Raw genomic sequence first — 72,089 nt, 5'->3', positions numbered from 1 at the left:
CGGGCCCAGGGTAACGGCTCCAAATTGGCATTAGAACACAGTGCGGCCGGTGGCGCTGCAGCTGAACCCCAGGGGCCTGAAAACTGAAAGCATTGTCGGAAGGGAGCTTACCCGGAACCCGAACGCTGCATTGCCCACCACGCTGTTAGCCACCAAAAACGTAGGTGGCTATGGGTGACGCCGACCCTCACCTGGCTTGGCTCGCCGGGCTTCACAGCTCCACTGCCGCACCCCCTTGCCGTTGTGGCGGTTGACCCATAGTACCGCCCAATCGTGACTGTAAACCTGAGCGCTATCTCTATGCTGCCAACCGCAGAGTCTTTGCCCTTAGGGAGACGCGCGCATTTTACTTATCACAACGGAACACAAAATTTGTGCCGAAATATTAGCTCCACGTGCTGAAAACCCCGAAAGAGCCAACCGAAATTAACCATTAGGAGATTGCCATTGGAAAAACAGTGGCTTTGTCACCTGCCTATCTGCTTATTCCACCAGCTCCTTAGCGTGCGCCACTAAGCAAGCGCTGTGATTGACTGACACTGTAGCTTTACGGTTAGTGTAGCACCACCCGCAAGGCGATTCATTATGGGCATCTCAAAAGCAGCCATAGGCCCAGGCCCAGGGTAACGGCTCCAAATTGGCATTAGAACACAGTGCGGCCGGTGGCGCTGCAGCTGAACCCCAGGGGCCTGAAAACTGAAAGCATTGTCGGAAGGGAGCTGATGACGGCTCATCTGTCAGAGGTGGTACAGCAGTGAACTGGCGCCTGCGTGCCCAACCGTATCACATCTTCTATGAAAGCTGGAGCAACAGGGCACTAGAGAGTCCATGCCAGCCCGTATGTTATCTTACATCCAGGCAAAAGGTGGCCCTGCTTAGCATTAGAGCATCCATGCCCCCCGGGATGACATCTCGTATCCAAGCTCAAGGCGGTGAAACAGGCTGCTGCAGCTACCTTCCCCTTCTCCCACCCCCGTATCACATCTTATACGAAAGCTGGAGGTGTCCCAGCAGGGCACTAGGGATTCCATGCCCGCCCGTATCACATTCTGAATCCAAGCAAGAGGTGGCCCAACTTAGCACTACAGCATCCAGGCCCCACTACACCATAGCACATCTTGTATCCAAGCTAGAGGCGGTACAGCAGGGTATCAGAGCCTCCACGCCTGTCTATATGGCATGTCGTTTCCAAGCTAGACACTGGACCAGGATTATAGATGTAAACGGGCACCTAGTTACATTGTGAGCCTCGTGTGGCGCAGAGCATTAGGGCAGCAGTACGCAGTGCTAAGCTCTCGCTTCACGACCTGAGACGTGCGGGTTCAAACCCCGCATACGTCAGGTAGCCGGCTCAGGGTCGACTCAGCCTTCTGTCCTTCCGAGGTCGGTGCAATGAGTACCCACTGGGGGGTAGAGTGACAGCTGAAGGCATACCGCCGGCATCACGACTAGGTGGATTGCTGCCTGGCGCGCTTTACTTTTACCTTAGTGGCCTAGGCTTCCTACCACACCCAACCCTCTGGGCTCTGTAATAAATTAACCGCTCATTTCACAGCCTTTTACTCTAATTAGAGAAGAATTCGAAACCGACAAAACTCAAACCATCACCGCACAACATAGTTCCGTTACACACTGCAATTTCCCTACCGCACTCCCGTGGACGTCCATTTAACCCAAACAGTTTGCACATACAGAAGACCAGAGAAAATCATTACAGGCCTCTTACATTCTGCACATGTCGCCAAGGCGCCATTTTTACCCGGAACCCGAACGCTGCATTGCCCACCACGCTGTTAGCCACCAAAAACGTAGGTGGCTATGGGTGACGCCGACCCTCACCTGGCTTGGCTCGCCGGGCCTCACAGCTCCACTGCCGCACCCCCTTGCCGTTGTGGCGGTTGACCCATAGTACCGCCCAATCGTGACTGTAAACCTGAGCGCTATCTCTATGCTGCCAACCGCAGAGTCTTTGCCCTTAGGGAGACGCGCGCATTTTACTTATCACAACGGAACACAAAATTTGTGCCGAAATATTAGCTCCGCATGCTGAAAACCCCGAAAGAGCCAACCGAAATTAACCATTAGGAGATTGCCATTGGAAAAACAGTGGCTTTGTCACCTGCCTATCTGCTTATTCCACCAGCTCCTTAGCGTGCACCACTAAGCAAGCGCTGTGATTGACTGACACTGTAGCTTTACGGTTAGTGTAGCACCACCCGCAAGGCGATTCATTATGGGCATCTCAAAAGCAGCCATAGGCCCGGGCCCAGGGTAACGGCTCCAAATTGGCATTAGAACACAGTGCGGCCGGTGGCGCTGCAGCTGAACCCCAGGGGCCTGAAAACTGAAAGCATTGTCGGAAGGGAGCTGATGACGGCTCATCTGTCAGAGGTGGTACATACTACAGAAGGCGGGACTAGGCTGAGAGAGACCTCAGGATCTTCCACGACGTCGGGGCAGCAGAGCCATAGAAATGGAGCAACATCGATTACAAAAGCCTGAACACTGCAAAGCATGTTGTGAGTATGTGGAAACGAAGGCCACACCCCTAAAATGGAATTAAATGCAGAACACTAGGCAAAGCATTGCTTTTTTTTTTTTCTCCTTGTTTTTGGTTTTCTCTCTTTTCCCTTCTGGAAAGAGGTGGGAAATGCTAAACAGTGGGATGCCATTGATAATGGGGTAATATTGTATGTTAACGGAAAGGAGAAAATATGTTTTTTTTTCTCTCATTTCTTCTTTTCTCTTTTCCGGTGATATTGGAGTGAAGTCATTGTTTTAGATTCAATGGTGAAAATTTTAAATTACAAAAGGAGCAAAGAAATAGCGTGACCCAACTTATCTGCTACGGTTGCGGCTCACAAAGTGGAATTTTAAGGAAGTCAGTTTATGCACTCACTTCTAGGATTGATGTGAGGTGTTTATTCCTAGAAGAGAACGCATTTTACTTGTTTATTTTTTGGAATCTCTGTATCCTGTTAGATGTGAGGTGTGAGAACTCCACCTCTTGTTTTGTTTTTCTTTCGTTTTCTGGTTTTGCTATTATCTGTGTTTTAAGTTCTAGATTGGTAGATTAAGTATATATATACACTCTCCATACACAATCAAATTCTTAATGCAAGTTATATCCTGGAATGTGAAGGGACTCCGGTCCCCACAAAAACGGACACTAATACTGCGTCAGTTAAAACGGTTGAAAGCAGACATTGCCCTCCTCCAGGAGACACATTTGGTTGAGGCCAATTATTTTCGCATGCGAAAATTATGGGTGGGAGAGATTTATGGTTTGCCGGCGGTAAAATCAAAGGCGGGAGTTATGATGCTCATAAAAAAAGGATCAGGATTATAGATGAGCGAACGTACTCGGATAAGCACTACTCGTCCGAGTAATGTGCCTTATCCGAGTACCGCTGTACTCGTGCTGAAAGATTCGGGAGCTGCCGCTGCTGACAGGTGAGTCGCAGCGGGGAGCGGGGCAGAGCGGGCGGGAGAGAGGGAGAGAAAGATCTCCCCTCCGTTCCTACCCGCTCTCCCCTGCAGCTCCCCGCTCCGCAGCGCGTCCCGAATCTTCCAGGACGAGCGGGGAGGTACTCGGATAAAGCACATTACTCGGACGAGTAGTGCTTATCCGAGTACGTTCGCTCATCTCTAATCAGGATTGAAAGTAACAGACCATTGGCATGATTCTAGTGGCAGGATCCTGCATGTCTGTATTAAAAACAAATCAGAAGAATTCAGTATCTACAATGTATATGGCCCAAATGGTAACAACAAACAATTATTTACAGAGTTGTCAGACCGACTTCTAAATGACGTAGTAGATTCAAAACTAATAGGAGGAGACTTTAATTCAGTACTCAACGCAATGCAAGATCGCCGTAGCCGGGCAACATGTGGGAACCCCTCTAGATACCAGGACAACAATTTCCAAAATTTTCTCAATGCACAACAATTTAGGGATATTTGGCGACAACATAACCCAGAAGGCCGTGAATTCACACACTACTCTCACGCACATGACTCCTGGTCAAGGATAGATTACATACTTTTATCTTCTACCCTACTCGCTAGAGTTAGTAATGTCACTTTCGAAGAACTTGTGATTTTAGACCACGCCCCTGTGACGGTGACACTGCATGACAAAATTCTTAAAGGCACCGATTTCTTGTGGAAATTCCCCACGTATTTAGCTGAAGATGAGGTATTTAGGTCACTGATACAAGGATGGTGGTTAGAGTTTATTTCTGATAATGAAGTACACTCTGATAATCCCCAGCTACTGTGGGATACAGCTAAAGCAGTTATTAGAGGTAGACTAATTTCATATATCATTTCACTAAAGAGAAAAATCAAGAACAAAGTAGAGCACTACAGCTCTTTACTACGTATGGCATACACAACATTTCAATCTACCCCAAATGTACAAAATAAACAGGAGTGGATGAAGGCTAAAGAGTCCTATGAGCAGTGGTTACATAAGCGTGAACAACTATCGTACTCCTACAATGAGGCACGGCTGTTTAAATTTGGCAACAAAGCGGGCAAACTTACGGCCAAATTAGCAAGAGGACCATTCATGGTATCAAACATCTCCTGTTTGAAAGATCAATATAGTAAAATGCAATCACATCCAAAAAAAATAAATGATATTTTTTATAAATTCTACTCACAACTCTATACACAAAATCAGACGCAACAAGACATCTCGATATCTGTCCCCTCCAATATTTCACTACCTTCTTTGTCTGAAGAACAATGCTCCCTGTTGAATGCCCCTATATCGCAATTAGAAATAAAAGCAGCCATTTCAGACTTGAAAAACAATAAAGTTCCAGGGCCAGATGGATACACAGGAGAGTTCTTTAAGATCATTAAAGATCAGGCGACCCCACTATTGGAAACTCTATTTAATGGCTATATGCAGGAAACTCCTATCCCAACTGAGATGAACACAGCTTATATTAAATTGCTCCCGAAACCTGGTAAAGACCCTTCTGATGCGACGGCCTATCGCCCGATTTCCCTTATCAACACTGATTTAAAGTTGTTAGCAAAAATTATGGCAGATCGTTTGGCCACTGTGATGCCACAGTTGATTTCCCCTCTGCAGTCTGGATTTGTAAAGGGCAGATCGGCCACTGCAAACTTGTGGAAAATACTAACAATCCTGGATGAGATCAAAAGCAATCCATCAGCCCACCCCTTTTCTGCACTCTTGACAATTGATGCAGAAAAGGCTTTTGATAACGTCTCTTGGAAATGGTTGAGGGCAGTAATGGATAGAATGGGATTTGTAGGCTCCTTTTGCTCTTGTGTGTGGAACTTGTACTCCTCCCCACAAGCACAAATCTATACCCCTGGTTTTCTTTCTTCATGGTTCCCACTACAGAAGGGCACTAGACAGGGGTGTCCTCTTTCACCCTTGCTCTTTAATATCGCAATAGAACCATTGGCACTTATGCTAGAGGGCAACAGGGACATAGAAGGAATAAAGATAGGTAATAAGATGGTAAAGACCATGCTCTTCACAGATGATATAATTCTGGCACTTGCACATCCGCACATAGATCTGCCAAAGGTCTTTGCCCACCTTGAGTCTTTTGGAAAGCAATCCGGCTTTAGAGTCAATACTGCAAAATGCGAATTGTTGGATATTTCTCCACGAGGCAATTTACATAATATAGACCTTAAAGAAATCCCTGTCACCTTAGTAAAAGAGTCTATTAAATACCTGGGAATAGGCAGGGTCCCTGAGAGTTTATATAAATTAAATTACCCCCCAATAATTCATAAAATTATAAACGAACTTCATAGATGGAATGGTCTTCCGCTATCCCTCTTGGGAAGATGGCATCTGATCAAAATGATAAGCTTCCCAAAACTCTTATACCCCTTACAAACTATCCCACTATTACTAAAGCGCCACGACTTAGGAAAACTGAACACCGCGTTCACTGCCTTTATTTGGTCCAATAAACGCCCACGCATTGCTTTGAAAAAGCTCACACTTCCAAAAAAATAAGGGTGGGCTATATTTCCCAGATGTACGCGCTTACAATGTGGCTAGTCTTATGCGACACTCATTGGACTGGCTACAGAGGTCTAGTCATTATTCAAACTATGACCTAGAATCGAGCTTGCTGCACCCCTGGAATCTTAACACCCTCCTGCACACAGGATTCGCTAACCTCCCACCAGGGGCTAAATACTCCATTATGGCAAGGGATACTATTGCAGCTTGGAAAATTACCCGCAAAGCTTACAGATTACCATTTAAAGTATCAAAACATATGGATTTATGGGGGCATCCGGAGTTTAAAGAGGGGCGAGAAAATAAAATGTTTGAGTTATGGCGTAAAAAGGGTATTGAGAAGGTCCAACATCTCCTTCATCAGGAAGAACCCAGATATAGAACTTTTGAGGAAATGCGTGAGGCATATAACTTACCTGCATCACAATTTTTGTCATACGCACAAATACGGAGCTTTTTGAGCACTAGACTGGTTGATGTCTCTAAGGAGGCAATACTTAATCCTACTGATTTATTAATATGTGCACATACGCAGAGGCTCTCTATATCTGATTTGTATAGTCGCTTTAGGGACGGATGGATAGTACAGGATGATGCTTCCTTGTTCAGAAAATGGGCACGAGAACTTCACGACCCCGAGATACCCCAAAAACTGATAGAAGGCTGGACCTCTGTAAGAAAAGCCATAACCAATGAAAAATGGCGAGAAACCTATTTCAAAATTATATATGGGGCGATATACGGTTTCGATATTCCCCCACACCCTGGTAATCCAGACAGACTGCTGGCATGCCCTAGATGCTGTCAATCAAAATCCGATTTCATACATGGCATTTGGAATTGCCCCAAAATCAAATCATTCTGGGCAGAGGTCCAGTCCTTGATACATGAGATTGGAGAATCGCTCGTACCTTTAACTCCACAAACCTATGTGTTTCACAATATCCCTAGCCAAACGATAAACACTAATATTATACATACTATTCTTATAATAAGCAAAAGATGTCTGCTATCAAAATGGCTACAAGCCAAGCCCCCGACATCATCCGAAATATTGCAACAGCTAAAATACAACCTAAAAATGGAACGGCTGGAGATAGAAAAATGCGCGGAATCCCAAGCATCGAAATTTTTCAATAAATGGAAGGTTTTCATGGAAAAGTTTTTAGATCCAAACGAGATTGCTGAATGTATGCGTCCATTTAGCAATACAACATGGTATTATACCCAATTGGATGCAAATCGCTTGGGGAAATTAAAGATCACGGTTTAAAATTAAAGCTAATGTAAAGCAACATTTATTGGATACAATAGGAGAAATTATACAAAGACGAGAACTATAGCTAATCATAATACAAATTCTAAATGGGGGCAACACTGTACTAATACTGAGCTGGGGGGAGGAGGAGAAGGAGAAGGAAAAAAAAGGAGGGGAAAGAAAAGTAAGAGTGAAAAATTTAAGAAGATACATCTTTCTTGCGTTCCACCTGTGTATGTATATACTCGCTAATTTAGTGGTTTTAGTGATAATATTGTTAGGTTATAAGTTAACAGACATAATAAAGGAAAGTAGAACAGATGATATATGTTCTTGAAGAATAGCCACTATGTGTGTCATGATGCTTTCAGCTATGTGTTCAACTCTGTTACATACATACAGAAAGAGAATGTTGTATATGTGAAGACGTATAACTTGTGGAAAACAATATATACTTGGTAAGTAAATAAGACAACACGCAGATATAATAAGTTATGCTGTTTATATTGAGGATATTTTCATATGTATGACACATGGCAGCAATTTATGTCAAAGGTATTATGTCACACATCCACTGTACTGTTCTGTGATTCTTTCTTTGAAATATGAAAATGCAATAAAAAAGAGTTTAAAAAAAAAAAAAAAAAGCGATGAAATGGGGAGTCTACAGAGAGTCATTGCAGTGCTATAAGCATACAAAGTCATCGTGTGCACCTCCTAAAGAGATGAATGGAAGATGTGCACGTCGACTTAGTGGGGACAGTGTCCTGGAACGAGGTGTCCGGTGACTATGAAATACAGTTCCCCAGACTCCCCATTCCCTCACTTTTTTGAGCCCGATAACATACCAACAAACTTCCTGGAGTTCTGTGACTTGTTTCTTGAGCGTGGCCACTACATTTTTGGAGCGTGATTAGTTCGTAAAGTATTACTGGTGCTGGATTGAAGTCTAGTTGTAGTAGCCGATTCGGACAGAAGAGTAGTCAGGAGAAAGCCGGGTTATTAGCAGATGGTCATGGTTGCAGTAAAGAGGATGAGGCAGGAAGCGTAGTCAAGTGGAAGCTGGGTCAGTAGCAGAGGAGCAGGCAGCAATGAAGCTTGATTGCAGGCTGGGAGCTCAATAATCATGCACTGAGGGAGGGGCAGGGCTAGGCTTATATAGGAAGTGCAAACGGGCGGGGCGGGGTCAGGACCAAGACGCAGGACCTAGGTAACTAAGAAATGCAGAACAAGGCTAGGTTTCAGCAAGGGAAGTGTCCAAGTGGAGAGGGCTGCTGACTGGAACGCAAGAGGTTGTGGCTTCGAGCCCTGGAGCTATACACATGGGTATTTTAAAAAAACTCACTAAATTCCTGTTATTTCATGGATAAAATGAAATATTGCCAATGCATTTCAATGTACTTCCTGATGAGAGTTGCGTCTGAGTTGCTGCTAAATCTCCTGGATGCTACTTGCGCTTAGTGATGCACCTAGCCTTAAAAGGTGATAAGACAATAGGGTGTTCTGCTTCTAGGGGCCCACAGTGATCATATGTAATCTGTGGGGGAACTTGCCAAACAGGAAGAGCAGGAGTATTACAGATAAGAACTATACAGCAAACATAGAGTGTGCAGCTTCAGAGTAAGGGACTTTGGAAGAGTCACTTGTATTTAGTTACTGCTTATCTATTTTAGTTTCTGGATATATTACTTTTATATAATCTATCTGGATGATCCCATGTAGAATGTGATCCAAGTGCCATGTATTTGGTCCTTGAACAGTCGTTTGAGGATGCATACTGCTGTATGAGATGTTAGATTGTTGCGAATTTGGAAGCCTAGATCCTAGATCTAAATGCACAGCTTGTAACACGGAGAACCATTGACAACATGGAAAGTAGTTTGCTACTCACTAAGCAGGAACTCGCTGGGGTAGATGTGGAGGTGGATGGTAGTATGGGAGAGCAGGATGATCAGGCAGCTAGCTGGGTGAGAGGAGGAGTAGAGGGAAGAAATCCTGAACTGGCACACCCAAACAAGTCTGCAAAGTTTGCAAATGAGGGCAATGTCATTACAGGATTTGTACTGCTGTAGCATGACATGCCCTCTGACTGCCAGGGGGGTGTCTGCTCCAGTAAGAAGGTGAATAGCAGCACAGGGCAGGCTAGACAGGTCCTGGTAGTGGCAAACTCCATTATTAGGGGAACATAGAGGGCAATCTTACACAAAGAGCGAGATCATCAAATGGTGTGTTGTCTTCATGCCACTCGAGTTTGATACATCTCAGATCAGATTGACAGATTACTGGGAGGGGCTGGTGAGGATCCAACGATCATGGTACACATTGGTACCAGTGACAGTTAGAGATAGGTGGAATGTCCTCAACCCCTTAAGGACTCGGTTTTTTTTCCATGTTCGTTTTTTCCTGGCTGCTCCCTGCACACAGCATGTCGGGTACCGCAAGCTCCAAGGCGCGCTGGTGCTTGCTTGTGCTAGCCAGCTATAACCAGGAACCGACTGGAGGAGCAAACTAACAGCTGCGTGCTGCTCCGGTGCCTCTACTGGCCGCCTAGGCCAAGCACCAGACTAAAAGCTGTTCTCCGCTCAGGCACTGTGGTTGGCCAACTATGTGGAGAACCGCACTTACACTTGGTGGCGCTGGTGGCGACCCGTTTGACAGCTGGCACTCTACTCCAGCGCTGTGCTGTTCGGCTATGCTGAAGAACGGAGTGCCAGCTTTTTTTTTGGACCCCCGCTATGGCGCTGTGCTGGGTGGCTCTGCCCAGGACTGACAGCAGCTGCTGCTGTTCCCCCGTTTGCGATGCTGCCGGTAGCAACCATCCTGCAGTGCTTCTCCGCTTGTCTGAAAGGCCCCAGGGTTGCTATTGCAAACTATGCCTGTGCTGTGGCTTCAAAAAATGCCTGTCGGATTGCAGTATCATGTAGTGCCACGGCATTATATCATACCACAGGAGCAATCAAACCATCGCAAATTCATGTTGCCTATAGAGATTTTTTTTTTTTAAAAGTAAAGATAAATTGAAAAAAGTTTTACTAATTCTTAAAAAAAAAAGCCCACACCTTTTGCCATTATTATAATACAAGAAACTGATTTTAAAAAACATATTTGGCATCACTGCATCTGTAAAAGGGTATTGTTCTATCTTGTCTCCACCGGAACTAGGGGTGGACACATGGGGGTTGGCCGGGTATACTAGTAGGGAAGAGTCAGTGTGACAGCTGTACACGCCCCTCTGGCATGTAAGCTGACCGCCGAGAATTTAATCATCGCTGGTAGGAGACAAAATACAACAGTACCCTGTTTGAGACGTCCCAGCAGTGACATCCCATGTCTGCTGATGCCGACCGTGAGGCCTACCCATTCTCCTGCCCAGCCAATCCACTTGAGGGCGTTGCTTGTAGGCGTGCATCTTGTCTCCACCCATTCATCTGGTGGAGACAAGATGCAAAAGTACCTTATACTCTTCAATTTTTATGGGATCCTACGTTGCTTTTTAGGATAATAACCCTCTTATGTTTTATTCTGTGTCTTTGGCTTCAAAAATGCTCAACCACCAGTAATCCTTTCTTTTTTTCTCATCACCACCCAGGGAAAGGAAGACCGAGTTAAAATGCCTCTACATGGGGCAATTATTGTATGAATAATCGAAGGAAACAGTGAATGTGGGCAATAGTCATCCCTTGTATACACGGCCGGGTCACTAAGCGAGACATTACTCATCCGTCAATGTCACATAAATTTTACCAGAACTAAAAATGAAGTGAATGTCAGCCTGTGTAAACAGGCAGTTGTTTCTCTATGAACTGCCCGTTTGCAGTGAATGGATGCGGGTGCCCGGAAGTAGTCTCAGGCCCCTCCGCCTCCATTCTCTGAACGACTGTCACCCCTTTATTAAAGCACACGAGCGATAGTCGAGGGGGATGGCTTTCGGGTGCTTATGCACCTGTCTTGAGTCAAGGTATGTTTACCTGTAGCTGAGCGGGTTTTGTAGCCAAAAACACAAAATGCAACACATAAGGGTTATTATACTAAGCGGCATCCTGGAATTCCAGAAAGACTGAAGAATGAGAGTACATATTTATGAACATCTTTAACCCCTTCCCGCTCCAGGACGTACATTTACGTCCTGGAACGTTCTGGTAGGTTTGAAGAGAGGTCACTGGTCGACCTCTCTTCATACAGCGCAGGTGTCAGCTGTTTATTACACCTGACACCCGCGGGCAATAGCTGCAATCGACTTTGCGGCTGATCGCGGCTATTAACCCTTTAAATACCACTGTCACGTGAGATCGCAGGGAGCCGTACAGGTTTCATGGCAGCCAGGGGGCTTCTGAAAGGCCCCAGGGCTGCCTTATGAGACTGCTTATCAAGCCATACCCATGGGGTGGCCTGATAGACTACCTGTCAAATCGCAGTATGATGTAATGCTATAGCGTTACGTACTGCAGGAGCAATAAGAGCATCGCATGTTGTAGTCCCCCAGGGGAGCCTAAAAATAAAATTATTAATAAAGTTTTATTAATTGTAAAAAAAAAAAAATTAAGTTTAACTCACCCTCCTTTTTTCATATCTATAATATTTGGTATCGCTGCATCCATATCAAACTAGCGCATTATTTACCCCACACTGTCAATGTCGTCCAAAAACATAAATAACGCCAAAAATGCACTTTCAGTCACCCTTTTTCCCAGAAAAAATGCAATAAAAAGCGATCAAAAAGTCGTATGTATTCCGAAATGGTACCAATGTAAACTACAGGACGTCATGCAAGAAAATGAGCTTTCGCACATCTACGTTGACGGAAAAATAAAAGTTAATGCGTGTAGAAGATGGCGGCAGAAAATAACTTTTAAAAATTAAATGTCTTTGAAAAAAAAAATAGTACAGTAAAAAAAAAATAAACTATACAAGTTTGGTATCGTAGTAATTGTACTGACCCATAGAATAAACCTATCATGTAATTTTTTTTGGGGGGGGGGGGGGTTTCACAGTTGCAGGACGAATACCTTGATGAAAAATAGATATGTCACAGTAGGGTTCAGTTAAGTCTCTAAAACATAGCTTTTATTGAAAAACTAAATAAAAAGGAGTTTGTAACACAAAGTCCTAAACTCTAGACACAAATACATAAATAAATAAAAAACTGCACCCCTATGTCAAATGAGGGGAAAGCAGTATATGCGTTGCCTAGGAACTGATAACAGACATAGGGCTCACTCATAGCCGCCAGTCTACCACAGAGGCTGGTGCTGCTGCCTTTTTTTGTTTTTGTTCCTGGTATCTTTTGGGGGGAAACTGGGTGTATTTATCTTGATCTACCTAGTGATAGAATGGTCTACCTCCCTTTCTCTATAGGTTATGATTTCCCAATCTGGGGACTAACCGTTTAGCTGGAAGCTATTTTTCTTGGGGGGAAACTGGGTTCATTTACCTTGATCTACCTAGTGATAGGATTGTCTACCTCCCTCCTCCTAAAGGTTATAATATCCCAATCTGGGGATTAACCGTTTAGCTGGAAGCTGATCTGTTTGTAAAAACTCTTTTATGGTTCCTGATGAGGCTACGTTACAGGTAGCGGAAACGCGTTGAACCACTGATTTTTGAACCTACAAAATAATTGAGCTGGCAGTTTGGTGTACTGCATTATAACTTTTGGTGGCTACAACTCGCAAAAAACGTTGGCGAGCTACAGCATTCTGATATCAGCTTTATATCTGATTTCTCAGAAACTAGCCAAAGTAACGTGAATATTATCTCACCTACGGCATTTTTTGACAGTCTATGCATCTTTCTCTATATGGGAGGAATAACGCACGTGCTCTAAAAAGCGGATACAAGTCCCCCATCTATTGAATATCTATAGCTGTCTATATAAGCTGGAACACCATTCTTAACGAGCCTATCCAACTAGCTCTAGGATATATACCACGGAGAACAAAAATAGAAACTTTAATTCCGTTGGGAGAAAATATCAGTTCTTAGCCATAGCATTACATCATACTGTGCAAAACAGATAGTTCGTATCTTGCGAAATTCGTAAGTCGAATGTTCGCAAGTAGGGGACTATCAGTAATGTGAACTGTGTAGTATTTCCGAAGACCGGTAATTACGGAGGCTGGTTGGGATGGGTACATGGGGCAATAAAACCGGGTATCCCCCCTCCTCTACCCCCTTTTTGGGGGTATTTCGTGACCTCAGTAGCGGGTATGGGGTGTAAAAAGGGGCGCTCTGTGAGTCTCCGTAAGCTTGATGAGGTGCGGTGGTCTCACACAAAAGGCGCTCAACAAGCTGCTCCTGGAACTGCAGGAAGGCGAACGTTCCCTGGGCTTCTTGTAAATTGCGTATTACAGGTAGCGGTCTGAATAACGCCGGACTCACGCAGCCGTAGGTGGAATCCGCTTGCGGAGGCCCGCAGCGGATCCCAGCTGTGAGCCGGCCGTGAGCCCTGCGTATGACCACGTAATGTACTGCGCATAACTGCCTACTTACACAGGCGGTCATGCGCAGTACATTTCTTTTGTTTGTATTTCCCGCACCGTCGCTTAGCGATAACGCGGGTACCTGTAGCCCGTACACAATGTAGTTGCGTATGGGCTGCGGGTATATCCGCGACTATGGAACACAATGGGCTCTATGTTGCGAATATCCGCGGTAAAATAGAACACGCTGCGTTCTCTTTTCTGCGAGTGGATTACACAATTCCGACCCGCTAATGTGAGCGGAATTGTGTAATCCAATACGATTGATCTGCGTATTACCGCGGATCAGACGAATGTGGAATCTGTAATTCCTATCCGGTCGTGTGAGACGGGCCAAAGGTAGATCGCTACCTTTTTTTCACGTTACCGGCGATCGCTCAACAAGGTCACTGCTCCAGGCTTTCCTGGGCTTCCCGACTCCTGTGCATGTATCCGATGTTTTGCCGGCGGTCGCATGCGCAGAATTCGGGAAAGTTCACGGAGGAAGATCGCGTCGGGGTGCAAATACGGAGGCCTCCGGTAAAAAGTTTCATCTCTCACCGATCGCATATGTGAGGGGAGCTGAACCTTCACCTTTTTTTTTTACTTTTACGTGATCGCCATTATCCATTGGATAACGGCGAACACGTGATCAGGAATCGCTCACCGGGGCCCCCCGTAAAATCTCCAGGCTCTCGGCTAAGTTTTGTAGCCAGGAGCAGGGAGATTTTAAATTATCCTGGCAATCCACGGCTTTTGCGCATGCGCCTGCCATTGTGGCGACGGGCGCGTGCGCAGAAGCTGAGGTAAGGCCCGCGTATAAATCCGTGGGCCTTAGGTACGTAATTTCATCCTCCCTCACGGATATGATCCGTGGGGGGAGATAAAACGCAAGCTATTTTAACATTTTTTTAAGTTTTGTAAACTTTTTTTTTATTTTTACTTTTTGCACTTTTTTTTACTTTACATGATCACTGTCATCCGTTGGATGACAGTGATCATGTCCCCGGTATAATCTCTCTGCTCCTGGCTACACATGGCAGCCAGGAGCAGAGGGGATTTTGAATTTCCCGGGGCTCGAGCCCCTCTGTGCATGCGCCCGATGTCAATCATCATGCGCAGAGGGCGAACACCGGGGACAGCGGCGGACCTGAGGTGAGTATTTTCACCTCCCCTCATGGATCCGATCCATGAGGGCAGGTGAAACTGCCCCTTTTTTTTTTTTTACTTTTGTAACTTTTTTGCGATCACCGCTATCCAATGGATAGCAGCGATCGCGTGCCCGGGGACCGCTCACAGCGGTCCCCGGTAACACCTCCTGGTTTCCAGCTACCTTCAGGAGCCGGGAGCCAGGAGATTTCAAATTTCCCGGGGGCTCCCGGGCTTCTGTGCATGCGCCTGATGTCATCGTCTGGCGCGCATGCGCTGAAGGCCAGCGGGAGTCCGGGAGGACCCGATCTTCGGGGGACACCACGGACAGGCTGGGTGAGTATTTTCAGCTGCCCTGATGGATCTGATCCATCAGGGCAGCTGGATAACTAACTTTTTTGACAGTTTTGTTTACTTTTTTGCGATCGGCGCTATCCATTGGATAGCGCCGATCGCAATACCGGGGGGGACTGCCCGCATCCTGGGATGACAGCTCCATGCTGTCGGCCACCTGCGGGCACCAACAGCATGGAGCTGTCACGTCCTCAGGCAAGTGGGCATTAATCCAAAGAGTATGGATAAAACTACGTCCTCTAGGATTAAAGCCCACTTTCTGAGGACGTAGTTTCCCGATGGGGCCGTCGTTAAGGGGTTAATGACACTTAACTGCATAAATTTGATATCAATGGAAACAAACTCCAAAACTTTTCATTTAGCAAAGCTATCAAACAGTAAGATGTCCTTGTTGCCCATAGCAACCAATCACAGCACAGCTTTCATTTCTCAAGCTCGTGAGGTAAAATGAAAGCTGCACTGTGATTGCTTGCTTTGGACAAGGAAAGTCTCACTGTTTGACAGTTTTGCTAAATGAGGCCAAAAATTTCATCCTGCCATAGTCGTTGTTTGGGGTATTGGAGAAAAATGTCTGCCAGTGAAGGCAGGAGCATGTTTTGTGTCAGTGATTTTTCACATCTACCAGTCTAGTATTGGTGTGCAATGTCATTTTCAAACAAAGTTGGGTGAAGATTCATAATTCATAAGTGGTACTCAAGAAAAAAGGCTGCATCTGCAAGCAAAAATCATCCGGCGATCCTCTAGTAAATGTGGAAATGGTGGAGCGCGTCTGTGCAAGTTTCACAGGAAGTCCTCAGAAATCCACTGCCAGAGTGAGCAGATATTTGGACATCCCAAAGGCTACGGTGGGGAAGATTCTGTGCAAATGTTTGCAATGTTATCCCTCCCGACTGCAGTTGTTACCGGCTCCTAAACTTGGTGACAGAGTAAGGCACCGTTCTTTCTGTGAGAGTCTGCAAACTGTAATGGAAACCAATGGTTTCATGGATTCTTGTGTTCAGTGATGAAGCCGCCTTCCACCTTTCAGGCACAGTTACCAAACATGGCAGATTATAATAACAGCTTTCCTGAATGGTCTATGAAAATTTGGGAACTGAAATGTAAAAAAGTAGAACAGAAACTGGAACTCTGTCCATGAACGCTCTACTCCCAATTCTGCAAGCATTAGAACACCAGATGGAAGAGAAGAAGAAAAAGGAACAGAAATCAAGACCACTCACTATGTACCTTGCTCAGAGTGTTCTTCAACCCCATACACCCACAGGGAAAATAATTATATAAGTGGGAGGAAGCCGTAAAGAATGGTTTTTCATGTGGTATGAAGGGCCATATCAAGAACAAGTGTTGTAACATAAGTCAGCCAATGGTCACAACTGTTAAAGTGACACAATTGACTATCAGTAGGGCTCAGGCAATTCAGCATCCATCTCATCCTCATTGATCAATAATGCTGGTCCTCAAAAATTTGTGTCCTAAAACACTAGCCAGCCAATCACAGCCATTCAATGCTGTCATGGCTGCCGGCGTGTGTACTAGCTTTCTGGAAGCGGGGATTTCAAGCCCCGCATTCAGAAAGCAACGCTGCGCCGGGGACGAGGAGCGAGCGACATCCTGCCGGAGCGCGACAGAACGCCGGGGGAGGTGAGTAATGATTTTTTTTTTTACACTTTTTTTTTTTTGAATTACCGGCGCATAAGACGACCCCCGACTTCAGACCCGATTTTTCGGGGTTCAAAAGTCGTCTTATACGCCGGTATATACGGTAATCTTGCATAATCATATTATGTATGGTTTTGTTAAAAATGGAGTTTACTATAATAATAGTAAAAATAATCAGAAAAGAAAATTAAAAATCTAAAATAAAAATATCTATTTATAGTCTCCTTCAGTGTCTCCTTTGAAGGATCTACCTCCTCCTCGCTCCCCCTAGCTGTTAGGGTTCCCCAGGGCTCGGTCCTTGGACCCCTCCTCTTCTCTATCAACACAGCCCCAATCAGACATACCCTCCACAGTTTCGGCCTCTAATATCATTTCCACGCTGTTGACACCCAGCTACACACCTCTTCCCGTGAGATCTCTGCACCTTTTCTCCAAAATATGTACATAAAGGGTTCCATAGCAGCACCTGATTTCAGGCAGGGTATGCCAATATTGGCAAAAACGTGTGCAGGTTCAAAAAACAGGGTGGGATCCAGTCCCCCAAACAACAATCCAAACAAGAGAAAGTATGAACAGCACAATTAGGTGCAATAATAAAAGTTTACATCCACATGGATGTCACTTTATTTTTCATTGGCATTAAAAACAGGCAACGTTTTGACTGCACAGCCGCAATCTTTGTCAAGCTCACGCACCTCTTCCTGTGAGATCTCTGCACCTTTTCTCCAAAACATCAGACTGCCCGTCCTCTGTATCTATTACCATGTCCTCCCTCTTTCTTAAACTTAACCTCTCAAAAACTGACCTTCTTGTCTTCCCGCTGTTTGTCAGCCTCCCTCCCTCCAATATTTCCATCTCAGTTTGGCACCATCATAACCCCCAAACAGCATGCCCGCTGTCTTGGATTCACACTGGATTCTGACCTTTTTTCTTTATCCCCCACATCCAATCCTGGGGCCCGAAAATGCCACCTGCACCTCAGGAGCATTGCAAAAATCTGTCCATTTCTCACCATGAGCACTCTAAAGACACTCATCATCGCCCTCATCCACTTTCAGCTCAACTACTGCAATTCACTGCTAATCCACTTCTCTGACGCTTCTGCATTGTGCCAGTCACTGCACTGGCTGCCCATCCACTACAGAACTCAATTAAAACTTCTCATCCTCACCCCCAAAGCTCTCTGTGGCACCGCATATCACTTCCCTCCTGTCCATACAACTACCCAGTCCACGCACGCCATTCCTCTAACACACTAAACGCCCCTTTAATACAAACCTCTCATACCCTCCTCCATGGCTTCTCCAGAGTGGCACCAGTCCTTTGTAACGCACTAAAAACGCACCTCTTCAAAAAAAAAAGCATATCAAATCCTCTGAACAAATCCTCCACCCCCGCTTTACCCTCCACAACCTGCCCCTGCCATTCCCACTGCCCACCTGGACTGTCATCCACCTACGGCACTCCTCACTCCCCATTTCCCTGCATCACCCCCTCAACTGCCCCATTGCACATTAATTTTGTTGGTGTAGGCCCCCGCCCCTATCGTTACCTACTTATAGTATACTATATATACGTATTGTATCATCTGTGCTCCCCTGTTCTGAAAGTGCTGTGGAATAAGTTTGGTGCTATTCAAATAAAGACTATTATTATTATTATTATTTATTAGTTAATAAAATTAAAATATAAAGACGATGTATATTTCATGAAGCGGCATGTTTTAGTGTTTTTTTTAATACTGTATATTAATTGGTATCTTTAAGGCAAAGAGAACTTTGACAATTAGATCCTTGTTAGGAGCATCATGTGCTTACCATCTGACATTTTTAGATGTCTTTTCCCTTGAGAGGAGCAGAGCAATGAGCTCTTCCTTTCTGTATTTAAATACTAAAAACGGGCGAAGAATGAGTGCGGTGCATGTGCTCTGCACTGTCTTTCTCCTCAGCGCTGGGAGCAGAGCAGCCTCTCTGAGAGGCCCGGCACATGCACAGTGGCTTTGAACTGTCTGAGCGCCATTCCCAGCGCTCTGAACATTTCTTAGTGTTAGTGTGCAGGAGAGAGCGCTGATGTGCAGGGAGGAGTGGGCAGGGCACTCTGAACAGGCAGAGCACTGATGTGCAGGGAGGAGTGGGCAGGGCACTCTGAACAGGCAGAGCACTGATGTGCAGGGAGGAGTGGGCAGGGCACTCTGAACAAGTACAGTGCTCACTCATTGTAGTACTGATAAGCTGCAGAAAGACCTTGCAATGAAGGATTCCAACGGGAATTTGCTCTATTACTCCTATTGAAACAACATTAAAATTGCTGATATGTTTCAGTGTTGCATGTCTTGACACACTGTGTTTTTAAAAAGTATTTGTAGTGTTGGATGTATGCTAGTTGATCCTACATCTCAAAATGTGCATTGTCCGACCTACATATTGGAGGTGGCATGGGCATTGTAGCATTTAAATGACAACATTGGAAAAACAATTGGTGAATGATTTTATTTCACATTTTTTGTCTGTAGTGTAGTTAGTGAATTCAATAATCCTTTTGACAATACTCCCTTTGCAGTTTTTTGTTGCACCAGGAATGTCCGATAGTATGTGGGAAAAAATGATGACAGTGTGAGTGATTCTTTTTGATTGCTCTGTTCTTGCTAGGCAGTTCTTTAAAGTTTTGCCCTAAAGATTGTGTGGTTCTGGCGTAATTATGTTTGCTAAGTAGGGGTCTTGTGATAGGACTGGCCAATGTCTTTCGAGCACTTTCCGAACAATGGGGTTGTTGTAAGTCATAATCAGACTTAAATTGATCTTCTGAGTAATGCAGTAAAATCATTTAAATCTTCCTTGGGGCCATCCCATATAAAAATCAGATCATCTATGAACCGTTTAGTATAATGTTATTCCACCATTTGTTGTTCGACATTTACACTACCGTTCAAAAGTTTGGGGTCACCCAAACAATTTTGTGTTTTCCATGAAAAGTCACACTTATTCACCACCATGCGTTGTGAAATGAATAGAAAATAGAGTCAAGACATTGACAAGGTTAGAAATAATGATTTGTATTTGAAATAACATTGTTTTTACATCAAACTTTGCTTTCGTCAAAGAATCCTCCTTTTGCAGCAATTACAGCATTGCACACCTTTGACATTCTAGCTGTTAATTTGTTGAGGTAAGCTTGTGAAATTGCACCCCACGCTTCTAGAAGCATCTCCCACAAGTTGGATTGGTTGGATGGGCACTTCTGGCGTACCATACGGTCAAGCTGCTCCCACAACAGCTCAATGGGGTTCAGATCTGGTGACTGCGCTGGCCACTCCATTACCGATAGAATACCAGCTGCCTGCTTCTGCTGTAAATAGTTCTTGCACAATTTGGAGGTGTGTTTAGGGTCATTGTCCTGTTGTAGGATGAAATTGGTTCCAATCAAGCGCTGTCCACTGGGTATGGCATGGCGTTGCAAAATGGAGTGATAGCCTTCCTTATTCAGAATCCCTTTTACCCTGTACAAATCTCCCACCTTACCAGCACCAAAGCAACCCCAGACCATCACATTACCTCCACCATGCTTAACAGATGGCGTCAGGCATTCTTCCTGCATCTTTTCATTTGCTCTGCGTCTCACAAACGTTCTTCTTTGTGATCCAAACACCTCAAACTTGGATTCATCCGTCCACAACACTTTTTTCCAGTCTTCCTCTGTCCAATGTCTGTGTTCTTTTGCCCATCTTAATCTTTTTCTTTTATTGGCCAGTCTCAGATATGGCTTTTTCTTTGCCACTCTGCCCTGAAGCCCAAAATCCCGCAGCCGCCTCTTCACTGTAGATGTTGACACTGGTGTTTTGCGGGTACTATTTAATGAAGATGCCAGTTGGGTACCTGTGAGGCGTCTGTTTCTCAAACTAGAGACTCTAATGTGCTTATCTTCTTGCTTAGTTGTGCAACGTGGCCTCCCACTTCTTTTTCTACTCTGGTTAGAGCCTGTTTGTGCTGTCCTCTGAAGGGAGTAGTACACACCGTTGTAGGAAATCTTCAATTTCTTAGCAATTTCTCACATGGAATAGCCTTCATTTCTAAGAACAAGAATAGACTGTCGAGTTTCAGATGAAAGTTCTCTTTTTCTGGCCATTTTGAGCGTTTAATTGACCCCACAAATGTGATGCTCCAGAAACTCAATCTGCTCACAGGAAGGTCAGTTTTGTAGCTTCTGTAACGAGCTAGACTGTTTTCAGATGTGTGAACATGATTGCACAAGGGTTTTCTAATCATCAATTAGCCTTCTGAGCCAATGAGCAAACACATTGTACCATTAGAACACTGGAGTGATAGTTGCTGGAAATGGGCCTCTATTCACCTTTGTAGATTTTGCACAAAAAAACAGGCATTTGCAGCTAGAATAGTCATTTACCACATTAGCAATGTATAGAGTGCATTTGTTTAAAGTTAGGACTAGTTTAAAGTTATCTTCATTGAAAAGTACAGTGCTTTTCCTTCAAAAATAAGGACATTTCAATGTGACCCCAAACTTTTGAACGGTAGTGTATGTATCTTTCTTTTTTTTTAATTCGTCAACAAATAGATTCACAAAACTTGGTGTGAATTGCGTTCCCATTGCAGTCCCCCTTATCTGTTTAAAAAGTTTCAAATTACAAGAGAAGAAAGTGTTTAAAATAAAATGGATCCCATCTAAAATAAATTTCTGTTTAAAAGGTATTATTGAACCATGATCAAAAACCGTTAAGAGTTTATTCCTAGGTCATGTGGAATATTGGAATAGAGGGATGTGATATCCAACGTTGCCCAGCTGTAGCTAGATGACCACTGTATATCCTTTTTAAATATTTAGCAGAGATGGAGTGTCTATCAAATAGGATTCCTTATGAATTGCGTATCTCTGGAGCAAGATATTAATGTATTGAGATAGATTACTGATTAATGAGTTGGTTCCAGATATGAGTAGTCGCTGGGTAGGTTCTGAAGGTTTTTGTGGATCTTTGGTAAGTGATAGAAGATTGGGAGTCTCGAGTGATCCATAATCAAGAAGTCTCTCTTTTTTGTTATGTGATTATTGAATGCTTCTTGGACTAAAAGGGTAAAGGCTTCTATGGCTTCTTTTGTGGTGTCCATCAAGGTATACCGTCGTAAGTGGTATCTGAGAAAATTCTCATAGCCTCTTCTATATATGTTGAATGGTTTTGTATTGCTACTCCACCACCTTTGTCCGCATTCCAGATGACTATGTTCTGGTTATCTATTAAGCTTTTAATACCTGTCACTCTTCTTCTTTATTGAGGTTTTGTTTTTGTTGGGAAGCTCCACTGATTTATCTGCAGTCTTTAGTAACTAATGTAAAAAATGTTTCAATAAAATTTCCCTCATGTTGAATAGGATAAAATGATGATTCTGGTTTCAGGTTTGTGTGGATGGGAAGGAAGGATTCTGTTGGATCATTAACCCTTTCCAATCCATTGTCTGACGTCTGAAGACATTCTGATTGAAGGCTGTACAGCTCCGATGTCGGGAGATGTCCTGCCAGGGTATACTTACTGTATATTACTGGCCGCTCTGTTGTCAGGGGCCTCTCCAGCATGTCCCCTACCGCAGTACTGGCTCTAGCCAGCAGATGGTGCCATTGTATAATGGCAGAAAGAGAAAGCCCCCTAGGAAACCCTGAATCCAAAATTTGATTGCAAAGGGTTAAAGTCCGCCCTCAAGGTATTTCTAGACGTATCTTGATGGTTTGATACTCTCATTTTTCTTCAATCACAAAATGCATCTTCAAAGTCAATTTCCTAATGAAATTGTTAAAATCCATAAAACCTTTAAATTTATTAAGTTTTTCATTTTCAGTTTTTCAAAATGAGAGGTCTTTATTCATTAACTCATGTTCTGCTTCAGAAAGAATATGCTTGGAGAAATTAAATTTATTTTTCTTTGCCTCTTAATTTTTCTTAATCATTTTCTTGTATATTTCTTATTTTGACATTGGTTCAATTTCATGTACTTACCATGTTATGATTTGCAGTATCCCCTAATTTGATATTGTACCCTTCACAGATAAGACTTACTAAAACTAATATTTATTCAATTATATTAAAAAACATATATAGGGTAACACGACGAACATTGAACACAAATAACAATTAAGAGTCAATATGTAGCTATAATGGTGAGATAACCACTACTATACCGATGCTTCTGTATTTAATAGATTCTCAATACTAGAAGATCCAACACTTAGTAGGCACTAAATCTACCTCAGATCTAAAGTGAGTTATATTATGTGGGATACGTTTTAGGCCACGGATTTCCGCTGCAGGTAGCCACCGCCGGGGAGCACTTGGTCATCGCGATTTTTTGCGATGAACCCATCTAATAGGCTCATCGTGGAGAATCGCAGCATGCTGCGATTTTTAGACGCAAGCAGAAGATTGCGAGCGATTTTCCGCTTGTGTACATTGGGCTGCGCTTTCCATAGTTATCCTATGGAAAGTATTCACTGCGTTACCGCCGGTAACGCAGTGAAATATCGCCCGTGGACAGGAAGCCTTAGTCTTTTGGGGATAGTGTGGCAGGATGACTCTCGCTCACACCTTATTTATAAGAATGGAATCTATAAAAAAGATCCAACACGGTTCTCTGGAGGTCACAGAACATCAGAGATCCCTATAAACCTCAAAAAATGAATTCAGTTAATCTGATGTAGCTGGTAAAGTCAGAATGCCAGATAGAAGGCAATTATGATTGATTGTATGGTTTGGGTAGGGTAATGATATGCTCTAAGTATATTATACTTATTCATGTATAAATCCCACGAAATTAAGGGGTAATTGTATTCAAAAATAAAATTTCAATAAAAATGTGAAGAATAAAGATTTGATTAAAGAAAAATTATCAAACAACATGAGACGATTGTATGGGGGCTGAATTTAACTGATTGTTGGATATGCACTCATTCTCCTATCAGTTCTGGTTCCATGCTATGCGTAGCACTCCCCCTCACTGAAGAGGAGTTATTCATGTCTTATAGTTGGAATGCTATCTGGTTACCTGATGAGGGAGATAACGAGACAGCCATCCCATGTCCTGTAGCTGGGTGGATGACATGCTGGCTCTCACAAAGGGCACAGGAAGAACATGGCTATGGATTGAGGTTGAAGAAGTATGGGAAAAATTGATAAAAGATATGGACATAGCATCCCTATCCTTCATGTGCAAATAGAACCATACACAAGACATCTTGGGATAAGGATTACCTATTCCATTCTGGAGATATGTAACAATACAGGAAATGTGGTATATATACGTGGGAACACATTACATATGTCAGTCTTATGGTGAAAGAAAATATTTTGGTACTTTGTTAGCCAGTAGAGTAAAAAAATACACCAAGTAATCTTGTAGCTATGATAACTTTCAATGGCTAACAAAAAAGAATAATCTTACAACAAATTTATTAATCTATCCACGATTCTTCATCAGGCTTCTAACAAGATAGATCCAAAAGAATCACATATATGCATGCACATAAAAGAACAGAGGTTTAGTGTGATAAATTTCATTTAAAACAATAACAGAACAGGATAAAGGGGAGAGAAGTCTTTAAAGTGGTTTTCTGGTACTGAGTCAAGCACTTTGAAATCTTCAGCGCTTTCATTTTAAATGAATGGAGAGCAGTGCGCCTGGCCATTTTGTGCTTCACGCACAGCCCAACCTGCGCTTCATTCAACCGGGACCCCATTCTCGTGATCAGTAGGACACCTAGTGGCCAGTCTCCCACCAATCAGCTAGTTATCCTCTATCCCGTGGATAACGAATAACTTGTAGCAAATGGCAAACTCCTTTAATTAGTCCACAAATAAGGTTGTGCTAGTTTTTTGGCTGCTAACTGAATATTTAGCTAGAACCTTGGTGCCCTCACTCTGGTCCAGATCTTTCAGATGCTACATCATGCTTTTTTGTTAGCCATTAAGTTATCATATCTACAAGATTACTTTGTCTTTCTTTTTAGTGTAACTGCTAGCGTGGTACCAAACTTTTTTTCTTTTACCAAATGAAGGATACGAGAATGTACCGTACACAGATAGAACTAAAAAAATCTTCTTAAGAAACTGGCACGGCATCTTCTTTTTAACCAGTAGCAAGAAGGAATGTTGAATTCCCAAAGGACTTTGACTAAGGAATCCTATTCTGCACACCTACGATACCCATTATGCCCAACATCTTTGCTACAGGACTTCTGAGAGACTGCAGTTCTACCTTATCCATGTCTTCTACTTCACCAAGAAAAAGGCTCTTCGGGAGATATGCAGTGAGCCAGACCTAGGAGGGGTTAAGCAGCAAGGGAAATTTAGATGGTAGTCACAGTGGCTCTGCTGCTCCTCCTGGAAGGGTTGTAAATATGGCCTGGACATGTTGCTACACGGGTAAATTTGGACAGTTCTCACTGTGTGCTGCCCGCGGGGTCAGGCAGAGTGAGATGGTGATATCCCAGTAGGGAGCCACCCGCAGACCCGGGTAGAGGAAGATGTGTTATGACGCCAGTCTGTATACGGGTAGGGACCCATTCTGAACAAAATAATACATGTAAAAGGTGGAAAACTAAACAAAAATCGGGGTAGTAGTTCTTGTCTGGAGTGTATAGAATGGTACCTCAGTGTAGATGGTGGGATGTTACTCCAGGAAGCAGGATTTAGCTGGTAAAACATTTGATTGGCAGAGAGAGAGTTCTTTACTTGGGAGTAGTTAAACAACTTGTATTATGGTTACTTGAAGTGGATTAAAACACTTTGACAGTAGAAAAACACTTTGATAAGTCGTGGGAGGTGAGTGTTAAATTTCTACTTTCTTGACCTCCTGACTTTACGTTCCAGCTTTACTTCTCTGGCTGGGATTACAAAGAACTGACTGTTGCTTACTTGCTTGTCTGTACTAGCTTCTTGCTGCAGTTTTCTCTTGACCAAACTATTTTCCTATTCTCTCTCTATCTCTCCACCGCTAACTCTTCAGAATGACTTGTCCTTGGTTACTCACGCTTTGAGTTCTACTTCCCACTGCACTGACTTTTTCCTTGTCCTTCCCTGACCTCTTTCAAGCTTGAGCTTAGCTCGGTACTTGAAAGACTTAGTAAAGATGTTCTCTTGGTTCCTCCCCGGTGTCTGTCTCAGGCTTCCCTGGACTAGACTATTTAACCCCGCCCACTTTCCTCTTTTATACAGCCACACTAGCTCAACCTGTAATGGGAATCTAGGCTACCAATTGCAGGCTATCTATTCTTAGCTAACCCTGCCTAAAACACTCCTCCTGACTGTTGCCAGGCGACCTGTACATACCAAGGGCTGGGGAGTATTGCCAGAACACAGAATACAGTGGAGAAATATGAACAATAACATCATAACTTTTCGCACTTATTACACATCACCTTAGGACCTGATACAGTTGATACAGCAAGTGCTGGAGTACCCAGCTCAGGAGTACTACAGATACAAAGTGTAAAAAAACACACTGACAGAGGACTTGAAACAGAAAATTCAGCAACAATGCTACACTTCGCCTGTGTTTATAACATCTGACAGATCTGGGCCAGTGTGAGGGCACCAAGGCTCTGGACAAACATCAGTTAAGAGGCCATAAAACTTGCATATATTTTATCTGTGGACTAATTAGGGACTTCTCTTTGCCTCGTCCTGTTTGGTTTTTGTTTTAAATGAAATTATTACACTATACCTCTGTCCTTTTATGTGCATGCATATATATGATTCTTTTAATCTGTCTTCTTAGAAGCCTAATGAAGAATAGTGGATAGATTTGTAAGCTTGCTGTAACATCGTTTTCTGTTAGCCATTAAAAGGTATCATATCTACAAGATTACTTGGTTTAACTCCCAGCCTTATGGACAGTGACACAAACCACAGCTGGTGTTTCTATAAGCGCACTACTATACTTGTCCATATTGCATATTCCATGATGAAGAAAGGCAGGCTTCTGTTGTCTGCCACCCAGAGCTTTTATAGTATGTAAGACAGATGTATATAAGTGGATACCTGTAAAAGCTAGAGGTACTTGTACTCTGACTAGGTTGGTACCCACTAAACTTGTTGTACAACATGAGGATTCACCAATCCCTAAGCATACCTTGTTCAAAAGGGCAGCAGATAATAGACCCCCACCAAGTGGTAAACTCATCTTATTCAAGCTGGAGCCGGAGAAAAGATGTGGAAAACATGTTTCCTTTACCCAGTGAATGCGTTAGGTGTGTGCTTCTGGGACCTGCTGTTCTACAGGTTTCCATGAACACAGCTTCACAGGTGAGTGTTAATTGAGCTGGCTGGGTGTGGAGTTCTTCCCACCAGCCAATCCCCACGGGTCTACTGCTTATATATATATACCAGTCCCTCTACTAGAGGAAGCTGATATTCCTTCTAGGGTTTGGTTTTCCTGCATACCTGTTACGTGTTCAGTGTATGTGTGTGAACAGTGTCGGGTTCAGTGTTTGTGCAGGTGGCCGGACATCAGGTGGGAGCAGGCATGTTTAGTGTTAATGGTGTTCTGTGTTACATGCTAGCCCTAGTGTGTTGGAGTGAATTGTGTCCTGTCCTACTGGATCGTGGATCATCTCTTGGCTAGTTAGTCCCTTAGGTTTCAGAGTCACTATTACTAATGGGGCCACTGTGGGGGTCACTATTACTACTGGGGCCACTGTGGGGGTCACTATTACTACTGGGGCCACTGTGGGGGACACTTTTACTACTGAAAGGGTCACTATTACTGCTGAGACCACTGTGGGGGTCACTATTACTGCTGAGGCCACTGTGGGGGTCACTATTACTACTGGGGTATGTTTACACGTGGCAGATAGTTTCCACATCCAAAAAGCTGTCAAAATCAGCATGTTCCCATGCGGCGGTTGCTGGTCCCCCCGGCTTGTTGTCTGGCTGGCGTGGTGCTGGTGGCGCGCGGCACCATGCGTGCGTGTATCTGTGAGTGCAGCTGCTGTGCACGAGCTCCCTTTTATTATGTCTCTGTTGGGAGTTGGCTGTCTCCCTCTCTCCGCCCCTGGGCAGACGCTTTTGTTTAAAGATCAGTCAGAGACTGTCAATCACTGCCAGTTATTGGTTTCCCTCAGTGTGCTAGCTTGTCTGCCTCGGTTGGTCTCCTGCTTCTGTCAGCTTGTCAGCCATACTTTGCTATTATCCACCATGTTTTTCCATCTGCCTCAGTTCTGCTTAGTATTGTTCGTGTTGGTTATTTATATCTGCCTTTTCTGTCAGTATTCTACCCTTTCCATCCAGGTACGCCAGCGTCCCTTTTCAGTCCCTAGTGACCTAGGGATCGCCGCCCAGTTGCCCACCTGTGATTAGCCAGGAGAGGAGGCAAGTAGGCAGGGACAGGGGTTGGGGGTGAGATCTAGGGCACCCGGGCTGGCGTATAAAGGGTAGTATACCATAAAATAATAACTGGCCATTAAAATTGCTCTCCTATGGAGGCCATAAGTACCCTCGCAAGTTAATTGCAGGATTTAGTGGTCGTGATCCAAGTCCTGTCCGACCGTATGGTGGCCCAGGAGCAGCGGGAGTTAGTGCATGTTTCTACCGCCCCTTCTGTTCCTGAGCCCAAGTGTCCACTTCCTGAGGTATTTTCAGGGAAGAGGAGCAAGATTTTTGTTTTTCAGCAGGCATGTAGATTGTATTTTCGGATGCGGACCCGCTCCTCCGGCTCAGAATCCCAGAAAGTTGGATTATGTCCTTACTTCGGGGTTCCCCCCCAGACATGGGCCTACTCCTTACCCGAGAGTTCGGCTTGCCTGCAGTCAGTTGATTTGTTTGTTCGTGAACTTGGAGGTATTTTTGATGAGCCAGACCGTGCGGAGTTGGCAGTATCCCATCTCATGTTTCTACGTCAGAGGCAGCAGTGGGTAGAAGACTATTGCTCTAAATTTAGACTGTATGCAGGTGAAACCTCTTGGAACTATAGCGCCCTAAAAGATGTTTTTGTTGGGTCTTTCTGACGCAGTCAAGGATCTACTCATTTCCCCTCCCCCTCCCGTGACACTCAATGATGCGATGGAATTGGCGGTCAAAGCTGACAGGAGGCTGAGATCTAGAAAAGAGGAATGTCAGGCCCGTAAGGCTAGGGACCCACTCCCACTTCTCCCATGCCAACCTCTGGTGCCGAGCCTATGGAAGTGGATCACCTATGTCCCGAGGAACGGCGATGGTTCCAGATGATTCGCCTAGGATCTGAAGGAAAACTTCAGATCCTAGGCGATTTTTGGGAGGATCGCCTAGGATCACAGGTACTCCCTAAGTTGTTGGTGCCTTGTCAGATTGGCTTCCGGAATTTCACTCGGTCCGGTCAAGCTTTTATTGATTCGGGGGCTGCCGCCAATTTGATTAGTTTAAGTGTTGTCAGACCTCTGATGACTGAATTCTCAGCGTTAAAGATTCCCATACGCTTCACTAGTATTGATTCTACCCCTCTGTCTGCAGGGGTTGTACAATGAAGGACTCCCATGTTACAGGTCACTGTGGGTGTTCTCCATTCTGAGAATCTGTTGTTCCTGGTAATGGAAAGGATGTCCGTTGATGTAGTGCTTGGTATGCCCTGGTTGGCACTGCACAATTCCCGATTTGATTAGTCCACTCGGGAATTGACACATTGGGGGTTGTCCTGTCATAGTCACTTAGCTACTATATCCATGTGTTCAGCAGATACCATAATTATTCTTGAGTATTTGTCTGATTTTCATGATGTATTTTCCAAGAAACTGTCTGAGACTTTGCCTCCCCATAGGGAGTGGGACTGTGGTATTGATTTGATCCCCAACAGTCCCATCCCTAAGGGAGCCATTTTCAATTTCTCCGGGCGTGAGCACGAAGCCCTTAAGTCCTATATTTCGGAGTCTCTGGCCAAACGACATATCAGGCCATCCAGTTCTCCTGTCGGGGGAAGGTCTTTTCTTTGTAGCGAAGAAGGATGGGACATTGAGGCCTTGTGTGGATTATCGGACTTTGAATAAAATTACAGTGAAGAACCAGTGCTCCTTGCCCCTGATTTATTGAATCATGACAGTCTGGTGTACTCTCCAGACTGGGATTCACATGTGCGGCACCTGAGGCTGGTTCTGACCCGTTTGCATGAGTACCAACTTTTTGTCAAGTTGGAGAAATGCATTTTTGGTACTAAACAAGTGTCTTTCCTTGGTTATGTGATTTCACCCACGGAGATTCAAATGGAGTCTGATAAAGTGGCAGCAATCTCCCAATGGGTCAGACCAGATAACCTGAAAGCTCTCCAGCGGTTTTTAGGTTTCGCAAATTTCTACTGTAGATTCATAAGAATTATTCTGTTATTGCTCAACCCCAGACCAATCTTACCAAGAAGGGTGCCGACTTGGTAAGATGGTCGCCAGAGGCCCTAGAGGCTTTTAATCTTCTCAAAACGGCGTTTACTGCTGCCCTGGTGCTAGTACAGCCTGACGCGTGGCGACCGTTCTTCATTGAGGTTGATGCGTCTGAGGTGGGGGCTGTATTGTCTCAGGAAGTCAGCGGGAGACCTGGGTATAGTCCATTTCCTGGGCTCCCCAACTCCTGCGCATGTGTCTGGCATTTTGCCGGTGGTCGCATGTGCAGAATCCGGGAAGGTTCACGAAGGAGGATCGCGTCGGGGTTCAAATACGTAGGCCTCCGGTAAAAAGTTTCATCTCCTCTCACCGATCGCATCTGTGAGGGGAGATGAAAGTTCAATTTTTTAAAAAACTTTTTTACGTGACCGCCATTATTCATTTGATAACGGCGAACACGTGACCAGGAACCGCTCACCGCGGCCCCCCGTGAAATCTCCATGCTCTTGGCTACGTTTTGTAGCCAGGAGCAGGGAGAATTTAAATTATCCTGGCAATCCAAAGCTTTTGTGCATGCATCCGCCATTTTGGCGATGGCCGCGTGCGCAGAAGCTGTGGTAAGGTCCGCGTATAAATCCAGGGGCCTTATGTACGTACTTTCATCCTCCCTCACGGATATGATCTGTGAGGAGAGATGAAACGTAAGCTTTTTAAACTTTCTTTTTACTTTAAATGATCACTGTTATCCATTGGATAACTGTGATCATGTTGCGGTGACATCTCGGGCGTGCATGCGCAGAAGGGGACTTCAGGTCCCGGAACATCGGGACATCGCGGAGGACCCGAGGTGAGTATTTTCGCCTCCCCTCATGGATCCGATCCATGAGGGGAGGTGAAACTTGTACTCTTTAAAAGTTTTTCGTGATAGCCGCTATCCACTGGATAGTGGCGATCACGGGCCTGGGGAACGCTCACCGCAGTCCCCGGTAACATCTCCGGGTTCCGGGCAACCTTCAGGAGCCAGAAGATTTTGAATTTGCTGGGGCTCCCGGCCTTCTGCGCATGCGCGTGACGTCATTCGTCTGGCGCGCATGCACAGAAGAGCGGCAACGGGTCCCAGAGGACCCCTTGACGCAGAACACCCCGGAGAAGGCAGGTGCGTAATTTAAGCTGCCCTAATGGATCTGATCCATCAGGGCAGCTGAATCTTTAACTTTTTTAAACTTTTTTTTCACTTTGTGATTGCCGCTATCCATTGGATAGCGCCGATCGCATTGCCGGGGGGGACTGCCCACAGCCCAGGATGACAGCTCCATGCTGTCGGCTATCTGTTGGCACCGACAGCATGAAGCTGTCACGTCCAGAGCCCACGTGGCTTTATTCCCTGCAGGACACGTTTTTACTTCCTCAGGGAATAAAGCCCACTTAGGCAGGACGTAAAAACACTATGGGCTGGTCACTAAGGGGTTAAAGAAGCTACCTTCTGTGATAGAATGCAGGCACTGTGGCGATCAATGAGCCGTCCCCGGCTCCCAGCCGGCCGCCACCTCAGTGCTCAGTTGCGCAGCTAGCGCAGAGCCTCTGCTCCATGACAGACGCTCACTGCCATGTTGCCGCTCACTGTGCATCTGTTCCGCTGCCAGGATGGCCAGCCGGCTGGCTGCTGCATCCCGGCAGCCGCCACAGGCTCTTTATTCCCTGACGGCCGATCCACCCCCTCACCGCTGCAATAGTAGACGATGCTTGGTTAGTGCCCTTCCAGGACCTAAAGGCCAAGCAGATAAGCAGCCAATCACTCACAGGGGCCGTCACCCTCCTGTCAATCTTGACTCCACCAGGACTTCCTGGTGGCGTCAAGATACACTAATACCTGAGTTCATATTCACGGCTGTACAAACTGTTTTCATTACAGAATGTGAAGGCACTGAGCATGCCCGACCGGTAAAACAGTGGAGCGTACAGGACGTAATCATTGGATACCAATGGAGGACTAAGGATGGGGGGAGTCGTGTGACTGTGAAGCTCCGTGTTATCGCCTTATGACGGATATAACTCTGCATCACCGGTGAGGTTGTTCTGATGAAGGGGCGGTGGGAGGCCTCTCCCCTGCGTTCTCCTCTACAGCCTCGCTCAGACGTACGGGGGCTGCGTGTTATACATGTAACCCGCAGTACATACCGATTGGCTGCGTATGTTCCATCCCCGTAGCCTAGATGGCTTTGTACTGCGCACCAAAAACGGGACATGTGGCTTTTCTACGTGCATCAAAAACCCAGAGGTGCGAGCAGTGCGATACAAATCACTGGGGTTTAGCAGCACGTACTGCGCGCATGAGAAATAGGAGTGTAACCCGCGGGCCCCATACGCCGTGTGAGCCCTGACTGACACACTATAAAGACCGGAGCATCGGACCGCTTTCTTTTACCAACCGGCCGTGTGGCTGTGGAGTCTAGTGCCGTAGAACTAGCAGTGCCGGGGACAACTATAGGGGGAGCCCTAGCTGTAGTGCCATTATTCAGTGCGGTGTTTCCCAGCAGGTCATGTCGTCAGGATTTCCTCGCACAGGTGATGTAATTGCTCTCAGCCATCACCACAGGTGTTCTCTCTGCAGGCTATCCTGACAACATGACCACGCTGCGGCGCTGAGCTCGACACACCACACCGTCCAGCCTGTCACAGACAACCGCGTCCTCTCCTCCTCCCTTTGTCTCGGCTTCCCCTTTGCCGCGCCGTGTGCTCCCGGTCACGTGACAGGAGTTCTCCCTCCCCATTGGTCCTGGGCTCTGTCGGCCAGTGATGTCATGTCCAGCTTGTGTGGGCGTGGCGAACCCCGTTGAGCTCCCGCCGGCCAATAGGACTTGGTGACGTGTCCCGGACCACGCGCTGGAGCCTGCGGTGACGTGGGAGCGTAGGGCGTGGCCTCTGTCAGAGAGCCGGCTACCGGGGGTCGGAGGTTGGAGCGAATCCAAGATGGCGGCGGCGCGGAGGTGAGAGCGGGCCTGGTGTAGAGAGGGGCACATGGGCGTACGGTGTGGGCGCCTCATGTCTCTGAGGAGGAACAGCGCTGTGACTGTGCAGACTGCACCCTGTACTGCGGGTGCACAACTCCCTGCCTGGCAGTAGCGGGATGAGATTAACGTGACTACTGCTACTATTACCGTGGCCACTCTTACACCAGCACCACCGCCCTGCCCCCACAACTGCCACCCCCCATCGCTCCCATAACCACTGCTACTACCGCCACTACCCAGTTTCCCTGAAAATAAGACATAGCAAGATTTTTCCGAATTTTCGAGGATGCAAAATGATTTTTCCGGCTTTTTGAGGATGCTTGAACTATATGCCCTGCTCCAAAATTAAGCCCTGCTAACAGTTAATTTAAAAAAGTCAATTTAAATAGTGTCCAGGCAGCTATACATGTAAAAAAGTTAAACCTTTTTGAACAAAAATTAATATAAGACCCTGTCTTATTTTTGGGAAACATGGTGCTACTGCCCCCACCACTACTACCACCCCCATAGCTTCTACCACCACCACAACTGCCACTACCACCCCCATAGCTTCTACCACCACCGCTCCCATAACCACTGCTACTACTACCATCACCACTACACCCACCACCCCCACAACCACTGCTACTACCACCCCCACCACTGCCACTACTACCACCCCCCAACCGCCCCTACTACCACCCCCATGGCTTCTACTACCCCTGCTCCTACAACTGCCACTACCACTGCTACTACCACCCCTCATAGTTTCTACCACCACCGCTCCCATAACCACTGCTACTACTACCACACACAGAACCACCACTACTACCACCTCAACCACTGCTACTACTGCCACTACCACCCCCACAACCACTGCTACCACCGCCCGGGAGGCGATCGGTCGGTGGGTTTGTTGCCGACGTTTCTACCCCTGGCTGTCACCTGACTGACTTGCAGAGCCCCCCGTATGTACTGGTGCTCAGTATAAACCCCTGCCCCGTGTTCTCTATCACATGCTGCTGGGTGACAGCCTGCAGTATCTGCTAGGTGTTGGCGGGTGTAATGTCCTGCCCTGACAGCAGGGGGCGGATGGATTGCTTACCCAGCGTGTCTGGCATATATCTTACCCCAGTTTGTAGGACACATACAGGATGCTTGCTGCCCGGTGTAGTCGTCGGGGCAGCGCAGTACATTGGCACATCACACATCTGCTGGAACCATTTCTAAGGGCTTATTCACTAAGACGAGACTCTCGCGGGATGCGAGGCGCACAGAACTCACGTGACTAAGAAATACATTTCTTTTAATAGTCTTGAGCAATTTTTCCCTCTTTTCTCGCAGGATGCTCCGCAGGACGCCGCGCCCGTTGTTTTCAATGGGACCTTTAGAGACCCTGCATGGCGCGCACATGTGTGATGCTTCCCAATGGGTAACGCTTGTGATCCCTTGGTGTGCGTTAAACACTCCTGAGGATCGCGGTTTCACAGAAGTGATGCAGGGGGGTTTTTCTACTCCCAACAGCTCACATCGGTGTGTCACATGTTCGCAAGCGTGATATCGCGCTGAGTCTATCGCCTGATATCCCGTTCGCCCGTGTGAATGCAGCCTAAAGCTGTAGACATGGAGACTCTCTGTAGTGCGGCGGACTCGTTACTTCCATCTATAAGTGAACTGTAAAGTTGCATTGCACGAAGTCTCCTGTAGCGCCCATGCGGACAGTCGGGGGAACGTATGGCTGCACTTGATCAGGACTCCGCAATCTGCACCATCCTCTACACCATCCTCTATCAGTAAGGCACTTTCACACGGGCGAGAAAATCGCACAATTTTCTCGCAATGCGGCAGTGCTACAAGTTGCATGTATGTGAAGTCCGTGCTTTCCAATGGGTTCCTCCATATTAGTGAATTTTTTTATTTTTTTTTTAATAGGGTGCTACATTGCAAGAAAAAATATTGCGGCATGCTGTATAGAGGCGAGATCTGCGATGTTTTGTAGCCCAGTTATCCCCATGGAGCCTTTCCTTGTGTTGCATCGCACGAAATCACGGTTTTCGTGCGCTGCGATGCAACTTTTACAGTAGGAAGTCCTATTGTTAATCTCTAAAATAAGCCCTAGCTGCATTTAAACAAACAGGCGCTGTCTGCGTCACCACACTTCCCTGGCAGTTCCGCAAGACTTGTGTGTAGTCTTCAGCCAGTGCTTCCTGGTCAGGGGGTTCAAAAATGCCGTCTCCAGGAAGCACAGGTTCTGATTGGCTGAGCTGCACCGCTCGATGAACCAACATAACACTGAAGGGCTGTTAGGCTGGGTTCACACAGGGCGGATTTGCCGCGTGGAATTTCGCCGCGGCAAATCCGCCCGCGGCAGCTAATCTCGGGATTAGCCAGGCATGTGGACGAGATTTCTCAGAAACCAATCCGCTGCGGTAAGTCCGTCTGAAACCGCGGCTGTGGCCGCCGCAGCCGCGGTTTCAAAAGATGCAGCATGTCTGTTTACTTTTACTTTTTTGTTTACTTTCGTCGCGGCCGCGCTCTCCTCCATGGGAGAGCTGGCCGCAACGGAAAAGCGAGCGGCCGGGCCGCTTCAAAGCCGTCGCGGCTTTTTCCGCGGCGGAAATCTCGCGTTTTTTGCTGCGGCCAAACCGCGGGATTTCCGGCGGTAATACACCCCGTGTGAACCTAGCCTTATTGGTTCATCGAGCGCTGCATTGATTGGCTGAGCTGCAGCGCTCAATGAACCAATAACAGCCCTTCAGTGTTATGTTGGTTCATCGAGCGCTGCATTGATTGGCTGAGCTGCAGCTCTCGAGAACCAATCAGAACCAGTGCTTCCTGAAGGTGTGATTTTTGAACCCCCTGACCAGGAAGCGCTGGCTGATAATTCCAGTGAAAGAGCGCTACAAAGTCGCAATATCCCACAGAACGCAGCTGCAATGTTTGTATTTATTTTTTCTGGTGACGCTCCAGCTGTCGCCCGTGTGAAGGAGGCCTGACTCTCCTGGGCAGTTTGGGTGTTTCTGTACTCCTGCCTCTGCCCCCCACACCTGTAGTACTTGAGGAAAACCCCTTCATGCATCCTTTTAAATACAACTTACAGTTCAGATATTTTTGCTTTCTTAATAATTAGCATTCTTCAGTTGTATTAAAGCAGCTGCCGGAGTTCTCTTTTTGTGTATTTGTGCCCCCCAACTGTTTAACATACTTCGTGGTACAGTGTTTCAGCACTCCGGCGTCATGGCATCTGTGACATCCCCTTCTATTGTTAAAGCCCCGGCCTGTTTACAGGGTGATGCTGATCTGTGCCGGCCTCCTATTGGCTGCAGTGGTCATGTGACTAAACAACCACCTGACTGCTGCAGTGTAAAACCACCAGAGAAGCAGCTGCGATAAGTGTTATATAATGGAAAACCCCTTTAAGCCTAATGTCCACTTATCACAGCCATTTTTTAATTGCTATAATGCATGTAAAATGAGCAAATTTCAAGCAAGTTTAATTTAAGAAGCTTGTTTTGAGTTGGCAGCTCTGACGCAGACATACATGTGCCAGCAGCAGAAACGCGGCGCTTATCTCTTACATCGTGACTGAGGGATGACTTATCGATTTACACGGAGAGAAAAGTCAGTTAGAATTGTGCTTGAGTCCCATTACAGAGCAGTGCATTGTGGGTGCTCAGATGCTCTTGGGTCACACATGAGGACGGCCCCTGACTGTCAGCCCCATAGACTTTCAATAGATTAGTGATGCACATGCCCAACTGTTACTCCATGTAAAGGATCGCAGCGAGGTGAATGCTGGACCTGAGACCCCCATTCCGATGATCAGGGGGGTCTTGGCAGTGCGTCTGGCCAGGTAATATATGTTCTTTGTAGGAACACCTCAAGGCAATGTATTTTGTGCTGCGGATATTGATGTAGATCCGCCTCAATTCCACCACGTATGAACAAACCCTATAGGGGGGTCTCCGGGACTTTTCCATTGATGACCACCAGGGACCTGCTGCTTAGATCCCTGACGATCAGCTGATTCCTGGGGCCGTTACTGCGGTCATCACAGAATGTGCTGAATGGAGCTCAGCGCCCCAGGCTGGTATTGCAATGAATTCAGCGGGAGCTGCGCCTGCAGTACCATCCCAGGCCACTGCGTTACGGTCAGCGCTTTGTGCTGACCACAGTGACAACTGCCCCAGAAATCGGCTGATCGTCAGAGATCCAAGTGGCGGATCCCCTTCTAAAAGTCATGCCTGGCTGTCATAACGCACCTTCTATGGCAAATGTAAGGAAAGTGTTTTGCATAATGTGTCTTCGTGATTATCTTGGCACCACATATTATTTGGCTTTTCCATGTTATTGCTGACTGTTTCCTCTAGAGCTTACAGTCCAATCATTGTGTAAAGCACAGCTCCAAGTCTTCTTACACTTCTCTTGTGCTGTTCCTTGGTCCTACCTTGTGTTATACAGTACTTCAGGGGTGAAATCCCCCAGGGGAGCGCACAACGCAGTCTGGACAGTCAGATTTACATGGGATGCGCGATCTTCACCGGGTGACAGCGCAGGAAACGGGGAGTTAAAAAATACCTCACCGGGCTCCCTGTCACGTTCCCCTAACTAAGGGTCATTGAGGCCACAGGTCACACTCTGCAGTTCTGGCATGCCCATTTTCAAAAAATCATAATACATATTTTTAGTTTTTCCAATGATATGTCTACATCGGCACTTGCTTTTTGCGTGGCAAGTTGTGTTTTTCAATTGTACCATACGTATAATGTCTTAGAAGCTCTTAAAAGTTTCGCAAGTGGGTTGGAATGGGGGGGGGGGGGATGCAATTACACCATTTTGGGGAGGTGGGCTTTATGGTGTTCACGGTGTGGATGTAAAAATAAGTTTTCTTCTGTGGGTCAGTACGATTACAGAGATGACAAACTTTATATAGTTGTTGTTTGTTGTTTTTTTTATGTAGTACTACTTTCAAAAATACCTTTTTATAAATATGTACTTTCTGTTGCCATCTTCTGACTCCTATAACGTTTTTTACTTTTAGGTTTATTTCTTTTTAGTCCCCTTAGGAGATTTGAACTTGTGATTGTTTGATCACTTATGCAGTAATATGCAATACCATGGTATTATACTGCACTAACAGGTTGCCTATCAAAGACTCGCCACAGGTACGTTGATAATAGGCAAGCTATCATGGCAGCCCTGGGGGGCTTCAGAAGGCTGCCCTTAAACCCGGACAGCACTGCTTGGATCTTATTGTGGCACGGCCATTCAGGACATTTAAATCCTGGTCAGTCAGGGTGTTTATATGCAAATGTCAGAATTGACAGCAGCATTTAAAGGGTTAACAGCCACAATCTGAGCGATCTCTGATTGCTGCCCTTTATGGAGCGGGCTTGGCTTCCCAGACCACTGCTATGGACATGTACGTGCAGCCAGCACAGGTATATACGGCTGTCAGGCAGTGGCTAATGAATCTTGGTGCTGCGGCTCGCTGTTACATCTGTGTTTCCCCTCTCTGTCATTATTGCATTGCTGATGTTTGGAGCTTGTCATGTAACTTTTCCCTCTTATTTCCTGTAGGCTTCTTGGGCTCGCTCTCGTGTTCTCGGTCTGTCTTACTCCTGGCCTGAGTGTTGATAGGAGCAACTTCAAGACATGTGAACAGAGCTCATTCTGCAGGTCAGTGACACAAGTATGCTATGGGGTTTGGCATCTCTTCAGGAACTAAGACTTGTACCAAAAGTAAACGTCAGCGTGGGAATGTGGCCATCAAGTACACCCAGTGGGTCTGTTAACACGTAGATCTCAGCCACATTAATGTCCCCCACTTACAGAAGGCAAGTGCATCAGGCTGCATGGGTTTATCATCGTACCAGCTATCAGTAATTCTGTGTGTTGCATATAAGTTTTAGAGCCCCTCGCCTGCATTCTTAGCCAGAAGACTGATCATGGATTTAGACACACATAACTGCATTTTCTGTGTTCAGCAGCATATCTCCCCCATTTTTACATTCTGTGATAATAAATAGTGCATTATACAAATCTCAGATTACTGCAGCATTCAGTTGTGTCCTGTGTGAATGTGTAAATAACTACCATTGCCGTCTGATTAGACAACAGAGGCCATAAAACTGCTTCCCCCAGGTTTTTTAGGAGCCGATGACAGTCGTGTCTGTATACATAAGGCCCACAGGTATATCGGATTCTGCGTGCGGGAGCCCGCGGTGGAATCTGACCCTGCCCGCAGCCAAGGACACAGCGGGTCTTCTGCTTACCCATCCGGGTCTTCATTTTGTTTGCTGCAGATGTGTAGTTTTTTTTTAAAAACTGCTCTCTCGTGGAATCAGCGGTCCGTTTTCAATTAAATTGACATCAATGGAAGTCGTCCATGCGGGACCCACACTGAAATAGAGCATGCTGCAGTTTTGCTTCCTGGACCAAAAGGTCCGCAAAACAAATCCGCATGCTTTAATTCATGTGTGGATGCCCATGCTTCCCTGTGTGCGACTTTATTTGCGAATCTTCCGCAATCCGGTCTTTGCTGTGGAGGGGCATACTGCCACCTGCTGGTGTGATGGTCGTAGTGGTATGAAGGACAATGACAGCTCAGTGATATGTTCAGGACATCCTGTAGCCACATGTTTTCCTCTCATGACGGCTTCCAAGAGGCAGCAGGATAATATTTGGCCGCATACACAAGGGGGTCACAGTAATGCCCCCACAACAGGGTCCCGGAGCCTCCTTAGACTTGTACAATTTCCCCCAATAAACCTATCCTTTAGTATTGTAATCCCTTCTATATAGCATCATTGCTTTCACACAGTTTCATTTGCTTCCAACAGCTCCTCCTTGCTGCATTATTTTTGTCAATCAGTGTATTTATGAGGATGAAGGGCGGCACTCATAGTCTTGGCATGCTGGGGTTTGGCTTACGTAGCCGCCTACTGGGCATAGTACAGAGTACAATCACACCAGACCAGCATTATGGATTAAGGAAACCCAGGTGACCCCACCAGTGAAGGCAATGGGATGGGGCGAGAGTAGCAAAACTAATAGAGCTTTCTGCGGTTTTAATGAAAAATTCATGTGGATTTTTATAAATTTCTCCTCAGTCTTTTTACGGTCTGGGTTCCTTTTCATTATTTTTGAGGTTTTTCTAGCAGACCATGAGTAAAATGCAATCCATGGGGGGAGATCCCGATAGATTCTGTATGCAGCATAGTCATCTGTATTGGTGGCGGTGACCACGCTTGTGCTACATACAGAATCTGTGCCGGATACGACTTGAGGTGGACCAGAATGTCATTCATTCTGTAGATAAAAATTAACTGCTTCTTGGATTAAAGTTTTTTGGGTTTTTTTCTGTCATTAATGATTTATCAGTCATTGCATACTTGTGGATTTCATTTTACTTAGTTTCACCTTTTTAAAGCCCTCTGATCCTTACAAAACAAAAATGGCCGAACCACTTCTCTGACTACCAGTGCACACTGTTAGTAGTCTGACTCTACACGCTGCTCTGATTGGCTAGGTCACATCCACTCTGTTCCCATAAGCACCAATTTTGATATATCTCCGGGATGGCACAGCTGATTAAACCAACAAGCGCTAGATTCACCCCTTCTGCTCCTCTACGTCTAGTGGAGTTTTTGCCCTTTTCAGGGCGGCTCCTTCCTAGAATCTCGCCCTTAAATGTCCTATTATGGCCCTTGGCATTAGTGCAATAATAAGCTAGTGCTATGACCTCCCAGTCATCAGTTAGATCTCCAGGTCACCACAAAGCAACAAGACAAGATGGAGATGGAATAAATCCTAATACACAAAGTACTCCAGATTCCAGATGACCCAGAGAGATGAAATGTCTTGTGTTAATTTACTCTGCATGCTCCCAGAATGTGTAACGATGTAGCAGGCCGTACATCCAGTGTAAAAGCAGCCTCCCAGCTACAGAAAGAGTAGTAGATGCTGGGAACAAACTTCCATCTGTCCTAAGAGAAAAGTAAGGCCCATTGTCCACGGGCGGATCTGATTTGCGGAATCCACACGGGTCACCCGCAAATGAAGCCGCCCATAGGGAAGCATGGGCGTCCACACGTGAATTAAAGCATGCGGACCTTGTGGTCCGGAAAGCAAATCGCTGCATACTCCATTTCAGTGCGGTTCCCATTGAAGTCAATGGAAGCCATACGATCCGCAGCCTGTCCGCAATTGAATTGTGGACAGGCCGTAGATTCTACAGGAAATCAGGACCCAAACAAATAAGCAGTGTCATCGGCTGCGGGCAGGGTCGGATTCCTGGGCAATAATATGGGCAGACTAGATGGACCAGGGGGTATTTTTCTGCTATCGTTTTGGGTTTTTGTGTCTATCGGACCATTTCTATCTAAGCATACACAGATTACAATAATGTGGTTCAGAGTAATGTAACGGATTTAGAGTTGAGCGAACGTACTCTGTCGAGCTTGATGCTCGTTCGAGTATCAAGCATCAAGCAGTGTTCGACCCCCGCCCCAGTTTTTGGCCCGGCCGCGACGCAGCACGTGTCAATGGCAAATTTTTTTGTCTGGCAGGCAGGGGAGAGAGAGGGAGGGAGAGATGAACCAAGAAAAAAAAAAGCTCGGGACCCGCCGTCCCACATACAAAAATGCTCGAGTCTCCCATTGTAGTCAATAGGGTTCGTTACTCGAGTAGAGCGCTCGAATTTTACGAAAAGCTTGACTCGAATAACGCGGACCCGAGCATTTGGGTGCTCGCTCATCTCTAAACGGATTCTATGTCAGTACATATTAGGGAATAAGCTAAAATGCCATAGGCCTAGCTAACGTCCCCTCATGTAGATGACCAATCCCCAACCACATCGCTTCGGTCAGTCAATCCCCTCACTCTGATGCAGCAACGCCTTCAAACAGCTGATGAATAAGGCTAATTTTCTTCTGTTTTTCAATTTGACCAATTTATTGCCACAATCCCTTCATTGTTTTATTACATAGCCGTCCTATCTGATGTGTGAGTGATCATCTGATCCAAAAGGCAGTAATTTTAATTTACTTCTAGACGCCAACGCAAGCTTGAGCCAGGATCCTCCCAATATCGTGCATTGCTGGGAAGCGCAAAACTGACTGCGGACAAACTAGAAATCCAGCTCATTAATGACAAGACCCAGGTGAGCGCTCCAAATGCTGGATCTACACATACAAACATCTGTAGTGAAAACACAATCCTGATTTGAAGTTGGTCCGCTTGGTGAGAATTGTACGCCATCGTCATCATCTGATGCTGCTGGCACGTGGTGTGATGCTGCCGCCGGCTCCAATGTAAACAGTGGGCGCTGCGTTGCAAGAGCACACGGCAAGAGAGAAGTTGCTGCGATTTGTTTCCCGCATTGTGGTGCCATGCAGGGAAACATCGCTCATGTGTATGACCCCATTCAAAAGAATGGGGGTTATATTTGTGCATCTCACAACACAAAAATCTTGCACGTTGTTTTCGTTCTAAACGGTCAGCGGGAGGGGGAACCCCTTCCAGCACCCCCAGCAGCTTTATCAGGTAAAAAGGGTGCCCGATGGGCTAGCATGGTAGCCCAGTACCTACAGAAGGCTCCCTGGGCTACAATGCATAGATGCCTAGCAAATCTTCCTTATATTGGCAATCAAAAAGGGCCTCTTGTGCCACTTTTTGACTACAGCTTGAGCTGTGATTCCAAGGCATTGGAAAGCCACACAACCACCTTCCAGAATCTCGCAGAGGTCCCAGCTCACAGGCATATATATGTGCACCGTTTGGAGATAAGTGTGCACTGGACTCCTCTACTCACCAGCTTTTGCCCTTTCTCCCTTGCTGGTTTTGTTTGCAGATCACAACTTGCATCTGATGTTTGTACATATTTCTTCTGCCTGCTGGCACGCTCTATATTTCTCTTTAGCTTTTCTAAGTAAACTGCTGATTTGGCACGGATTTCTTATTTATACATGTAACGAACTTTTTTTTTTTTTTCTTTCTGATTTTATGTTTTAGAAAATCACACTAAACTGATTAAAAAGAAATATAACCAGATAGCGCCTCAGGATCGTTAATCAGTGGAAAACGACACAATTCTGATCCTCCAACAAGGGGGAGAGCTGCGGAAATAATTGGGGTCTCTCATAAGAGAGTGGTCCCAAAAGGATAAAATATAGAATAGCTATCAGCAAAAAGAAAATTTTCTGCGCTCAATGAATGGTGCGTTTCCACAAATAGTGATTGTCAAGTACATATAGGAGTTACACTTACTGGGGAGGAGGGGGGTATGATGACCATGAGCCCCCTCCTTGAAGTGATGTCTCCTTTTCCTCCAAATGGATGTTTCCACACGCCAAAGATGTAGTAACAACACTTTTTATTTCCAAAATTCGCTACAGAGTGGGCAACGCGTTTCTGTGCTCAAAGGCACCTTTATCAAGCCATAGTGAGACAATATAACCATTACATATATATAGTGTAAACAATCACTTACATCACAAGTTCCTGATGTCTGCCGATGGTGGCGGCCATATTGGGGGCGTGTTTCAAATCGCCGGCGTCATCACGCCGATCACGTGGTCAGCGTCGTGTCGCTCCACCAATGCTAGTAAATCCCGGTGGTGGCGGCCATATTGGGGGCGTGTATCAAATCGCCGGCGTCATCACGCCGGTCACGTGGTCAGCGTCGTGACGCTCCACCAATGCTAGTAACTCCCGGTGGTGGCGGCCATATTGGGGGCGTGTATCAAATCGCCGGCGTCATCACGCCGGTCACGTGGTCAGCGTCGTGACGCTCCACCAATGCTAGTAACTCCCGGTGGTGGCGGCCATATTAGGGGCGTGTTTTGCCAGCGTCATCACGCCGGTCACATCATCAGCGCTACGACGTTCCACCATAGGAGAGCATGAGGATGTTTAACATACTACTAGAGGCGTATTTAGTGCCTCAGACGTCATCACACTGTCCTTATCGTGAACAGATAACACTATCACTATTAGAGTGTAAAAGACATTTTGTTGGAGGCGTGTCTAATGCTGGTGTCGTCATCATTGTGGTCACATGACTAGCATGTGATGTGCCCTTACTATGTAAGTTGTGGGCAGCGCCATATCTATGGGAACAACTTCATTAAGTCTATCATATGACAAGTTAGTTATCTGCTATGTTAAAAACGGCCTTATACATAATATTATAATATATTGCACATGTATCACTTATTATTTAACCACTTCATGTGATCTTTCTTGTTTTGTTAATTTATATAAAATATGCTCATAGGCTCATTCTGACTCATGCACAATTAATCTAAAAGGATTAAAATATTCACCATAGATACTTCTCTAAAATACAATAATCGTAAAATATTCGCCATAGATACTTCTCTAAAATACAATAATCGTAAAATATTCACCATAGATACTTATCTAAAATACAATAATCATAGTAAACAAAGTTTTTTTTTTTTTTTTTTTTTTTTTTTTTTTTTTTTTTTTCCTTCTCTCTCCTTTTCCCCAATGAGATTATAAAACGCTTTATCCGCCATTATATATCATTTTAGTTCTAAAAATGTGGCTTTTTTGTTTAATTTCGTTTTATAAAGCTTTTTTGTTTAGAAATTTTTTTCAAGAGTTTCATTCAGCCCTATTGGATTCAATGTTTGTAATCGAAAGATCCAGTACATTTCTCGTTTTTTGAGTAGAGAGAATATTTCTGGTTTTACTTTCTCCAATGGTGTAACTGTCAGACCTCTGGCGTCTTTATTGTGTACTTGCATAAAGTGTCTTGAAATGCTGTGTTTCTCGAAACCTTTCACTATATTATTACGGTGTTTGTTAATACGTATCCGTAAAGGGTTAATTGTGCGCCCTATGTACCTCAGCCCACAGGGGCATTGCAATAAATATATCACAAACTTAGAGCTACATGTTAGGAGGGATTTAATCTTGTGCGTTTTTTTTGGGATTGTTGATGATAATGGTATCTCTTTTTTTCCATGCGTCATGTGTGTGCAACATTTACATCTAGGTATCCCACACTTGAATGCACCTTGAATCGGCTTTAGAAATTGATTCGTACCATTTAGAACTTTGTTTTGTTTGTTTTTTTGTTTCTTAAAAGGGCAGGAAGGGGCTAGTATATCTTTTATTGTTTTATTTCTTCTGAACGTTACTACTGGTCTTTCGGATAGATTTTTTTGTAAGAAAGGGTCGTCTTTTAGTATACTCCAATGTTTTTGCAAGACATTACGAATTCCTCCATGTTGTGTATTGTATTTTGTTATAAATCTTGATTGGAGGGCATTGTTCTCTTCTTTTACCATTCTCTTTTTTCGTTGTTGTTCTCCTCTTTCTTGTATAATGTTTTCGGTTTTTCTTGTCAATACTTTTCTATAGGCTGATTCTACAAGTTGGGTTGGGTATTGTTTTTCATGAAATCTTTGCTTTAGTATTGCTGATTGTGTAATAAAATCTTCCATTTTGGTACAATTCCTGCGCATGCGTACAAACTGGCCATATGGGATATTGTTTTTCCATGATTTTTCGTGACAACTAGTGAACTTTAAGTAACTATTTGTATCGGTGGATTTAAAATAATTTTTTGTATTAATTATGTTTTTATCAATAAATATTTCAACGTCCAAAAAGACTATACTTTTTTGACTACAATTTCCTGTGAATTCGAGTCCCCATCCCCTTTGGTTTAGGTTTTTTGTAAAATTTTTTAGTTCATTTTCTTCACCTCCCCATATAAAAAACACATCATCGATAAAACGACGGTAAAATATGATATTTTTTTCATGTATTTCCTCTTCCAGGGCTCCCATGAACAAATTTGCGTACGCCGGCGCAAATTTTGTGCCCATGGCGGTTCCTTTGTTTTGGATATAGAATCGATCTTTATACGTAAAATAATTGTTCTGCAAAATAAATCTAATTGCTCTAAGGATGAATTCCTTTTGGTGCTGAGGCATTGATGCGTCTTTAGTCAAGAAATGATTAACTGCTGCTATTCCTTTCTCATGTGGGATGTTCGAATATAGAGATGTTCCCCTTCTCCTTCACTAAACTGATTAAAGGCAGACACATTTCCCAAAACGGCACGACTAAACTATTTGTATGCGGAAATTCCGCAGCTTTTTCCGTCCCGGGATCTTAGGCCACTCTCACGCACGCCCCAAGCGCCGCGATACAACACTTCCATAGATTTTAACGGGGCTTCTCAGACCTGTGCGTAAATGTAGCATTTGTAACACCGCAATTTTTGAGCGCTGTCCTATTTTTCAGCATTTTGCGGTTTTTTTTTTAACTCCATCCCTAATCACAATGATGGGGTGCGTTAGTAAGCGCTGTGACATGCGTTCAAAAATGCAGCTCGAAATTGCAGTAAAATGCCGCGGTTCCGATCTGCGTTTAACGGAACACGTGTGCGAACGGCCTTAGGGTGTGTTTTTATGTGGCGGATTTTGGTGTGAATTTGCACATCAAACTGTGTCAAAATTTGCAACATTTGATATGATGTATGATGCAGCTTTCACCCTTTCGGTTAGGGCTGGGCGATTTTATTTTATTTTATTTTTTGCCAAAAATTAAAACCTAGATTTTATTTTATTTTAGTTATTTCCATTTCCTTTTTTTTGACTTCATGAAGTGAAAATAGGCATATGAGGCCTTGTTTTTTATGGGATCAGCTGTACTTTTCATTGATACCACGGTTGGATACAAATAGTGTATTAATTTTTATTAACTTTGTTTTAAGGGAGATCCAGAAATTCCACCATTGTGTGCTTTATTTTTTAAGGGCTTGTGTCCACGACTCTGTTCTCGCCGTGTATTACGCATGCGTTGCACAGCTGCATGATATACGGTAAATAGTCAATGAAGTTTCATTGATCCACGCACATGAGCGTGTAGACACCGTAGATCGATACGCACGAGAAATAGATCGCAGCATGCTCTATTTCTCTGCGTACCACGCAGCGTGAGCCTTGTATGTTTGCATAGGCTGCGTATGAAACACATTGCGTGTGTATGGGCGGCGGTTTCATACAGTCAGGGAATTTACAAAAAAGTCAACTGCTGTCTCTGCCGGCAGAACTGGTGTTTACAAAATGTGTAAACCGCTGCGGGGGACCCACAGCATTTTGCCAATATGTTTGTGGCCATGAGCCCTTAAGGTCGTCACTATGCAGCATAAATGACATCTGACCTTTATTCTGTGAATCACTACCATTATAGTGATGCCAAATTATTGTTTGGTTTTTTTTATGTATGTTTTTTCCACAACAAACTTAAGTGTTTATTTACATCGTCCCATAAGATATATTTTTTTCTCCAGCAGAGCTGTGTGAGGTCTTGTGTTTTTGTGTCACTAGTTATAGTTTCCAGTACTACTACTTTGGGGGTAAACTTAACTTTTTTCTTTTTTTTTCTTTTTGGGTATTTTGGAGGCAGATAAATGAAAAGTAGCAATTCCAGCATTTTTTTTTTAATACCATTCACTATATGGCATAATAGACATAATATATTATAGCACTGGTTATTACGGACACGTCGATGCCTAATGTTTTATTTTTTCCATTAAAAATGTACTTCGTAGGGAAAACCATGTTTTTCTTTACCACTTTATATTTAATTTTTTTTCTTTTACTACTTATTATGATTGGGGACCCCCGCCCAGCAGAATATTGCAGTAAATCGGCTGATGCAGCAGCCAGCTGGACCTGCACTCGATCAGTATCGCTGTTGGCCCGGCCAAAGCTCTCACGCATTGGTGATAAGTAAATGGGCCGGGCAGCTGTCACACTAGTTTGTTTGTAAGGATACGTTCACACGTAGCGGAGTTTGGTGCAGATCCGCACCGAACTCTGCAGCATAATTTGTGCTGTGGATCCGAACCAAGATCTGCATCAGAATCCACAGTGTGTTGTGCTGTTTTTGTTGCAGATCAGCGGCAGATTTCACCCTTTCAGTTGAGGGGGTGAGGTCTGCTGGGAATCCGCACCAATGCTCAGGTTCTCCACGTGGAATCCGGGTGGATTTTTGATGGCAGATTTTCTTCTGCGAAAAATGTGCACCAATTCTGCTGTGTGTGAATAGAAAATGGTGCAGGCTGCCTGTAGCATCAGTCCTCTTACCCAGCCCTAGATGGACCTTCCTCAGCATGGAATGGATCACTAGTTCTGTATTTCACCAAGGCTTACCTACTATCTCCATTACATTAGGCACTTGGGAAGGTTCATCTCGGGCTTGGTAAATGTGAGGTTGCCTGATGCGCCAGTTCATTTTTTACATGGACAGAAGTGCCCAATGAATGTAAGAAAGGATCTAAGGCCACAGTCGCCCGCACATCTACTCAGTCCTAATATGTGAAAACGCTGCCTGGCTGACGGGGTCTCTGAGTATGGGAACAGGGTAGCTACTGTATCTGCTGTATGTGCCGCTCTGTCCCCTCCCTCCTTCACACAACTCCCCGGCACATGCCAAGTCCGCACCCCTAGAGCCTAGAAACTTTAGGCTCGACTGGAGGCAACATTAATCAGGAGAGCCGTGGCGGTGGGAAAAAGGGACTTGGCCTGCTTTGCCTGCTCGTGGGGTGGGCAGGAAGTAAAGCCACCATCACCATGATTGGCTCCAGTGTCCCAGCCAGCTGCAGGACTGACCTATAAGAGCGAGTGGAGACGGCACTCTAGCTCTGCTTGGGTTGGAGCTGGCCTTGTAGGTTACTTTTTCTGTATAGCGCAGTGTGTTGTGTAAATGTGAGAATCGAATTTTGCAATTCTATATAAAAGCAGAATCACGGGGCTGCTAAGGCACAAATTAATTCAATTGATCTCCAAGCTCTTCTTTCAGTTTGAAGCGGCATATTCTCCTGTGCATCCGTGTCGAAATCCACACCATATTGTGCAGATCTTCTTTAGGCAACTTGAACTTATGGTCGCATTATTGCTCAGATAGTACACTGCAGTAATTCTGTATTGCAGTCTATTCTGTATTTCACATTGACAGCTATGGCAGGTCCGGAGGATATTGTTAGGCCTCTGTTTGCCATGGCAACCCATCAGTCCCTCCTTGATCACATTGCACATGGTTGTTGGACTGACAGAGGGAGCTTCCTCCCCCTTTTAAACCTTTAGATACCCCAGTCAGCATTGATCACGGCCTCTAAAGTGTTAAACAATTTACATCGGCATTATCTCTGATCCCGACCATTCATGCAGAGTGTAGGTGTATGATACAGCTGTCACCTACAAGTGATGGCATGTGTCAATGTTCTGAGCCTGCACTATCATAGTTAATGACTACTGAAAAGTGTTTCCTACAGAACAGAAAGTATTGGCTTATTATGAAGCTAAGTGGTCAGAGTGAAAACTGCAACATTTAAAGGGGCTGTATAGGACTGTATAATTGTTTTCTGTTGATGACCTATCCTCAGGACAGGATGTGGGTCTGCTGCTCTACATCCCCTCCAATCGGCGGATTCCTAGTGCTGCCGTGCAGTAGCTGGGTTTGGTAGGCACAGCTTTGAATTCAACAGTGCTGCACCTGCAGTACCAAAATGGGCCTCTGCAATACAGACAGCAGACCTGAGCAGAAATCCCTAAAGTCCCAGACAACCCCTTTATAAGGATTTTTTATGTTTTGTTTTTTTTTTAAATCTACAATATGACATTGATATAACTTGTTAACAAAACTGCTGTTTTAATTTTCAGAACTGATCTGTTATTTTACACGGAACGATTATTGTTCAAATTAGCAGGATCCAACACTTTTTTTTTTCAGTGATATTCGTTCAGTGTAAACATTGCCAACAATTGAGCGACTAACTATAATGTCGACATAAAAATCATGGTTCAGTCATTCGCAAGTCGTTAATGTAAAAAGTGATCATTCAGCCGTTCCCATCCGCTGGCACAGTCCCCTGAACGACTAATGATCAAGTGAATGTCTAAAAAAAGTAAGCCATTATCTGCGTGTGTAAACTGACAGCATTTCCAAGCAAAAGATCATCATTCGGTTGTTTAAACGATTTCTGGTCCCATGTAGAAGGACCCGCAGTGTGCGGTGGCTTCTCTTTGCATTGATGGAATAGATATTGGAGAATCCATTCTTTTCATGTCCTTCCAGGTATCGCTCCTTCTGGAAGTCTTCGGACTCCATGGAAACATGACGCGTATTAAGATCAATGAGCTCAAACCTTTAAAACCTCGTTATGAGGTGCCTGATGTGTTGGTTGAGACACCCACCCCTGAAAAGTAAGTGAAACCTCAACAGTTTGGGATGTGTTTCTGCTGCCTGAGGACTGAAGTCTATGTATTGATGTAAATTCACGACTATTCTGACAGTTTGCAGGTCACTGGACAGGATGATAATACTCTGGAATTGTTCTTGGGAAGCCATGAACACAAGCTATTAGTGACCGGATCACCTTTCCGATTGGATATCCTGGCGGGGCGAGATCTGGTCCTCAGTGTAAACTCCCGTGGGCTGCTGTACTTCGAGCAGTTTAGAGAAAGGAAAGACACGTGAGTAATATGGGACGTCTGGTCGCAGGGAGTGCTCGTTAGTGGTTGGGTTGTAATTATGGGCCGGGCATTCGGTATAAATAATGGTACAGAAGCATAACAAAATGACATCGTCAGGTTAATGATGTGGTGGGTTGGCCTTTTTTTTACCTGGGAATTGAAACTGAAATGTGTTTTTCTTTCTTTTTTGCTCTATGTCCCATCCCTTTTCTATCTGCCCTCTCCTCTCCTCTCCTGCCCCATCACCTCCCAGTCTCTCAGCTAAAGTTAGTAGCGCTGTCGGTAACATGTGGCATAAAGTGAAGACTCTTTTCTCTAGGTAATCATTGATCCCGCTTGCAAACTGACTGCTACACATGACGGACATACCTGAGCTCTGACATTACACAGACGTGACTTGAGAGGACAACCTAGAAGTATGTCAGTTGTAAAATAAGCACGTAGGAATCTTAGAAGATCAGTGTTAATGTTCCTTGTGTTTTCCATGTCAAGTCATACATTAAAGTGATGGTGGTCTTACGGGCAAGTTTAGGTTGGGCTCCTACGACCGGATCAGATTCCACATGCAGGAGGCTCGCAGCGGATTCCGGCTGAGAGACTGCCGGTGATCCTGTCTACGGAACTAACCTGTAGGCTTGCAGGCGGTCATATGCAGTACTGGTTGTTTCGTTTTTTTGTATTTTCCGCGCCGTCGCTTAATCCTAACACTGCTACCTGTAGCCGACATGCAATGTTAATTGTGTTTGTGTGCTGGGGGTCGGACAGCTCCATGACTTCAATGGAGGCTGTCCATAGTAAAATGTAGCATGCTGCAATTTTTCTTCCATTCGGAATACGCAATTCGTAAAGCCCAACTGAGCTGGCAAGAGGGGTGTTGGAGTTTGGCTGACTACCTTAAGTGTATGGCCACTTCTAGACAGACGTCTGAGGTATGGGAGGGGTGGAACATAAGGATTAGCTAGAATATGTGACTATGATGGAGATCTTGTCATACCACTACTTTACCTTGTTGTGTTTCCTGCACCTCTTTGAGAACATATGGGTGCTCAAATATGTATGTCGCCCGAGGATGTAGGCATCTTGGACGTTGGACAGCAGTAGAGCATGGATTGTACTGCATGTGCTTGGCTCGCTGTTAGCTGCAAGCAGTTGTGTTGGCGTGACGATCGGTCTGTCGCCTCTACAGAACTGCAGAATATTTCACTTAACTTTACCTTTCCTTGGCTAACCTTTTTATATGCGTTTTCCTGGAGTGACGGTCACGAGGGATTTGTGCACACCGACAGCTTTACCAGTTTAGGATACTGTTTTGTATAATGAAAAAGTTGGATGTTTCGTGACCAATTACGACTTTTTATGATTGACCAGCAGCAATGACTGTATTGTCGGTGGCTCATAATAGCAACAGTAGTGATGCTAGAGTAGATACCACTGCAATCACGGCTATAGTTGTGTATGTCATACCCCTTCATCATATGCCCTTTGCATCTTCTAACCCTTTTCCCTCCTCTCTACCTTGCCTCTGTTTCTATATACCCCATCCTCCTGGAAGCGTCACTCCTCACCCCTCCTCTTTGTTCGGCTTGTAGTGACTCGGAGAAGACGGATGAATCCACTGGAAGTGATGATGAAAACCAAGGAGAGGAGGAAGTGGCAGAGGAAAAAGAAACCAAGAAGGTAAGAGGTGGGGGGAGTATGTGGACTAAAGACTAGAGAAAAACAAAATGACTGGAACGGTTTATACGTTCTACTTGGCATAGTGGGGGAAAAAGCTGTCAAAATACTCACCTTAATTCTGACAGCATCACATTTAAATGGCAGATCTACTTTGAGCAGTGCTCTGCTTAGTCAGTAAGGTAATCTTTTCCCCATTTTCTTGTCTGCCAGGAAGAAGAGGATGAGCCGGGAATGTGGGATGAAACCTTTAAAACTCACACGGACAGTAAACCGAACGGTAAGGACTATAGCTGCAAATTCAGTCTTGCTCTGCAGATGGTAAAACCCAGGGCAATAGTGAGTTAATTAAGATGATGCATGGCTCTATTAGGGTTCATCCACAGTGCTACCAGCAGATCACCCAGTGAAAAGGCCATCTCCAGCTCAATCTATACATCCTTCGGCTTATTATGAATGTCCTGGTCCTTTTAGATGGAGTTTACTATAACTTTTTAAGCTGGACCTTGTCGGAGTAGTCACTCATTTAAGCCAACACTTGAGTGTTGGAGCAGAAGTGTGTGAGATTCCATCTTGCCTGATTCCGTCCATATGGCAGCATTTCTTTAGTTGCACCAGTATTACAAACGACCTTGTGTGATCTGTGCTGCCATCTACATAGTGTCTCGCTCCGCTTGCTGTACTCTATGCTAGAACTTTGTTGTAATGTTACTGTTTGCTTTATTGAACGGAAATATATTTAGGTGAGTTCTTAGATGTGACTCGCTTAACCCGATTTGTGTATTTCATGCAGGACCTTCTTCAGTGGGGCTTGATTTCTCTCTACCGGGATTTGAACATGTCTACGGAATTCCAGAACATGCTGACAACCTAAGACTGCGGACAACAGAGTGAGGGCTTTGATATGTTTTACTTCTTATTTTCCTCCTGATTGTCATTACAGTAGATCTAAGTTTGTATATCACAAAGGTATCCAGAAGTCATTGGCAGTTCAGTGTGGCTGCATGGGCCTAGACCTGATGTGCACTGAGCCTGAGATCCACCATTGTCTGATGTATATAAATCACAGAGAGCAGCTGTATACTTCCTGATATACTGATACAGGAGGGCAGGCGTATACACCACTTATCTCCCAACATGTAGACAGCCTGACTGCTAAATGGAGGAGTAAATTGCACATATGAAGGACCCCATTGAGCAGCCACTCGCATACTTTCCTTATATTGAGGGGATGCCTGCTTAGTGCTTATTTCTGCACAAAAGACTAGATACAGGGTGCCAGACAATATATGTAGTGCACCATGCAGGCTTACAACCTATTAATGACACCATTCTTGAATCCAGTGGGTCGCCCTGCACCCCACAGGTGAACCACATCGGCACTGGCGCCCTGGGCTCCTCCAGCATTCAAAGCCGCACTGCAATGTATATATTGGACAGACTATGTAACAGTGTTTTCCATTGTAGTATTGAGTTTGATTGCGTTTTTGTGGGGGGGGGGGGGGGGGGGTTCTTTAAAGTGAAATTTAGATCTGTGATGACATTTACAAATGACAGTTTTGCCTTGTAGGAACACGGATCCTTATCGGCTCTATAACTTGGATGTCTTCCAGTATGAGCTGTATAACACCATGGCTTTATACGGCTCTGTCCCCCTCTTGCTAGCTCACAATGTTCAGCGCACATTAGGCATTTTTTGGTTCAATGCAGCTGAGACGTGGGTAGACATCAGCTCTAACACCGCTGGCAAGGTGAGCACATTGGGGCGGGAAGTGATGTGGAACATAAGATGGCCAGTTGCTAACATGCTTGTTTCCTTGTAAATATGCCAGACTCTTCTGGGTAAGATGTTGCAGTACATGCAGGGAGGTGATGAGACGCCGCAGACAGATGTACGTTGGATGTCAGAGAGTGGACTCATCGATGTGTTCATTCTACTTGGGCCTTCACCAGGCGATGTCTTTAAGCAGTATGCCAGCCTCACAGGTACCACCTAACCACTTTACACCATGTACTCAAAATTTTAAAAGGTGATTATATGAGACTGGGGAACAATGACTGCTTTCTACCAGAAACCCCTGCCATGAGCGCTGTCGGGTGTGTTACAGCTGAGCCACATTCAGATCCAAGCTGCAACATCAGAGACTGCTGTGGACAAAAGTGACACTGATTTGGAAGAAAGCAGATGGTTTTTTCTAATCTCATACTCCTCCTCTTTAAATGGCTGTATCTTTTGAAAAGGGATGAGCCTAAAAAGAGCAGCAGAGGAGGGAGTGTAGTTTTAAATGCAAGGCAACGTGATTGTGAATGCTCATGCATTTTTTTTTTTCCTCCTCCCTTTAGAGCTCATACAGACTATATTTTTATAGTTTTTATTACTGTCTGTGTGTTTTTGAGGGACTCAAAAAATGGTCAGTAAAGTAAAATATAAAAAAATCCCTCCTTTCCCTTAGACATGAGTCCTGTCCAGACGCTGCGGGTCCCCCCCTTCGTCGCAGCACGCCGGGAAGAAATCCCGTACGCATGCTTTTAGCTGCCCTACAGATGGGCAGCAAGACGCACGGATCTCCCGTGCGGTGGCCTAACTGTCTAGCAGCACCTCTGAAAGTAGAGTATGGCACTACATGTTATATTCTGTAGTATGGTACTACATCCTCCATTCTATATATCACAGGAGAAGGACATATCCCTTTCCATAGCCATATTTAATGGTACACTGATACAAAGACCGGTATAGGCACCACTTCCAAACAGCAAGCATACAGGCATTTACAACCACCTGCACATCTACCACATATTGGGGGGGGGGGTCTGCCTTGTATTATACTTGCACATACACTGAATGATTCCTGCATTAGGAGCAGCTACCTATTAATGGGTTGGTTCACTTTTTGAGGGTGAACACTGCTTTCAGACATCAGGGAACAGATTGTACAAGGTGAACATCTTCCATACTCAGTTTCCCGCTGTTGGTCCACTGTGGCATGTTGTTGAGATACCATACGTGCCATCCAGCACTCTCCTCTGTGGTCAACCACATGTGGCCTGCTGTGTGGCTTCTGTTGGATATCTGTTCATGGTTCAACTGGTCTTGATACATTCTTGATACTGTGGGTTGGGGACAGCCAACAAGTGCAAGTGGTTCAGAAATGCAGGCACCAACAATCTGCCCACGGTCAAAGTCACTCAAGCTAGCATGGGGACCCATGACTGTCAAAATTTTGCCTTCTGCTCAGAGGAGAGATCGGCACATTTATCTGAGAGCAGATCGTGATGCGCCCATCAAGGGATCTTGTGTTACTGATCACTAAATGTCACGCACCTTGCAGGCTTGTAGTCTATTTACACTCCATGCGATAAAGCCTGGCAGGTTGTACTGCATTTCACAAGTGAACCACACTAGTACCGTTGGCAAATGGTGGTTATACCTGCTCTTGTATCTGTGAATCAGTATACTAGTAGCTATATGGTCACTGACAGGTTGTGGTGTTTTTTGTTTTTGTGTTTTTTTAATTGATCTTTCCTTTCTTGTGATTTTCTTGTAATGTTAGTGTAGGGATTCACAAGATATATAAAGGACCTTTGATGTGGGTTGCGAGCTTGCATGTAATACGGTAGGGAAGAGGGAGTCAATGATTTTCACACTTTCTTTGCCAAATCATGTTATACATTTTAATTTGAAGAAGATGATGCATCTCCTATGCAGGAGACTGAGGATTGCTTCCATCTTTGCTAAATCTGTTTTATCCACACTTCAACAGGAACTCAGTCTCTGCCACCATACTTCTCATTGGGATACCACCAGTGCCGATGGAACTACAACGATGAAGAGGATGTGCGTAATGTGGATGCTGGCTTTGATGAGCATAATATTCCCTATGATGTCATCTGGTTAGATATTGAGCATGCTGATGGGAAGAGATATTTCACCTGGGACCCACACAAGTTCCCCACTCCAAAAAATATGCTGACTGGATTGAAAGAAAAGAGAAGGAAGGTAAGACGGCCTGTTCACTTTGTTCAGAACATGCACCATTAAATAATTGCTGTAGTGTAAAAATATGTACCCTACTTTCAGTCTCGTTCAGCGATCTGGGCTGGCCAGGTGATCGACCTGGCTCATACACCTTACATTCTCAAGGGTTAATGCAACTATCTCTCAACTGTGGAGAGGGGCTTGCCAACTGTAGGTTATTTAATTTGTTTATTTCAATGAAGGAGGGTGTTGAACCTATAAAGTTTTTCTTCGAATTGCGTTCTGACGCTTTATCTTCTTGACTGCTGAGGATGCCACAGCAGCGGTGAAGCGTGTGGGGGGGAATCTGAAAATTTGTTAGTGGCTGGTTCATAATTTTTCAGACCAACAATTATATACTTCAATGGATGTAAAAAATGATAGTGTTGAGGGAGGTATGCTACAAGAAACAGTAGGTATAAAAGTGTAATCAGAGTTTACATTACAAATGTACTCCTATCTAGAGGAGGGCAATAAACACTCAAGTAGCGCTCACCCCTCAGATCCAGGCAGGCAGTCAATAGAATATCCAATAGTTCTGGGGATATGGGGTATCCAATACTTCCAAACAGACCAGAGTAGTCAAAATTGAATGCCTGCCTGGATCAGAGGGTGTGCGGTATTCCCCCTTGGCTATCTTTTTGCTTCCTTTTTTTACTTTTACATTCTTTGGTGAACTGCCCCGTTTTGGAGGTACGTTGATTGAAGAGGCAGCACAACCAATAGAGGTTTGTGATTGGGCTACCCTGGAAAGATGTGATTACCTGGTCATACTAGTGCTATTGGATTTAGGCCGGCTGTCCACGCACGATGCGGAATCCCACGGCGAAGCTCTGCCGCGAGAGCCACCGCCCTGGAGCAGGAGCCGCCGTTGAATCTCCGCCAGTCAGCCCTATCTCATAGATAGGCTGACCGTGGAGAATCGGGGCAATTCGAGCATGCTGCGAATTGCCCGCCGCGAGCAGAGAATGGCAATGATTCTTCGCTCATGGACAGGTGCCGGCGCTTTCCATAGCAATGCTCGTCTTGAGTCTTTTTATTTTTCATGCAGTTCATGGTGGTTGGTGAGTCTTCATTTTTTATTTATTTTTTTCCATTTCTCATACCTCCCAATGAACAACTTCTTTTATAGGGATATTCCCACCACAGCAAGTTATCCCCTAACCACAGAATAGGGAATAACTTTGTGATCGGTGGGGATCTAACCTCTGGGACCTCAATCAATTCCAAGATTGCATCCCAAAGTGTGAGGTGTTGGAGACCATGTTCTTATACTGCATTTACTTCAGTGGAGTCACCGAGGATAGGGGATAACTTGCTGTGATGGGAATACCCCTTTAACCCCTTGAGTGGCACGCCCGGAAAATTTCCGGGGACGAGCTCCACTGCTCATAGTGACATAGCCCGGAAGATTTCCGGGCTATGTATCACTATGGGAGCTGCAGAGCACAATGCCACAAGCTGTGACAGTGTGCTCTGCCTGCACAGACCCACACAGAGCAGTGCAAGGGCTTTGAAAAACCAGCAGAAGATATTGCCGGCATATCGGCAACCTCCTGCTTTGTTTACAAGTTGCCATAGAGACCATCGGCTTGTCAGAAGCAAGCCGATGGTCTCTGTGGCAGGGAGAGCTGGTTGTTAGCTGTCAGAGGACAGCTAGGTACTAGCTCTTACAGCAGAGATCAGAGAAAACCTCCGATCTCTGCTGTGTTAACCCCTTACATGCTGCAGTCTATGTGACTGCAGCATGTAAAGGGCTGTCACTGCAGCATGTAAAGGGCTGTCACCATCGGACCCCCGGAATGTGATCAGGGGTCCTGATGGGTCCCTGTGGAAGTCCCCTAAAGGGACCAAAAAAAAAAAAAAATTTTTTAAATAAAAAAAAAAAAAGTAAAAAAATTATTAAGAAAATAAAAAAAACACTTGTCTCCCTTTACTTTGTAAAAAAATAAAAAATACAATCACACATGTGGTATCCGTGTGCGTCGTAATGACCCAGAGAAGGAAGTTAATACATTATTTAACCCCTTAATGACATGACCCCTTTTTTTTCTTTTTTCCCCATTTCTTTTTTTCCTCCCCCCTGTTTAAAAAATCACAACTTGTCCCGCAAAAAACAAGCCCTTATATGGCCATGTCAATGGAAAAATGAAAAAGTTATGGCTCTTGAGACGCAACTGCAAAATTAGTTGAAATTCAATGATTAGACCATTTTAAAAAAACCTGCCCTGGTGGACACGACAGGGTGGTAGGAAACCTGCCACTCAAGGGGTTAATAGATCCCTGACAAGTTACATTTAGTCTGAGACCCTCTAAAATCTTTCATAGTGTAAGCAGTTCATTTTTATAAATATCCAGTTTGGTCACTCTGGTTAGTTAATATTGCATGTGATTTACTATACTGCTCCCTTTTGATCTGTGATATGTAAACGGACTTCAGAACAAGTTTACTTTTCCCTCAGTCCATATAACTAGAAACCATAGCTACCCATTCCTTTCTTCTGAGGCTTCACCGTAAACCATAGTTTGTAATGTTGGAACAATGCAACCGTTTTTCTGTATTACTCTCCCTGTCTTGCAGATGGTGGCTATCGTTGACCCTCACATAAAAATAGACAGTGCCTATCGAATTCACAGCGAGATTCGGTCTCATAATTTCTATGTTAAAACCAAAGATGGAAGTGACTATGAAGGCTGGTGCTGGCCAGGTAGGTCTAATCAGTGATCGTGTGTGCAGTTATCAGGCTGCACTTAATGTATAAAGGAAACAAGAAAACAGGAGACCTGAATATTGATCTTAAATCAAATCTCATAATCCATTAGAAGAGGATAAGAGCCGTCTCCAAATTACTGGATGCCAGAAAACGTTATCGCTCTTAAGTGGAAGAGTTTGTAATGTGGATTAATGGAGGATTTGGGGATTGAGGGGGAGGGAAGGAAATCATTTGGCTTTTTTTTTTTTTTTAAACTCTTTATTTTGTTGAATTCCTTCCCCTGCTCCCCTCCTTCAGCCCTGCTGATCAGTGAGGACATAACCGCTGGGACCCTCTAACGGTCCTGAAAAAGCACCCTCAGCACATCCCAAAGTGTTGAAGTGTGGACAGAGAGAACGCACAGCTGGGGATAACTTGCTGTGATGGAATATGTCAAACGAACACTCAGGCCTCATATCCACTTACTCGCATGGATTCCACTGCTGAATCCCGCAGTGAAATTTGTGTGTGCCTGCGGCCATGGAGAGGGAAAAGACATTTTTCTTACCTCTCCGGACGCTGCTGGACTCTCCGACTGGCCGGATCTTTTTTCTTCTGGCCAGCGGATGTGCTCGTGCACAGCTTTTCTTTTCTTTTCTTTTTTTTTTAACTCCTGCTTTCCTGTGCATCCGCGGCACAGCACAAAAACAGCTGCGGCTGTGCCGCGGATACAGACGGCTTCAATGGAAGCCACAGGAGCCGTCAGTACTGGAGACCCACAGGGAAATGGAGCATCCTGTGATTTCTTCCCATGCGTGTGACCCGCACTCCGGGAAGAAATCTCATCCGCATGCTTTTAGCTGCCCTACGGATGCTAATGCATCCCTATGGGCAGCAAGACGCACGGATCTCCCGTGCGGATTTTATAAATTAAATCCGCACGTGGTCATTGGGCCTAACTTTTTAACCACTTATGCTCCTCCAATAGCCTGTGTTTAGCTTCTCAATCTTGTACTTTAAGGGAATCTGTCACCTGAATAATTTTTCAATCTGCCGCCATAGTGTTAAGCAGTATCACACAAGCAGAGCACACGTGTGTTTTTACCCTGACAAAAGCCTTTTTGCATTTGCTGAAACTCTAGCGCACCCAATATGCAAATCGTCTGCCTTGATTCAAATGCAGCGCCATGAGCCCTCGTAGTCAGCACATCACTTCTATTGAAAGAGAACCCGCCACCTCCTGTGGTGACCTGTTCCACTCATTGATCACCCTCACTGTCAGGTTTTTTTATAATGTCTCCTCCTTTTCAGTTTCTTACCATTGCTTCTAGTCTTTCTTTGTGCAAATGAGAATAGGGCTGATTTTCTCTACACTGTGACAGCCCTTCAGATATTTGTAGACTGCTATTAAGTCTCCTCTCAGCTTTCTTTTTTTCAAGCTAAAAATTCCCAGATCCTTTAACCGTTCCTCATAGGACATGATTTGCAGACCCCTCACCATCTTGGTAACTCTTCTCTGAGTTGCTCAAGTTTGTCTTTTTTAAAGTGGGGTGCCCAGAACTGGACACAGTATTCCAGACAAGGTCTGAATAAGGGTTTTTTCACACAAGCGTATATCGGCCGCCGTTTTCACGGTCAGCCAATATATGCTACGATCTGATGCATTGGATTCCAATGCATCAGATCACAGAGGCGTATTCCCGTGGCGTAAATGCGCCCGGCTGGCAAATATAGCGCAGGGCACTTTTACGCCGGGCAGCAAAGATTGTCCTGGAACTACCTTTGTGCCCGGAATACGTTGGCTGCTGCATAGGCTCCTATGGGAGCCAATGACAGCAGCCGGAGGTGGGAGGGAGTTTAGCAGCGTGACTGCTGAATGTCCTCCCTCTGCTCTCCTCCTCCAGCTGTTGGCAATAGAAGTGGGCAGGGTGGGGGTGGAGCTATGCTCTGCCCCTTCCCATTGCTGGCTGCAGACAAGGGAATGGGAGGGGTTGGGTGCTTAAATACCATTCTGTTGATTGCAGCCCACTGTTCAAGCTTTTCTAGATCTTATTGAATACTCTCTTCCCTAGTGTTGGCTATCCCTCCTAGCTTCGTGTTGTCAGCTGATTTGACCAGCTTCCCACCAATTCCCTCCTACAGATCATTTATAAAATGTTGAACAACACTGGGCCTAGGACAGAGCCTTGTGGTACCCCACTTGATATATTCTTTCACTTGGATGTGCAGCCATTTATGACCATTCTCTGAGTATGATCACTCAGCGAGTTGTGAATCCACCTAACAGTTGCCTTTTCAATCCCATATTTGGTCATTTTTTTTCAATAAGTATGGTATGAGATATTGTGTCAAATGCTTTACTAAAGTCAAGAAATACTATATCCACCGCATTTCCCTTATCAACCCAGTCGGTGATTCTGTTATAAAAGTAAATTAGAGTCGTCTGGCATGACTTGTTTGTTACAAACTCATGCTGGCTCTGGTTAATTACTACATTTTTATCCAAGTACTTGCATACATGCTATTTGATAATTTGTTCAAGGATCTTTCCTGGTATAGAAGTCAGGCTCAAAGGTCTGTAGTTTCCTGGATCCACCTTCTTCCCTTTTTTGACGATAGGGACAACATTTGCCCTTTTCCAATCTTCTGGGACTTTTCCTGTTCTCCAGGAATTCTCAACGATTATAGCGAGTAGTTCAGCAAATACCTCCGCTGCTTCCTTTAGTATCCTAGGATGTAATTCATCCGGACCTTGAGATTTGAATTCATTTAGGTTAGCTAAGTGTTCCCTCACCATCTCTCTGCTTATAGATAGCCTGCATTCTTTTATTCCCCCAATAGAACAGGGAAAATCAGTTGATGTTTCATCTACTTTCTGAGAGAAAACAGATCCAAAATAGGAATTTAAAAGTTCGGCCACCTTAACGTCCTTCTTAACCAATTCACCATTTTCATCTTGTAAGCATCCAATAGCATCTTTGACTTTCCTTTTGCTTTTAACATACCCCCATTTTTGTTATTGCTTTTGGCCTCTTGCAAGCCTCAATTCATTATTAGCTTTAGCTTTTCTGACACTTGCCTTACAGTTTCTGCAGACCACATTATTCTATATTCTTCTTAAGATATTCCCCCCTCTGTGTTCATCCATCCTGGTCTCTTTAAATGCTTTCCTTTTAGGAATGTAAATGATTCTGCTTTGAGAATCTCATTTTGCAATATTTCCCAACCTTCTTGGACATTTCTGCCATTAAGAACATCCAGCCATTGGCTTCTTCCTATCCTCTTTCTGAGTCCATTAAAATCTGCCTTTCTGAAATCCAACCTTGAGGTCTGCGTTTTCTTAGGTCTTCCTCCCATTTTATCCAAAATAGCATGATCACTGCCTCCTAAGTTCCCAGCCACCCTTACTTCCTCAACCATTCCCTCCCTGTTGGTAAGAATTAGGTCTAAAATAGCAGCTCCCCTTGTTTTCTCTTCTACCTCTTGGAAGATAAAGTTGTCAGTAAGAGCGGATAAGAATTTGTTGGATCCATTACATTTACCTGAGAGAATTTCCCAACAAATGTCTGAATAGTTAAAATCTCCCATGATCACTATGTCATACTTTTTTGAGAACTTGGCCATCTGATGTAGAAAGAGTTCATCAATACCTTCTGCTTGTCCAGGCGGCCTATAGTAAAAGCCTACAATAGTGTCCTTTCTGTTCTTCTCTCCTTGTATTCTTACCCAAACAGTTTCTACAGAACTACCATGCTCTGAAGCTTGAATCTCAGTGGAGATTAATGTTTTCTTAACATACAATACAATACAATACTGCCTCCCCTTTTTTTAGGTCTGTTTTTTTTTTTATAAAGTGTCCTTCAAGCAAAACATGTGTATCATTCCACTAAGTTTCTGTGCTGCCCATGACATCATATTTCCCTTCTGTGTTAGGAGCTCCAATTCTCCTTGTTTACACAAATGCGCAGAGCATGGGAAACAAACATTTTAGTTTGTGATCGGTGTCTCTTACTCCCCTACTTTCCTTCTGAATTTTGTGTTCGTTCTTCCACTTCTAATAGTGAGGTTCCCAAATGTATTAATTAGCTGTATATTTTTACCTGGCCTTTCACTTCCCTTCCCATATGTCTTCCGGTGCTAGCGCAGTGTGGTGGTGAGGTCAACACCTTGCTTCACTGCGCATTTGCTGTGAAGACTCAACCAGAACGGCGCACTGCACCTTTTCAGAGATTTCAGCGCTGACGTGCATACACAGGTAAAGGTCAGCTTATGGCAGTGACGTGCTGACTTGGAGGGTGCGTGGCTCTGACTCAAGGCAGAAGACTTGCGTAATGGGTGCGCTGCTTTAAAAGTAAGAATTTCTGCAAATGTGAAAACCCTTTTTTGGTGGTAAAAGCAACAGGTTCCCTTTTTAATGAAAGTGTAGTATAAAATTAATGAGACACACACAGGCTAGATAAGTTGCCTGAAAAGTTCCTGTTCTCTTAAGAGTTCTCTTGTAAGTACTGTAACTTTTCAGTTTATGAAAAAATTAAAATGTTTAAAGGAATTGTGTCGTAAGGATGTTGGTCACCAAAACATCATTGGTATGCTGCATGACTTGGGGCCTGGTGGGTCCTACCCTTTATAAACTAATTTGGGCAAAGTCAAACTTCTGGCTTCAGCTTTGGAGATAATGTGAACATATTGTCATGTGAAGTCGCCTTCAGAACAAGTAGTTGGGTGTGGTGTAGATTTTACTGCAGGGGATGAAAGCTTTTGTAGTACTCGATCTGTTTTCAGGTTTTATTACACTTTTCCCTTGCAGGCTCTGCTGCTTATCCAGACTTCACTAATCCAGATATGAGAGCCTGGTGGTCCAGTATGTTCTCATATGACCAGTATGAGGTGAAAAATTACATTGTTGTGTTTTTTTTTTGGTTTTTTTTTCTTATACTTTTGTTGTGCTGTGGCTTATGTTACTGTTTCCTTATTAGGGATCTATGGATAATCTGTTTGTGTGGAATGACATGAATGAACCGTCTGTCTTCAATGGCCCAGAAGTGACAATGCACAAAGATGCTGTACATTGGGGAGGCTGGGAGCATCGGGAGGTTCACAATCTTTATGGGCTGTATGTGGTGAGTCAAGTTTCCTCTTTGCAAGCTTTTCCAAGTAAACTATTAGTAATGTGTATAGTTCCAACTTTCAGTGTTCTCACGGATTCGTTGAATTTTTACAGCACAGAGCAACTGCTGAGGGTTTGATTCATCGTTCCGGTGGGAAGGAGAGGCCATTTGTCTTGACCCGAGCGTTCTTTGCAGGATCACAGCGTTATGGTAAGAGTAACTGTGAAATGTGGTAAGAATTATCCAAAAGGGACCTTCCGTAGTTACAACACAAGACTCGTCTTTTGTTATCAGGTGCCGTGTGGACGGGTGATAATGCTGCTGAGTGGGAACACCTAAAAATCTCTCTCCCCATGTGCCTGAGTCTGGCTCTAGTCGGCATCTCATTCTGCGGAGGTTTGTGCTAACTCATGATTTCATCTATATCTTTCATGTCTGATAAGCAGATCCAATTAGTGTGACCCCCCCCCCCCCCCCCCCCCACCCTGGAGCGGCAGACAGAAGAGGAGGTCATAAAGCCCTTTTCTATCAATGTTGTCACTTTAGCAATCAGCGGGGTGTCGGCTGTTGGGGCTCAGTGATTAGGCATTGGTGAATTATCCTATCAATAGGAGAATACTCTGTTTTTTGAAGTGTTTTCTGGTTTGTCTTTTACAGCGGATGTTGGAGGATTTTTTAAGAACCCAGAAACTGAACTGCTTCTTCGCTGGTATCAGGCTGGCGCATATCAGCCTTTCTTCCGTGCTCACGCTCACTTGGACACCCCACGACGTGAACCTTGGCTACACGGAGAAGCCAATACAGATCTTATACGTGAGGCTCTACAGCAAAGATATGCTCTGCTTCCATACTGGTACACTCTGTTCTACAATGCACATCGCGATGCAGAGCCTGTAATGAGGTGAGGACAAAGCTCAATGCTGAGGCTGCAAAATAGCCGAAGCCTAAAATTACTAAGTAGCTGAACAATTTTAAATTTGACTGAGCTTGGCAAACACGCTGACGGTGAAAGGAAGTTTCTAAAATGGGATTTCATTTTTATTGGACATTTATTGATTTGAACAAGTACAAGATGGTGTGTGCTTACAAAACTCACTCATACATTCAAACTACAGATGGAGCCATCTTTAACATGACTATCACGCAGTAATACCTCCATTTACAGCATTGTATTACATTGTATTTACGTTATCATTTGCTACTTCTGTAGACTTGTTGACATGGATAAGAAATCCGGTCACTGATCACACATAGAAAAATAGCCGTGCAGCTATTTGTTTCACAGATGGGAGGGTTAGAGGTAAGTGTAACACTTGGCCTTATATTAAAACTGTAAGGCTAACTGTGACACTTACCCCTCACCCTAAACCCTCCATCCCTGACAGAAATCCTAAAACTGCGCTGGGTGGAACGGAGGTGAAGGGCTCCACGGATGTTAGCTGCTGCATGAGCTTACTTGGCTGCAAGGACCTGCAGCCCATCCAACTCTGCAGCCAATCCGTTGCTGGGGGGCATCACAACGCTGTTAATCTTGACTCCACCAGGACTTCCTGGTGGTGTCAAGATACACTAATACCGTTCTAATGTGCACTGCATCTGTATTTGGCATCCTGACACCAGTAACAAAGCTTGCAACAGTGCAGAATAGAGTGCTGTTTGAATGGTTGATTTAGGAATAGAGATGAGCGAATATACTCGTTTCGAGTAATTACTCGATCGAGCACCGCGATTTTCGAGTACTTCCGTACTCGGGTGAAAAGATTCGGGGGGGCACCGGGGGGAGGCGTGGCGGGGGGGGGGGGGAGTAGCGGGGAACAGGGGGGAGCCCTCCCTCACCCACTGCGCCCCCCGAATCTTTTCGCCCGAGTACGGAAGTACTCAAAAATCGCGGCGCTCGGGCGAAAAAGGGGCGTGGCCTGGTAGGTTCGCTCATCTCTATTTAGGAAGCCTCTGTATGTAGAACGCTTCTTGATAAATACTACTAATTCCCATGATATAACAAACCATCTTATATGAAGCATCTTATCTTTGCACTATGGTTTGCTGTTGTGTTGTTCCTCCTGATAATGTATATACAGGGCATTAAAACTCTTGTCAGTAAGGTGTGCCGCTGCACAAAGGAGCGATTACGTGCAACTGTCAGCCCATGTGAACATGGTACCCGACTGTACTGAGCGAGACGTCACTAGTCGTTCTGTTTCAGTTCACTAGTGAGTAATTTTTCGCTCAGTATAAACTCGCAGCTCATTTCTGAACGAGTGTCTGTTTTGCAGTGAATGAAGGCGGACGGCCAGAAGAAATTTTGGCACGCTCATTCTCCATTCACTGAACGACTGTCTCTCTGGTGTGAAAGTACAGGAGTGATTGGGTGGTTTTAGATGGGATGACGAACACTCAGCACTGATTACACAGTATCAGAATATGTGGGGACACCCCCTACCCATTGGTAAGGGAAATCGATTGCCAGTCAGTTTGTACTTTTTCTGGAGTAATAGAATAGTGTACAATTCCTCTAAGCTGTTCCAGAATTATTATGGGCCATGCAGGTATTTACTAATGCATGGCAGGAATGCTGACAGGTCTTCTTTTAAAACAAGCAAGACTTTTTTATTTTATTATATTTTGGTGTAAATGGTGCTCAAGGAGGTAAGTTACAGGGAAAGCCAGCAAATAGACCTTCTCTAGGACCAGCATTTTATGCAGCAGTTCACAACTAACAGGTAAAATGTGTAAACAAATGTATAGAAATGGCGACAAAGATGCAGAATGTTAAACATTGCAAACGTGGAGTAATTGTACCGCCACATAGAACTGTCTACATCATACGTAGCGTACAAATAGAATGGATAGAAGGGAAATCTTCGTGTGTCTGTGAATTTCATTAGTGGTTCAGTTTTTAAGATTGGAACACATTCAAAATACGTCAAGAGAAAAAATGTCTTCTGTAAACACTTACAATGCTTTGTATGTTTTAGGCCTCTCTGGGTTGAATTTCCTTCAGATGTTTCCTCATTTGCTACGGATGACCAATATTTGTTGGGTGAGTATCATCCTCTACATGTCTGTTCTCTGTATCCTCCTAGAAGAGGCTTTACTCTGTTTTGGACTATCTATGGTTATGTTAAAAACAGAAGTATACATATAATTATTTTCAGGCATATTTTATTTAGTCTTGTTTAAGTATAGCTGTAATGAATGGTTATTAATCATGTGTAGGCTCGGCTCTTTTGGTGCACCCTGTAACGGAGAGTAATGCTCGTGGAGTACAAATCTATTTTCCTGGGACTGGAGAGGTAAGTACATCTGTCTCTTATCAGGATTGCGGTACTCTGTGATTCCTTTGGTCCCATCTGTTGCTGATCCCTTGTCATTCTGGACAGGTCTGGTATGATGTACACACGCACCAGAAGTATGAGTCTCCTCAGAGGTTCTACCAGCCGGTCACTATGAGTTCAGTGAGTATCATTACAGTGATGTAAACATGTTTGTTGTATTTCTACTTGCTTGGTGTTCAGATATCTTACAGATTTTACCTGGTCTGCCCTACGTTTTGCATTTTGTAATGATTGTGAATCTTTCCAGATACCAGTGTTTCAGCGAGGGGGGTCTATAATCCCTCGGAAGGATCGCCCAAGACGTAACTCGGATTGCATGCAGGATGATCCATTTACTTTGTATGTGGCTCTGAATCTGCAGGTCTGTAAATGTTGTGATCATCTTCTGAACTACTTAATGTGCATTTTCCTGGTTGACGTCTTTCACTTTTCCAGAAACCTTTTCTAAGTGAAATTTGCCTCTACTTTCAGGGAGAAGCCCAAGGTGAATTGTACTTGGATGATGGTCACAGCTTCAGTTACCAGCAAAATGAGTTCTTGTACAGAAAATTCAGCTATAGTCATGGGAAGCTGACATCAAGGTGAGCTTAATTAAAGGAATTATAATTGAAATGTTACTACACTAATAAGCTGCTGCTACATTAGTATTCATGTTGAATGTTTTATCAGTTCCCTGGATCTTAATGGAAAATTTGAGACACCCAATTGGTTAGAAAGAGTTGTGATAATTGGAGCTACACGGCCTAACAGCATAACCCTACATCAGCCAGGTAAGCACTTGTCTGTAGAATACACTACTGTATAATCAGACATTTATGACCGATACTGCCAAAACCACAGGAGGTCTTACATAATCATTGTATTTCTGCGCCTTTTATATATGCCTGATTTAAAGGTGGCAAAACTTTGTGAAACATGAAGTGCATAACCAGATGACTTCAGAATAAGCTGCCGTGTGCATGAGAAATAACACTATATCTGGACCTTGTATGGCTTGTATCCTGCATTTTTCACTGGTTTTGCACTCTGCAGAATACATTGCTAATTTTCAGTTCTCTGAATTGGTGGAGGAGCCTTCTGTTATGCTGTCTTTTAAACACTGTACACAACAGCAGATATTGCTCTTTAATGCACACAAAAATAACAGCAGCATGGAGGACTTTACAGAGGTACCGAGCAGTGTAGATGCAGTTTCAGTAGTTTTAAATGACTTAGCTGCTGCAGCATCTGTTTGAGTCTGTGCTTGTCTCTTTACGGTCCTCTTCATGAACAGCATGAGTTATCACCTTCCTCCATGTGATGATATCCATCTGTCACTAGACATTGACTTCACATGACCACAGGCAGTGGTCAACAAATTATAAGGGAGCCCTCCCGGATGATGTCTTTCTGCAGCTATGACCCTTATTACTTTTTTCTTCTTTCTCGCTAGGTGGTTCAGAAGTGCAGCTGGAATTTGAATACGATGCACAAACCTCGGTGATAACTGTGCGAAAACCAGGAGTTAACATTGCTTCAGATTTCACGATGTTTGTCCGATAACACCACTGATTTACCAAGTCTGTAGGGAAAAGGGGGAAGAAAGAGCAGAATCCCCAACATCAGAGATATTAGGTGGACTTTATACATGGACCAAATGTGAAAATAAAAAGACAAGAAGTGTCAAAGCGCTGAGTGTATGTCTGAATGTATGTATGACAACATTTATGGGTACTGCCCTCCTGCACTTACGTTGCGTATGTTTGTGTGTGTGTATATATGGATCATTAAGTGTCACGATTTACAAGTAAGAAACTGGACCACCTCTTAGACTTGAGACGTTTGTTTTTTCTTTCTTTAAATCTGCCTCTTCAATCCAACCTTCTACCCAAGTTACAACCCCCCCCCCCCCCCCTCCTCCCACAACCATGTTCACATCTTTTTAATGGCATAAGAGGAAGGGTGACCAGATTATATGTGACACATAAGATGACTAGTTAGAAAAAAAATTCTCAGGGCTGCAGCCATTGTAAGGAATGTTTGAATCAGGAATTACGTTAATAGAAAGTAATATTAGTTTGACAGGTAACGCCCCGCCTGCTCTTTCTTTCCCTCTTCCCCTGACCTGTGCCTGAGGAGGTGCGGGGAAAGCCCACTAATGTGACACCCTGTGTAGCTATGGTCGTGGAGGCTTCAGTCTACATCCCTCCATCTTCTTCGATCTGCTAGTGACTATGTAAGAGAGGTAACCTGTCAAGGCTTTTCTGTTTTGGGGAAGAGAATCCATATGTCAATCAGAAAAAATGTTTTGATAATGAGAAATAAAATTCTAAACTTGTTTTTGTGTAACTTAATATGATATGTGAAGACTGTGATGTAACATAGGCTGATTTAATATAACACTTCAGGCTTGGAGGGTGCAGAACAATAACTCTAAGCCATAGTCCGTTTGGCAGCTTTGTGTCATGGTGTTACCATTTTGGGATGATGACCTCCTCAGCAGGGTGCTTGGACCATTTGACCTTGTATCTAATACCAAACCTGCAGCAATTTCTTCTACACTACCCTGACTGCAAGTAATAGAATATGATGAACAGAGCGGTCCTGTAGAAGAACTAGAGAAACCTCAAACTTATGGTTACTACCCTGTAATGCACCTTAAAAATCCTATAATAGATCACAAAGCTCCCAATACATAAGACTTGGCTGGTCTCTCCTGCATTACTCATAAGTCTTTTGGGTAACCGGAGAAATCAAAACTTGTGACTTGCCTCTGGCGCTGATGGATATACATGTATGGACCAAAGAGGTGAAGTTTGAATGCTATGGTTTCTACGTTTTGGGCACCAAATTAGTTTCTTCATCAGGTGTATCCCATTAAGAAGCAGCAGGGGTTTAAATACATGTTTTAACAGAGAAAGCAGGGATTGAAGGTCAAAAAGGAAGGTGATGCCAAAGCGAAGCTAATACAATTATGTATTAAACTGTTGTTCATAAGACTCTTTGGATTATCTTTTTCGCATGGTGACTAGCTGATTAGTTCTCATTAGGACACTGCTCAGCCATTATTAAGAAAATCAATGGACCGATTCCTGCAGTATTCTGGGGACTGGTACTCATGCAAACGAACGTTTGGTTCAGCCAAGCGTTCATGTTATCTCAATAGGCAGAAAGAGGTAAGCCACTGCCAGACACACAAACATCATGCAAATGTTGCCCATATAAATACAGATATCTGTGCACAGTTACAATCAAACTTATTCACCCCTATTGCAAACTAGGTTTATTTGTTAAATGTACAAATTTTCAGTTATCTTGTGTTTTGTTCTTGTGCAATTGCAAAAAAAAATCTAACCGCTCAACACAACACAAGTGCGGTTTTCCAAAATCAACACACAATGCCACTTTTAATGACTACTCCACGCTTAAAGTTATTTAACCCCTTAAGTGTTTTTAGTATTTAGTAGATCAGTCTTTTTGCTCTTATCACCTATGCTTGATGTATAGCCAGACACAAGCTGCAATTTTCACCTTCAAATCCCACCAAAGATTTTCCATGGGTTTCAAGTCAAGGGACTGTGACAGCTATTCTATAATTTTCCTGGATCTCTGAAACCAAGCCTTGGTGGACCTAGAGGTGTGCTTGGGAACATTATCCTTTTGCAAGGTCCAATGGTGCCCAAGCTTTAGATTCCTCACAGAAGGTGTGACATTTTCTCCTAGGCTTTCTGAATACTTGCTTGAATCCATCGGCCACTGGAAACCCTCAGTATGTGGAGGGCAAGAAGAAGCATAGCCACTTCAGAGCATTACGCAGCCACTGCCGTGCTTCAGATGCAGGGGTTTGTTTTAAGCGTATTCTCCATTTTTTTTCTCCCCTAGACAAACTGCTGATTCAAAGGCCCAAAAATTACCAGTTATGTTTCACCGCTCAACAGAATCCCGGAACTACTATGGCTTATTTATGACTTTCAGCATACTGGAGATGTGAATAAGGAAGAGCCCAACAGGCTTGCGTATGGTAAATGGCATGAAACCTTCAGCGTTTGTGCCTTACTGTGTAAACTGAAACCTCTGCCGGCTGCCACCAAATCTTTGTGCAGGTCTTTTCAGTCACTCGAGGGTTTTTGACCACCTGCCTCCTTAGAATCTAGTAAGAGCCGGTGATGGCTTCCTCTTTCTGCCACGTCTAGGTAGTGTAGCCTGTGTCCTTTTAACTTTGAACTTGCAACCTAGGCTTCCAACTGTCTCTATAGAAACTTTCGGGGGCCTTTGCTATCCTTTTGTATCCTTTTCCTTGTTTGTGGAAGGCAATGATCTTTTAACTTGTTGGACCACTTGCTTGCCTTTTTCATGTCTACAACATGCAATCAAACATCAGTCCACAAAACCCTAGCCAGTATTTGTGCATGATGCAACTGCTGAAGCCCTTGATTAGTTGGATCAGATGTGCTCTTATGAGGCTTTCTTTTCAGGGGTAGAATAATTTGAGACTGCAGTAGTGATTAAGTGGCATTTTGTGTTGAATT

The 72,089-nt window shown here is 44.6% G+C and overlaps 1 protein-coding gene across 2 annotated transcripts; it reads left to right on the top strand.

The window, feature by feature from the left end:
• Positions 1–33,080: 33,080 nt before the first annotated feature.
• GANAB (glucosidase II alpha subunit) lies at positions 33,081–69,898 on the top strand. Of its 2 annotated transcripts, XM_066582707.1 has the most exons (25): positions 33,081–33,231; positions 38,815–38,913; positions 42,289–42,397; positions 50,359–50,486; positions 50,577–50,756; positions 51,010–51,075; positions 52,346–52,433; positions 52,644–52,710; positions 53,224–53,320; positions 54,001–54,181; positions 54,263–54,416; positions 56,192–56,427; positions 59,027–59,153; positions 63,946–64,025; positions 64,115–64,258; positions 64,360–64,456; positions 64,541–64,642; positions 64,904–65,147; positions 67,222–67,286; positions 67,463–67,539; positions 67,627–67,701; positions 67,829–67,942; positions 68,053–68,162; positions 68,251–68,351; positions 69,014–69,898. In XM_066582707.1, the coding sequence occupies exons 1-25, from the start codon at positions 33,215–33,217 to the stop codon at positions 69,121–69,123; spliced, it is 2,868 nt and encodes a 955-aa protein (XP_066438804.1). In that variant the 5' UTR covers positions 33,081–33,214; the 3' UTR covers positions 69,124–69,898. The 2 variants fall into 2 exon arrangements, with proteins under 2 accessions (XP_066438804.1, XP_066438805.1); XM_066582708.1 differs by lacking the exon at positions 51,010–51,075.
• The last annotated feature ends 2,191 nt before the right edge of the window (positions 69,899–72,089 follow it).

The sequence above is a fragment of the Eleutherodactylus coqui genome, chromosome 11 (assembly GCF_035609145.1).
Source record: "Eleutherodactylus coqui strain aEleCoq1 chromosome 11, aEleCoq1.hap1, whole genome shotgun sequence".
Taxonomy (NCBI): domain Eukaryota; kingdom Metazoa; phylum Chordata; class Amphibia; order Anura; family Eleutherodactylidae; genus Eleutherodactylus; species Eleutherodactylus coqui.
This window is presented reverse-complemented; position numbering and strand designations above follow the sequence as displayed.

What these genes read in the sequence shown, in the direction of transcription:
- GANAB (XM_066582707.1), top strand. An exon ending in GTGAAGACTCTTTTCTCTAG is followed by an intron (nt 51,076 to 52,345) that starts GTAATCATTGAT and finishes TTCGGCTTGTAG; the next exon opens with TGACTCGGAGAAGACGGATG. An exon ending in GGATGACCAATATTTGTTGG is followed by an intron (nt 67,287 to 67,462) that starts GTGAGTATCATC and finishes AATCATGTGTAG; the next exon opens with GCTCGGCTCTTTTGGTGCAC.